Source organism: Pinus tabuliformis, chromosome Q, assembly GCF_031772625.1.
Source record: "Pinus tabuliformis cultivar Carrire ecotype Pingquan chromosome Q, CPIR1, whole genome shotgun sequence".
Taxonomy (NCBI): Eukaryota; Viridiplantae; Streptophyta; class Pinopsida; order Pinales; family Pinaceae; genus Pinus; species Pinus tabuliformis.
In genome coordinates this window covers 841,916,327-841,988,415 of record NC_142296.1, presented here as the reverse complement: position 1 = coordinate 841,988,415, position 72,089 = coordinate 841,916,327, and the positions used below count along the sequence as shown (strand labels likewise).

Sequence of the window (72,089 nt, the reverse complement as noted above, 5' to 3'; positions counted from 1 at the left end):
TACAATTTCTAAATGCACATCAATAATGATCCAATAACTAATATTTCTCAGGTTTGACTGGAATTGGACTGTTGAACAATATGGATGATGATAGCCTCAACTTCACTAGAAAATTGAAGTTTAGCATAACTAAAACCAACTCACTCAAGCCAAATCATGATATTGGAATTTGAACTACACGCAAGGCTTATTGAAGTGATACAATGTGTAGAATGTGCAACAAAAACAAGACTGAGGGTGGTCAACTTGCAATCCTAATACACCCTCTCTAAAATGATGCTTTTATAATTTCCAAATGCACATTAATACCTATCTAAGAAATACTATTGATTAATATTGGACCATATTGATAAAAAAAATATGATGCAATCTGGTGCCTCAACTGTACTTGATGTGAATGTGAGGAGAATATCACGAACAAACCATTAAAAATATATATATAATACACAAGTTTGTTCATTGGTATTGGATATATGCATTAAATATACATATATATATACACGCACTACTATTTTGAAGACTATAATAATGTTATCACACAAAGCGTCCTTCATTGTGGATCACCTAGAGTTGAAACTAGAGGATATGTGGCGTATAGAGTTATGGTTATCAACAAAAATCAGAAGAGAGAATATTTTGTGTGATGGAAAGATACTCTAGAATATGATAATGTGTAACTCTTTTTCCACAAAAAACCATGTATATAAACCTAGTTATGTAAATAATTAATTTGTGAAAATAAATTGATGACTAGCTTAAATGGAGGGACATATGAATCCAAAGTTCTAAGAGGGAAATCTTGTTGTAGATTGTTGCATGGCATTGAATTCCCATTGCATATTGGTTGGTTTCCTATGGTGTGTCATGAGTAGGCCCATACAAACCATCCTAATTTGTCATAACTATATGCCTAATGAAGTACTTGCATACGCTGACAAGAATTGAAGTCGAAGTGGGTAGCCTCAGTGGAGGATGGTATCATACTACCCCCTCTCCTTATGAAATTTGGATAGAGAGAAAGAAGTTAGTCGATAGAAAATTACCTAAGTGTGAAGGAAGATGGATTGATAAACTTTAATCTTATGGCATTGTGGAAAGGAGAATGGTCAAAGTGTGCAAATAAGGCATAAAGAAATTGGTGCAAAATGTTTACTGTGCAGAGAGCACTTAGAAGATTTGAGTTTGAGAAAAATTATTTATAATAATTCCTCACATCATGAATTGGTCAATGATGTGAGGACCCAACTATAGGTCCTCGGGTTTATAAAACATCATAATCATGAACATAAATTAATTTAATCTACAACATGTATAACTTGTAACAATTTATCTGCAACATGTATAACTTGTAATAATTTACATAACTAAAATAAATGACTGATAATGCCTCTTCCAATAGCTTAATTGAGAGGCTTATGAGCTCCATGCTCCTCTTGACTACCCAACTGGATTTACCTCCTAGACAACTATGAAGTAATTCCTAGCCCAGGAAACCTCCACAAGTTCCCTAGCCCTTCGAGCCCAAGTCCAACTAGATGTAGTGTGTCCAAGTTTAACAAACACTCTCCAGATCCAAGTTTGATCTCCCTCCTCTTTCGCCACATCCCTCATCCAAAACAAAATCCTCCCAAACATAACCAAACCAAAACCAAGGCCAAGGATCCCCCTCTCATCTCATCATCCTTCCCCTTTTATGCCTCTTCCTCCCATCCAGCTCAACCACCTACCATTAATGTCATAACTACCCCCTCATCCTTTCATTTGACTTTTCTTACCATATCTTCTCCCAAGTAAATTTGAGAGGAAATTTTGGGGATAAGATATGGATATTTAATTTGGTACTTAATTGGGGAGGACCATGTCTTCTCCTAAGTAAATTTGAGAGGACATTTTGGGGATAAGATATGGATATTTAATTTGGTAATTAATTGGGGAGGACCATATCTTCTCCCAAGTAAATTTGAGAGGACATTTTGGGGATAAGATATGGATATTTAATTTGGTAATTAATTGGGGACGACTATATCTTCTCCCAAGGATATTTTGAGAGGACATTTTGGGGATAAGATATGGATATTTAATTTGGAATAATGGAAGGAGGCCATATCCTATCGAAGATTAAATTTGAGAAGACAAGTTGGGAATTGAATAATAAAAATAATAAATTTTATATCAGTAAATAAAAATTATAGTTTCTCAAATGAAGGTATTTACCAATATTTCTTAATAGTTATAAGTCTATATTTTTAGGTAATTTAAACACTAATAAAATTTGCATGATAAGATTAAGTGGGGCATTACATACAGCCCTCCTTCAGAAAACTTCATCTCGAAGTTAGAGTGAAAATATAAAAGGAGTTCGAAGGCATACCAAAATAGAGAGAGAGTTATAGTAGTAAAATTTAATAAGTCAGGCAATGATACCACTTCCCATCAAGAGTCTCCAACTAATCTATATCCTCCTATCCTTCCTAACCTACTTTCATTCCCACCCTATCCATCCTCTGTTGTTATATACTATGGCATCGACTATACCAATCTAACCACTGATAAAACCAATATGGTGGAAGCGTCGACTATATTGACCTAACTTTCCCAGTAGGAAACTAGCAATAATCATCACACATCTAGGGGAGTGTGTCCATCACTGCCCTCCCACGATTCTAGTTTTGGAGGTTACATAGTGGGGAATACCTCCACCGCTCCTAACAACTAGGGTCAACACCAACTGGCAATTGTCATCACACATCTACGGGAGTGTGTCCATCACTGCCCTACCACGATTCCAGGTTTGAAGGCTATGCGGTGGGAAATACCTCCACCCCTCCTTACAACTAGGGTCAACACCCTAATATGGACCACATTACAACATTGGTTGGACTTGTCATTGAATAATCTAGTCAGGTAGTCTTTTCACCTGCCATTTACATTTTGCCCATGTCATAAGAGTGCATATCAAGTAGATACAGAATGTAATAGAACAAGGTACATCATACATTTCCTCACTAGATGTCTCGACCTTCCCCAATGGAAGTGTAGATCTTGGCTATCATATAGTTCTTTCCAATTTGCAGGTTAGTTCTCATTCATGCATTCATATAACAACAAAATATATATAGATAAGTGATATTAAACATCATGTTATTAAGTCTAGTATCCACATGTCAATTTTGTAGTTTATACTAAAAATAAATCTTACATTAGATAAATCATAATTTCGCTAAGTCATTCATTAGATAAATCATATCCACTTAATCCATACATGAACAAAAATAATGCTAATAAGTCACGCACTAGATAAATCATCGCCAAGTAAGTCATACATTAGGTCATACATCAAACATTTCCATCATCAGTACCTAATCCATCTAATGATTTATATAAGTAGTTTCACATGTCCAACTAAATGCATCAATATTACATAGAGTTCATAAATAAATAGCATGGAACTACAAAATAGAGCCTTAGCATAGGTAGCTATCTAAGTAAAAATGGGCATCACAGATGCCCGAAAAGTGAGGGGTTCTTTTTCAAAAAAAGAAATCCTTAGGAGTGATGGAAGGAAGTAGAGATTAGTGACAAATCCAACAAGGCCAATGGAATCAAAGGGTTATCTAAGAGGGATTATTTCTTATGTGTTAGTAATGGAAGTAAGGTTAGAAGACTCTATAACTTTCATTCTAAGCTTGCTGGAATTTGATGCAAAAATTCTGCAAGGAAAGGGTCCAAAAGGATCCTCCTTCAACCGGGAAACTCATCTTTACCCTAGAAATTGAAGTTAATGAGCTTGGTAGATTATTAGAAGATATATACAACACTATTACTCATCAAGGACTAAGTTCACAAAGGAGAGAAGAGATGTTACCACACTAAACTCCTTCCAAGTTGTAAATTTTACCCTTCAATGGACGAAGTTGTTAGTCTTGTCGATATAGAAGAAATTTTACAACTTCAAGCTTTAAGCACCAAAATATTCATGCACTCAACAAAGTGATAACCCTTATACATCACAAATTCTCCAAGAAAGATGTGTTCATTAAGCTCCAAGGAGGTGAAGCTTCAAAATTCCAACCATGAATACAAATGAGGAATGACTACTTTTTATGTAAAGTCAACTTCCTTTATAATTTAATAATAATATCAAGGGTGAAAACCCTAGATGTAGCATAGTGAGGAGTAAAGAAACATTTCCTCCAACTAACTAATCAATAATACATAAAATAAGGAAGTGGTCAAGCTACATGTACAAGTCTCCAACAAAAATAGGCCCAAGAGATTAGGACATCTCCATTAGGCATAATATGAGTCAAAGGTGTAATGCCTAGCCTCTAAAGGTCTTCAACTATATAGATCCACAACCAACTCTTCAAAATAGGCTATGAAAATCATAGATCTAGGGTTTGGAACCTCCTAGATCTCCTCCAAGGTGGATGTGTAGCTCTCCAAGGTGAAGCTTCCTCCTCAAAGTATGCAACGATCAAGTAGAAGACCTCATAAATGGAACATGTGATGCTTTTAAAGAAACGACCTCCATCAAATGTGATTAAAAGTTCCTCCTAGGTGGACATCCTCCATAAAGGTGAATGTTCTCCTAAAATGAGGTTTTTAGACCATAAAACCCCCTCCCAAGGAGAGACGTCCCAACAATATGCATGATAAGATGTGAATTATAACCTCTAAAGTGCATGCCATCCTCCATTGTCAAGCATGCACCAAGTCAACACCTTCAAACATGGCACGTGTGAAGTCTCCAAGAGGTGGATGTTTGTTAGCAATGGCACAAAGCGTAAGACCTCAATATGTGAATTTTCATAGCACTCAACAATCTCCATGAAAGAAGGGACGATCTCCAACAATACACCTTCACATTTGTGCCAAAACACTTCTCCAAGATGGCACGTGTGGACAAATAATGCATGAGGGAATGTGTAAGGTGGGAGATCCAAGGAAAAATGAGTTAAATAAGCCATGCATCATATGCCAAGTCACCAAGAATCCAACCAACTCATTAAAATGTGCAATATGCCTTCAAATGTGAGCTCAAGGAGGGGAGCACTCTAGGCAAAACCATGCTCCATACAAGTAACCCTCCACATGTAAATATCATCCATAAGAGCTAGGTCGTCAGAGAAAAGGACTCCAAAGCATGCTCATATCCATTCATACAAGTAACAAACCATGTGTAATAAATGAGTGCATGCTGAGCATATTATGACATGATGGAGTCACCAAATGGAGATGCCAATACAATGTCTACTTAGCATAAAAGTATTATAGGGTGTTACATCAATGGATCCTTATATCCTCATATCCAATCATCTAGCAAGGAGTGGAGACTAGAACATTGCATTATCAAGTGTAATGCTATATTTCTATGTTAAGTAATTATGCCAAGCAAAACACCATCAAAACCTCTAGCACATCATCATCCATGTCATCATCAATGCAAGGAGCCAAGTGAAACTTTAACCATCCAAAGTTGTTTTGGATAAAAATCACAAAGGTAATGGAAAAATTCACTATTATAGACTTCATGCAAAATGAGGAGTAACAAATATACCATGTTGAAGATAGAGGCTAAGAGCCCATGACAATTATAGGCACATCACACAAAATGATATGACACCTGATATACAGTGGATAAATCTTTTAGGATAGAAAACTCCACTCAAAACAATTGTTTTCATCACATTATTTCATGTGTGTCCACAGTTGTGAGAACCACATTTTATAGGTGTAAGGGCAATGTTATTCAACTCGAATAACCATTGTGGGATAATTTATGACTGACAAATAGTGTATAGTCAATCACATAGAGTTATATTATCTAACCCTAATAACTAATGTGGGCTAAGTAATGACCTACTAATAGTGTACGATCAATTACATTAATGACCACTAAGGGACCACTAAGTCAACACACTAACCACCAGTGTAGGCTGTAACTACCCACTAAGGGTGCTTCATAATGACTTAATAACCATAAACTTGAGCTTAGCCACCATTATACCAGCACATGTTATTTTCAATTTCCCTTATATTTAATATTATCAGTCTCAAGGAATCCCTAAGAGAATGGTTGATGATTTTAATCTATAAAAGATTGTTTGGTTTTATGTCAACCTTTATGTTTTGTCTGGTCTAAATTGTTGAAAACAATAAAGTGCTTTTATAGGATTTTTATGACAACGCTAATGAGACCTATTATATATTGTGTATGGTAGGAGCCAGTCGATAGGTAGACAAAATTACAAACTCAACCTCTTTCCTGTGGAAGTTTTTCCCCAAATCTGATAGAAATTTTGTCAAAAGTTATAGTTGCACCTGATTGATATTGAGCATATAATTTTTCCCTTGGGTTTTAGGTTTTTTTTTTTTCTTTTGGTTACCATAACACCCCTTATTTTTTTTAGCTGGATTTAAGGAAATATTTCCCGCAACCAACTACCGGAATGTACTCATATCTACTAGAATTGGGTCGGAGTTAATTAACTGCACTCTTGGGCATGTCACTCTGAGGATTCCCTAATTTTTTTCTTGGAATTGAACCTGGGCTAGTGATGGTAAACTTCCACATGTTTACTGCTAGACCACAACTTAGCTAACATTGGTATGTTTTGAGACAACCTGGATCATCGAAATTTCAAAAAAAAATAGTTGATCATAGCAGAACTTTACCTCTCCAGATATTTACCTCCATTTTTAATTGAATTTAGCCAAGGTCTAGCACAAACATATGTCAAAATTCAATTGTCTAATCCTACTAGATTAAAATTATATACTGTTGTTTACTTGAATATGTGGGAACATTTCAGTTTACTCTGCAAATGCTAAGATATAAAAAGTTGTTTGATTCAGGATATTGTGTTTTATTTTCAGGTCTTTGAAGCTCTTGCGAAACTCAAAAAGCTACTTCACCCAGTCCCGAGGACCTAATAACAATAGAAAAGATGATAGCAGAAGCATACTCAGTTATTGATAAAGCAGTCAAAGTTGGCACCTTGCATAGAAACACAGGGGCACATAGAAAGTCTCGACTTGCAAGAAGAAAGAAATCTGTAGAAATCCATCATGGCTGGTACAGGCCAACTATGGTTGCATAAGAATCATAGATAAGGAGATGTAAAATTTTTGAAACGTGAACTTTACCTAACCTGAATTATTGCTTGATTGGACCCTACTAGGCGTTTTTGTTCATATTTTGGTATTTATATTGCAAATACGTCCGCCCTTGAAATAATTCACGCATGATTTTTATCTTACAATTTGAGGTCATAATTCATTAGTCTAGCATGTGCTTCTATTGGGAGTTTTCTCTCATCATCGCCATCTATTTGAGGCACATGTATCCTGTCTTGACCAGATATTTTGGATGCGCTTGATATTTTGAAAAACTATTGCTCTTTTTGACATCAGAAAGATGGCCTTGATGGATTGCAGTTTTTAAATGCAGGCATTAAATACTTAAATGCAAGAGAATTCAGAATGAATTAAAGTTTGTTTGTAAGACTTTTCCCTATTAAAAGTGTATTTGCATTCTAGGATGATATAGAAGAAAGAAAAAGTAATATGTATACAAACCAAATGTTCCAACAAAGAATTCATAGCAGGGAATTTCCATTGATATGTGTAAGTTCTACCTTATCTCAAGGCATGTGGAGGTTACATTCATAGTGCTCTATTCTAGGAGGTGCCAACCAAGTGCTTATCAAGATAAGTAAATAATGGAATTTGGAGAATCCCTTATGACATTGGGACTACTCTAGGGGTAAATATAGGGGTGTAAGTTGCTGGTGCACATCCTCCAAGTGTAGGAAGTTACTAAGTGTCGCATGTACATTTTGACACCAGGTCTCGCATCTCAAATTCAAAGTTGTTGGGGTGGGACTTAGCATTTGAGAAATGGGCTTCACCTATTTGTGAACTATGGGGAGGGCCTTGGCTTTTGAGAAATGTTCCTCACCTAGTTGTCCCTAATTCTGACTCTCAGCCAGCATGTCCAACTTGCCAGCAATGAGTGAGAGTCAGTACTTGTGACTACTCACAATTCAGAGCTTGACGTGAGAATAAATTCCATATTCTTTGCTGCCTTGGAGACCAAGTTGCAAGCAATCAGAAAACTTGCCGATGTCAAATATAAATGCCACATAAAGGAAAAGAAAAGCAATCATTTTGAACAATTTTTTGTTGAGTTTTGTAGAGTTCCAGTTGAAATCTTACATTCCAGCCTGGATGAATACTTTTCTTAGTTGAGTTTTGCAACATTTGCATGTACATCCCTCTTGCAAAACAAGTTATGCTTGAATTTTCTATATTCCTACTTTGTTTGTTGATGCAGGAGAAAACCGACTAAAGGCAATTTCCCTAACTTTCATAATCACCTTACATAAACCTGTGGGTTATGGCCCACCTATACAAATCGGAAGCATTTACATTGGTGGGTTTTAACACAAACCTGACTAATCACCAAACAACACTTTAACATATAATCCACCAACGAACGCTGGTCCCACCTGAATTCACAAAAACAGATCTCAAATAAAATAAACTCATGTTCATACACTTCTCAGGTCCGCTCAGCAATTGAACAGTAATCGGTCCCATGTTGACTTCCCACGTTGACTTTCCCTTTTTTCACAGGTGCTTCACTCTACGTCGTTGATCTTACCATTCAATCTGATGGTCGTTGATCCACCCAAACAACAAACCCAATCGCCATCCTCCACCATTTGATCAAGGCACACTTGATCTAACAATCAATAGTGATATCACACGAGAAACTTCTGCGACAGTTAACCACTCCTATAGAGCCAATAAGGATTATAAATCCTTAATCTATAAAAGTTAGAGTACACATTTGAAGTTAAAGTATGATATCTTTATGGCCCGATATCCATTGGATAATGGAGGCAATCAAATCCTACAGTCTGCAGCTCTTCAACTAACACATGGATTGAACGCAGCTTAACCTCCACAGTTGACTGTGACGTAAGCGGTTGAAAATGTGATTGATGGTTAGGATTGAGTGTGGGCCTTCAAACATGATCAAGACACCCATAGACTCCTAACCTCCGCAGTTACGCATTTCACTTTGGCACTCAAATTACATTCAATGTGGATCATTGAATGTTACTCCACCCCACCTTGCAATCAAACTCCATCTCTGGGTTTGCTACACAGAGCATTTAATTCTAGTGATCCACACAATATCATGCTCTTTCCCTCTTATTGATACCATAGATATGTCTAGTGTAAGGTCAATGATACCCTTTGAATTCTTTATTAGTGTATCTACACCCTACATAATCATGTGATTATCTCCAATAGTACTGGAATGTTTCACCGTGATCATAATTTGATCTCCTCTTTGCCATATCTTCTCTTCTTATCTGTGCTTAGGTCCTCTATCAATTCTCCTTGAATTCATAAATGGATTCTTCTCGACCTTTTTTTCTTTGGTTCCTTTTTTCTGTGTGACTCTTCTCTTTATTTTGCCTTCAGATTCTACACCTGCACCCTATGTTACACAGAATAACTCAAGATCATACAAAATATATATCTCAATTACCCAATACACACATAAAATCAAAATTGAGTTGTTTATATTAATAAACAAGTATTTACATGAGAGTCTCTCTCTCTGGCCTGATATTCTAATCAATGGCCTATGTTTTCCTACCTGTCGTAGGCTTACAATCAAACCTCTAACTCACAACCTCTAGCTACTAACTTGACTATTCTAACTCTTTCTTTGCCTTCTCGGCTTACATTTATACAAAAGGATTCTACAAACAATTCTTGGTTTAGATCCATATCCTTCTCAACAAAATCCTAAAATCTTTTCCTTATCTCTAAGGACCCTCTCTAATCCACAAAATCATAAACTAACTCCTAATCTAAGATTTACAATTAATTCCCAAATCTCTCAACTATCCTGATTCTCTCATGTTCCCTTACATTTGAGAACATTTACAAATATCCTCACAATATTTAATTAACTTCTATTCTAAATGTCTCACCTAAATCACCCAAAATATTTAAAATTACATGAATTAAATACTTAGGAAGACCACTCTTTTAAAAACACAAGACCACCTAGATTCTACTAAATGTACACATTTTCGAAACCATGATGCTCCTAGATCAGACTCCGAAAGTAGAAAATAATCATGATCTCCAGATCATGTGCTTCTAATCTTTGTCCTCCTGGACCCCAGATTTTGTTTTGTAATTTATCTTTGCCTATTCTTTTCCTTTCAGTTGTTCTGTTGTTGATGTTGTCTGCTGTTGTTTTCCAGATTTCCATACCTTATGGTACAATGCTCCACTTGCTACGCTCTCACATTCTTCCATTGTCTTCCTCTTGTTGTTGCTTCTTTGCTTTCCTGCTGCTGTATTCTTCTTAGACACTTTCATCATTATCCTTCTTATCAGTTTAATCTCTCCGTCCAGTATATCCTCTGTCTGCTGATTACCTTCAACTCTTGATTGCTGAATTTTCATTTTTACTACCATATTGTTTTCCAAGAGCATTTTCTGCTTCTTTTTACTGTACCTATTAGCTTCTTCTTGACTGTCATTTATGACAATTTCTCTGTGATCCTTCAGCAGCAATTTACTCTGGATATTTATCCTCTGTTGTTCTAGCTTTCTCCTTTGAAGGCCTAACTTTCTATATAACTCAATAATTTTAATTGGAATAGAAATTGGAAATTTTACACAATTTTCAATGATTTCATTTGTTGTTGACCAATCGTCAAATGGTCCTTCTTCCCCTGCTAAATCTAACTCATCATGCTTAAGTATTACAAACTCGTTAGGCATGGTAAATACCTTTTCTTCATCTTCATGTCTTAACTTAGATGTTCTATTCCAATCTTTACTATTACCAGCTCCAATATTCTGCTGCATATTTCCATGAGACCTTTCTGTCTCCTTTCATTTCTGAGATCTTGCTATCTCAGTCTTAATCTGAACAGATTTCAAATTCTGCTCCTTCTTAACAAACTCTAAAGTTTTTTCATCACCATGTGGTGTACCTGCAATCATATAGAAATCATTAGTTTTAAAAGTACAATACCTTTGGGTCTTGGTTGATGCTTCAGACATCGGGTCTTCTTGCCACTCTGTATCCTTCATATGATTCAGTTCCTCAGTAGATTTTAACTCTATCTCTTCATTACTTTCAGAGATCAATGGACCATTTTCTAGTTCACATACCAAAACTTCCTTCATATACTCATTTAATCTGAGTAACTCTTCCTTTAATTGAGCATTCACTCTATGCTCCCACTTCACTTGTAATTTATGCCATTGGACTTTCCTTTTCATAATCCAACCATGCCTTTGGTATTCATTCTCTTTCTCTTGTAGCCATCCCTGTAGTATCTCCAACTGTACTCTCATCACTACAAGATTTCTCTCTCACTCCTCATTACTCATCTTACCTATATGGCATTCTCTAGAACCTCTTCTATGACCCTCCATGGCCATCTTCCCTCATGAGCTCATCCATGCCCGATTGGTGATCTGCAACATAGCCTTTTCTTGTAGCATTATTCTCTTACTACTCAATACCCTATCAAGCTTCCTCTCTGAGCTTGATCTCTTCCTAGGTATTCTCTCTCTTGGTTCACTCTCTTGAACCTTTTAGAGCCTCACTACTCCTCTGGTTGTTGCACTCAGTCACCTTTCTCCTTTCTTCCAACCTCTAGTTGGATAGGTTCGTTGCCATCATCATCAAAAACTCTTCTTGTTCTTCGCTACAATTATCAAACATCTTCATAGCATTTTTCAATCAATAATTCATAATTAATTAACTGAAATCATGAATACCATACCTCACTGTCCATTTTTCTGAACGCATGTTGATGTTGCAGTTTTTCACTATCCCTTCATAAACAATTCCCTCAATTTTTCCTTTCAATAATCTGATCTACTTTCTCCCAAAGTAGATTTTTTCTTCTATCTTTTTACTGTTCTTTCAAAAATCAATTTATCAATCACCAATTTCAAAATCAAATAAGAAAATCAATTTTTTTACCTCAATCAGATTCAGATATGATGCTTCTACCACGCCACTCTAGTTTCTTGAAAATTCTTCCTGTTCTGTCCTTTTCAAAGAAAACTATTCAAAATCTATTCTCTATTCACAAACTTAATTATGAAATAAAATAATTCCATAAGTTCTGAATTATTTTCAAAATAGAAACTCACTATGATTTTTCTTCTGTAGAGCATAGCTGCTCTAATTTTCTCCCAAAAGAGCTTTTTTTCCAACTCTGGTAGCACTTGACACAGGAGAAAACCGCCTAAAGGAAATTTCCCTGACTTTCATAATCACCTTACGTAAACTTGTGGGTTATGACCCACCTATACAAATTAGAAGCGTTTACATTGGTGGGTTTTAACACAAACCAAACCAATCACCAGATAGCACTTTAACATATAATCTGCTAACGAATGTCGGTCCCACCTGAATGCACAAAATTAGATCTCAAATAAGATAAACTCGCATCCATACACTTCTCGAGTCCACTCAGTAATTGAACAGCAATTGAACAACAATTTAACAACAATTGAATAGAAATTGAACAGCAATCGATCCCACGTTGACTTTCCCTTTTGCATAGGCGCTTCACTCTATGTCGTTGATATTACCATTCAATCCAATGGTCGCTGATCCACCTGATCAACAAACCCAATCTCCATCCTCCACCATTTGATCAGGGCACGCTTGATCTAACGGTCAATAGCGATATCACAAAAGAAACTTGTACGACACTTAACCACCCTTACGGAGCTGATAAGGATTATAAATGCTTAATATATAAAATTTTGAGTCCACCTTTGAAGTTAAATTCTGATCTCTTTATGGCCCGATATCCGTTGGATAACAGAGGCAATCAAATCCTGTAGTATGTGGCCCTTCAACTAACACACAGATTAAACGGAGCTTAACCTCTGCAGTTGACTGTGACGTAAGAGGTTTAAAATGCGATCAATGGTTAGGATTGAGTGTGGGGTTCAAACACGATCGAGACACCCATAGACTCCTAACCTTCACAGCTACGCATTTCACTTTGGCACTTAGATTACATTCAATGTGTATTGTTGAGTGTTACTCCACCCCACCTTGCAATCAGACTTCATCTTCGGGTTTTCTACACAAAGCATTTAATTCTAATGATCCACACAACATCGTGATCTATCCCTTTTATTGATACCATATACGGGTCTAGCGTAAGGTCAATGCTACCCTTTGACTTCTTTATCAGTGTATCTACACCCTCCATAATCATGCAATTATCTCCAACATTATTGGAACGTTTCACCATGATCATAATTTGATCTCCTCTTGGCCATATATTCTCTTCTTATCTGTGCTTAGGTCCTCTATCAATTCTCCTCGAATTCATAAAGGAATTCTTCTCATCCTTTTTGTCTTTGGTTCCCCTTTTTTGTGTGACTCTTCTCTTTATTTCACCTTCGGATTCTACACCTGCACCCTATGTTACGCAGAATAACTCAAGATCATACACAATCTATATCTCAATTACTCAATACACACATAAACTCAGAATCGAGTTGTTTGTATTAATAAACAAGTATTGACATAAGATTCTCTCTCTCTGGCTTGATATTCTAATTAGTGGCCTCTGTTTTCCTACTCGTTGTAGGCTTATAATCAAACCTCTAACTCACAACCTCTAGCTACTAAGTTGACTTTTCTAACTCTTTCTCTACCTTTTTGGCTTACATTTGTACAAAAGGATTCTACAACCAATTCCTGGTTTAGATCCATGTCCTTCTCAACAAAATCCTAAAATATTTTCCTTATCTCTAAGGATCCTCTCTAATCCACAAAATCATGAACTAACTCCTAATCTAAGATTTACAATTAATTCTCAAATCTCTCAACTATCCTGATTCTCTCATGTTCCCCTACATTCGAGAACATTTACAAATATCCTCATAATATTTAATTAACTCCTATTCTAAATGTCTCACCTAAATCACTCAAAATATTTAAAATTACATGAATTAAACACTTAGGAAGACCACTCTTTTGAAAACACAACACCACCTAGATTCTACTAAATGTACACATTTTCGGAACCATGATGCTCCTGCATCGTTTGTATATACCATACGCTTCCAACAACTTGTTATTTGTTATTGGTGTGTGCAATGCAAAATAGGATACAATCACACAACACAAAAATGTGAAAAGTTTACTTTGTTCTTTTCAAAACTATTGATTCATAAATGGTAGACCTATGGCCAGTCCATCTCATCAGCACAAATGCTTACTATGGAAATAAATGTCTTTGTCAGTCATAAATAGGATGAGATCATGCCTTCAACATGAATTCACCATCATGAATGATATGGACTTGTGCAAATCTGGTTTCACTGTTTGATTTGCTTGCTATGGTAAGCGGAGGGAATTCTAGCAATGAAGTAAAAAGTGTACTCTGATTTAATAATCAATTGCCAACAATAAAAAAAAATTCACTTTTTACAATATTCCAGCCCAACATTCAAACCATCATATGTTTTCCCAACCTTTAATACAAGTAATTAATAACAGGATGCAATAAGCTCTGTTCTAGTTATCAAACACCATATTCATTTCTTGTAGTTCTGTAGAGAGTTCTAACAGAAGGCAAGATGGTCCATGCCCAGTCGCCAAACCAGGGTGAATGATAGATTTATAGCTAGCTAACACTATTCAAGATCACTAGAAATCCAAAAAACAAATTTATAACATCAAAGAGTCTAGACTGAAAAATATTATCCTGAGAATTATTTAAGTTTTTTCTCCATAGGGGTGGAAGAGGAGTGGCATACCAGTTGTGGGGAGATATCCGAAGGAAAAACTATTTTTGCAGCTTTTCTAGCTTTTCTGGAAATCTTCTTAAACATATGATGCATAAATCTGGCCAGTAAATCAAGGCTTCTGTCCTCCTCTTCCTCATCCTCCTCTTCTCCCTCATAGTAAGCCTATACATTGTACCCCTCTTCCTCTTGAAAACTACTTCCATCTTCATTATTCCCCTCCCAATCATTTTATTTCGGCCCATATATGCATATCATGTGCATGACTTTATGGCCTTATCAGAATATGTCCTCTTTCCTCTTATTGTAATTGTCAGATCTCTCCAAACAAGAACCCATCCCCTTGTGCTAGATAGGTCTCACTGTAAGTGAAAAATGTTTTCTTAATTGATGGGAGGGATAAGAGAATTCAAATAGGCATCTCTATTATTCTAGGTGGAAGTTGCAGTCATTTGGTTTATTTTTTATTTTTTGTGGACAGAGATGCGGAGCCCCTTAGGGAATATTGGGGCTCTTTCTCAAAATATACCCCTTGGTATTGTCACAAAATCATCATTGTCATGTTTTATCTGAACCACAAAGGACTAATGTTTCTCCTCAGGTGACCTCTGGGCAGAATTCTTCTCCTGTAATTGGTCGTGAAAAGCGAGGCAAAGTCAAATCCTCCAAGACAGATGAATTTAATGTGTCAGTTGAGAATTCAGAGCATGTAAATGGACATGAGCACGGGATTGATATTGGGGATGAGTGTTCTGATATATTGGGACAACTTTTGGTTTCTAGAAAGCTGGTCCCTGTTAAGAAAAAAATCGAGTACAAGCCTTGATAGTCAAACTTAAGGGATCAGATACAACCAAGGCAGAGGTCAATGAAAAGCTTACCATCAAGGTTTTTGTTTGAGATACTCATTTCCTTAGCCTTGGTGACATCATTGATGTTTCATACGATGATGGACTTAGATGTTACATAGTGCATTCTTATCCAATCGTAAAGAGATCATGGGTGCCATCATCATTAATAAAATCTAAGAGAAAGCGAAAGGATCTTGATTTCTCAGCGTCCACTCCTGATGACACACTACGGTGGCTTTCTACATTTGCAGAGTTGTAGTGTTTTGTGAACTACTTGCCACATACTTCGAAGCAACAAGGATCAGTTGATTCAAGAGATTTTCAATCGAGACAACCAGTTAAATGTAAAAGCCCTCCTACTATGCATGTCATACTTAATCCTCGTTCAATACGAGGTCGTTCAAGTAAGGTTTTCTATGGAAAAGTGGAACCAATATTGAAGTTTGCAGGCATAAAACCTTCACCTAGTGTAAAGTTATCAATCTGCGTAACCATGAATGGGGACGTTGGTTCCTCCCGGTTTTTCGATGATTCCAGATAGCTCATAGGGAACGAATATTTGCCTATAAATACCTATAATGTTTGAAGAAATATGGGTAGCCTCTCTCAATCATCTGATACATTAATACAAACTTAATCCGGCCTGCACAACAAGACAACTTGAACTATACTTGAATGACAGAAGCAGAGGTAGGAATGATTCCAAATACAAATACCACCTACACTAAGGTCCAATTCCAGGAAAAATCTATACAAACAACTATCACTGATGATTTTCCCACTGTAGACAACTGGTTTATTCAGCAAGATCCCACAATAAACAACTAGGTGTTGTGCTCTACAACAACCCCCCATTTCATAACATTTTCAATCACACAAAAAATTAACATATGGAATGGGTCCCTTTTAAAATTTAATTGGCATCAATGCTTTTGTGCTCAAAAAGGTATGATAATCAAATGAGTTTATGTACTTAAGCCTTTTTGAATAATAGTGTTCCAATAATAAAACAATCTTTTGTTATTGCGATAAAGCGATCGCAAGATCGCATATCGCAATGACATGAGAAATATATTAAAACGGCACCTTGTTCTCCGCCGATGCGATATCGCTATCGGCCGTCGGCAGAATCCCATGCACTTTGATAAGGCGCTCGGGTCTTACCCCCGATGCGATGCGATATCGCAATCGGAAATCGGCAAATCACTTTATATGCACTTTGTAATGTTTCCACGCGCTAGTCCGATGCGATGTTGCTATCGGCACTCGGCAGGATCTTTTTCTAATGATTGTGTAGCATCTATTCCCCGATGCGATGCGATATCGCTCATCGGCGGTCGGCATTCTCAAAAAGTCATCGCTTGAAGCCTTAAAGTTATATTGATATCCGGTTGATAAAGCGCAAATTTCAAAATGCCGTTAAATACAGGGATAAGGTAATGCATGTGTATTTAAAACTTTGCCCCTTCGATTAACGAACACTTGCGTTTAACCGCCAAAATATCTGTTGCACGCTTAAGGGGGTCATTCAGCCGGATAACGGTGTAATAGTCATTTAATGGGTAGCAGGCCTTAAATCACCATTAATGCATCTGCAATATCTTCCCAGTGATTGGATCCGCAGCCACTTTTGAGAATTAATCTCACCACGCTTCAAACGATATATCTTTCCTGTTATGGATTTTCATTGTTATTTCCTTGTTACGATTTCTCTTGCATTTGTGTAGAATTCATCTGTTGAGAGAAGCCTGAGCATGATGGGGAAGAAATCCAAGAGGACCGCGGGCTCCGCTGCTACATCTGTTGTAGGACAAGCTGCCGCAGATAAGAAGAAAGGCCTAATTTCAGACATTACGTGCACTGGTCTCACTAGGACTTCATGGCAGGGCACATATAATCTATTAGAGGCTGAGCAACCGAAAGTGACAGTGACAGAGGCTAGTGTGGATGTACTAAAGAAGTCTGATGCTACTCTCAAAGACTTGGCCGACTCCTTTCTTCACAGGATAGCAGCCAGAGAGCAGGTCCTTCCCTACACTGATGTAGTGCGCTGGGCAATCGAGGAAATTCCAATGATCGATAGAACGTTTCACACAAGGGATGGAAGGATTTTCGGGTCGTTCAAGCCAGAGCACCTAAGGCAAATGTATCATTTGCCCGAGCCGGAGAAAATTTATAACAAAGCCTTCGTGGAGAAATTTGCAGCCGAAAATGAAGTACAATCTGAACCCATCCGGGATTGGAGGCAGAATGCGGCCAAACACAAGCACGAAAGCTCAGGTAAGTACTCTGTCAATTCTTTGGCTTCTCCCTATTGCTATGCGGGGATTATGATGTGTAGACTATGGGGGTTACATGACTCTGCTAATTTCGACATAGAAATGGTTCCCCTGATGGAAGCAGCTGTTAATAGTATAATCATGGATTGGGCCACCATTCTTTCTGATAAGTTGGCCGTAGCTGTTCGTGACTTTAGAGCCAAATCCGTAGTCACCGAAAGGAAAATCCCACCATTTTATTATAGTGCTTACATTATGGATACCTTGTGCTTTAATTCTGAGTTTCCTATCCTCGGTTGGAGGTGGACCACCCAAGACCCTTCACCCATTCATTTGTACCATCAGAAATTGTGGAAGTCCTCTTACAAGGACCATTTGTATCAAATTTGCAATGGTTTTATGGTTCCCATTCATTATTCCATTTTTGATCGGCCTATTCCCAAAATCTCCTATCTGGCTTCCTTCGACTTACCAGTTGTAGCAAGTTGGTTCGGAGAAGAGAATTTTACTTATGTTAGGGTTTTTGGGAGCCAGGCCAAGCCGCATGTTCTCCCTTTATATGTTCCAGACAAATTGTTGGCCCGAGAAATCTCCTACCAGATTATGGCCGAGAGTGTCACACAAACTCTCAAGAAAGAAAAGAAGAGGGGCTGGCCCTCTTTTCCCTTGAGAATTGGTGTCTTTACTCTGCATGATCTCAAGCATGCAGAAAAAGAGGCAATAAAGATGCAAGCTTTATCCCTAGCCACTCTCCCAAGCAGACTCTTTGATCCAAATAAAACCGCCTACACTGCCCTAGAACAGGCCAAATTAACAAAGGTTGACCATCAAGAAGATGAGTTTGATGACCTGTTCATCGTCGCCGATATAATAGGCTATACCAAAGAACTTGCTAGAATGAGATATAACGATAAGAACTTAACTGAGTTCAATAAACTTAGAGAGCAGAGGTTGCAAACTCTGCCTCTAGATTTATTATCAACAACCCCAGCGTCTTCCTCAAGCGAGCCTGGTCGACAACAGACGAGCCAACCTCTTGTTACAACTAAGGAACAAAAGAAACAACAGGAGGAAAGGCAAAAGAAGCTGCAGGCAGAAAAGAAAAGAAAAGAGCAAGCTGAGAGGCAGAAGAAGGAGCAGATAGAAAAACAGCAAAAGGCACAGAAGGATCAAGAACAGAGAAAGCAGAAAGAGATAGAGGAACAGAGGAAGAAGGAAGAAGAGGAGAAACAAAAGAAAGAACTGGCTGATAGGCAGAAAAAGGAATTGGCAAATAGACAGAAAAGGGAGCAAGAAGAGAGACAAAGAAAAGAGTTAGAGGAGCAGTAGCAAAAAGGACTAGAGGAGCAGCAGAGGTTAGAACAAGAAAAAGAGCGGAGCAAATCCCAGACAGAGCAACATAAACAGACCTCCATTGATCCTGAGTTGCTTAAACAATGGAACCAATTCGATTCCATTATCAGTGGAAAGGAAGGCTCCAAAGACACAGACACCTCTAAGACAAGTGATGCACCAGATACCACTTCTTCTCAGGTTCTAAGCGGAACCAGCGGCCCACCCATTTCAAAGGATGTCGAAGTAATTACTAAAGACCCTTCCGATCAAATTGTTCTCCAGGTGGAAGATATTCCTCCCCTGGATGTTTTCTACAGCCCAAAGCATAAAGCCGTTGTTAAGCGCTCAAGGAAGAGACGAAGGCTTGATCAACCTTCTATCTTTCCTGAGCAAACAGTCACGGGCAATGTAGTCTGGAAGGAGGAATTGGACCCCTCCGATGATCTAACAAAGTTGTCGCAGTATGCGGGAGCTTATTCTGCGGCGACTATTGACAAGGCATCGGAGGTAAGTCTTCTATTGAAGATTAAGGACCAGGAAATTTGTGCATTACAGGCAGAAGTAACCGAGGCAAAAAACAAGGTAGCGCAGGTAGAAGAGTAGTTGCTGGCACAACAGCAAGAAAACAATGCATTAACCCAGCAACTGCAGACTGAAAAACAAAGAATCGACCAGAGCGCAATCCAGAAGCAGAAAGAATTGTCGGAGGCATTGGCACAGTTGAGAGCGGCGAATGAGCTGATGATGAAATCAAAAGACGAGCAAATAGCTCAACTATTAGCGCAGCTTGAAGACATCAAGGGCACCCAGAAAGTGGAGAATTTCAGAGCAGAAGCAGCTCAAATAAATGACGCATTAATATCTCAGATTAGACTCCTATGCCGACAACTTACTGAGGCTGAGCCATTATGCAAAATATCTACAACAGTATGTCAGCAGATAGAGAAAGCCAGAAATGAGCTAGATCAGGCCGAAGAAACCATAGCCGGATATCTTGATTGGCAAGATTCTGATGTGGGGAAGGCAGCGAACTTGCCTAGAATCTATGAGACATACAAAGACATACTCTTCACGGAATGGAACACTCAGGTGATGAAAGCGGAAAGGGCAGCTTCAAGGTGTAAAATGATCGCCAGCAATATGATTGATTTAGTCAACAACACACTCTATTTGGCAAACATGATTTCCCAGTGCACACCTGGAAGCATAACAACAGCAAACATGATTGAACAAACAAGTTATCATGAATTGGAGGAAAAGGGAAGGTTAATTGCTGGAGTAAATACTTTAACCTCCGAGGCATATTGGCTCTTTCTAATCAAGCCACACACTCAAAGGTCGGCCCTAAAATGTTTAACAGATGCTCTCGGATGCCTGATCCTCGATATTCAGGATGCCACATATGATGCCCAGCTCACTTCGCGTCTCAACACTCCACCAGAAGTAGAGCCAATGCTGGCGATATGTCAGCTGAGGTTTAAAGGCAAAGAGCCCACCTGATGAAGCATTTCCGCTGACTGCCAGATCGCCAAGGAAGATGGAAGAAATATTTATTGATGCCAATTTAATAGCTTTTCAGTTTCTTAGATATTTAGATTAGCTTAGTATTTATAGACCCTTTCATTGTTTTGGAAAGGGTCGTAAAATTTTGTAATAGACTTAAAGGTTGAAGTTTGCACTACTGTGCTTCAGCCTATATTCTTTTGTGAAACTTGACCGATAGTTCTTAATTTAACGAGAAGGCTGTTTTATACAATTGCGCACTATTGTCTCTTGTTTGGAATGCTTTCTGGTTTGAAGGAAGGACCGCGACATAGCGATTAATATACTGGATTGTTAAGCAGCTTACATGGTACTTTTATCTGCATCTGTGTTCTTTCCTCTTATATGAATTGTTGTGTTATTATTTTTGCTATTGTTGAATACATGTATGTGCTGTAATAGCAAATCTTCATTTCGTTCCACTATTGGATGTTTTGTGATATGCCCTCTCTTTTAATCATGCATGTAGCAATGATATGAATGACAAAGTGTAGTAATTCGCTATTATCGCTCTGCATAACTAATTATGCAGAGCAATCTTAAATGGTTTAAACATCTATGCTTTAGTGTTAGAGTCATCTATATGCCTGCCTTAAAGCACATATTATCAAACGCTACGCTTTAAAAATTGATAAATCCCGGGATTAGATTATAGTTAGTATATTTCGCCGATAGTTTTAGTTGTTCGCTTATCACCATCATATATCATAAGTCACTCATCCATCCCGTTTACTTATAATTCTTGGGAAACTGGTCCCATTATCCCCAGTCGGAGCCACTATTCCAAACGGAAAAGGAGTTGTACTAAGGTCCGGACCGGGTGGTTTCCCCTATGTTGTTGCAGCGATTTTCGAGGCCTCAACGTAATTGGCGCTAGAAGGAGGGCCTGAAAATTGTGAATGGCACATAAGTCCAAACCTATAAGCCATTCCAAGAGTATTTCCCCCTCCGAATCCCCTCGACCCTCCCATTTGCATACTGGTTCGCCGGTATCCAAACAAGGAGAAGGGGAATCAACTACCACTGCTCAAACCCATCATACCACAGAACAATTAAGTCTTGAATCACCTGAAGTCCAGTCTCTAATCCATAAACTTCAGAGCTTCTCGATTTCACCACAGAAATATGAGGTATCAGAAAGCAGTGCGACTTCGCAGTTCAACCTCACTCACCCTCTCACCAGACTTCAGAGCGAAAAACTCGGTATTGAACCCACTGAGTTTCCTTTACCTAAAAGGAAAAGGGCGAAGAAAATTACTGAAGGATCTGATAGTGAAGAGCTTTCATCCTCGTCCTCCATTGCATTTTCTCCTCTGCGAGGTCAACCATCCACTCCCCCATTACAAATTGTCGCCCATCAGGTATCAGAAGCCTCAATATCCCAACCTATTCACTCCTCATCTTTGATCCCTTCCCATACATCTAGAATCCAAACAGTAGTGTCAACCACTGTCGCTATCATAATGGCAGACCCATGGACTAGGCCAGGAGCAGTCAACATGCCTGCACCATTGCATGATCTACCAGATGCTCCCGAAAAATGGCTGCCTAAATTTAATCCAGATGACGGAACCCAGGCTGAAGAACACATTAACAATTTTATGTTAGCAGTTAACATAAAAGGAGTGGCAGAGCAAGATGTTGTTGTAAGACTCTTCCCCTACACCTTACAAGGATCAGCAGGATCCTGGTATTTTTCCTTACCTTCTGGTTCAATTACCAGTTGGAACACATGCCAAGAGCAGTTTCTTACCAAATATGGAGATGATAGGTCCTTAGCTACTTTAATAAACGACCTCTCCAATCTGAGAATAGAGCACATGGAACCAATAAAAGAGTTTAATGCCAGATTTAATAAACTCCTGAATAAAATCCCTACCGCTTCTAAACCAAGTGAACAAATCCGAAGCGAATGGTATATTACTGCCCTACCTGCCAACATAGCTACTTTTGTAGACAGGGCTGGGAAACCTACCTTAGCTGAAAACATGAGAGAAGCACTTGCTGTTGAAAAGCACATCAATGCTCTAGAAAAGAAAGCTGCTTTGGAAGATAGAAAAGCTAAAAAAGTCTCATTTAAAGAAGATTCCAAGAAGAAAACCCCAAAGGACACGTATGACATGGAAGGTTTACAAAAGGTCCTTAAAACATTGTCTAACGAAATGGTCGAGATAAAGAAGCAGGTGGCTGAAACCTCAAACAAAAGACCATTTAAAACTTATAAGAAAACTGAATCAAAGCCGCCCAATGTTATATCTAACGCAGATTCAGAGCAAGAAGAAGAGGAAGAGGAAACAACTTCACAAATCGATGATGAAGAAGAAGTAGCTGAATGCCACGGAATGTGGGATTTTATACTCCCAAACTCTGATACCGAGAATGAAGAAGAAGCCTTTCCGGTTACTACAAGAAGTAAAAGTACTTCTGAACCTGCCCAGGCAACTTCAAAGAAGAGGAGCGCAGGTGCTACTACAGCAAAGGAAAAAGTCCCCCCAAAGAAGTCGCCTGTAGTAGTTCCCCAAAACCAGCCTTCAACTTCTAATTCTCCTTCAACATCCAAGACATTAGTGGTATCTGATTCAATGGAATATAACATTGTTGATGACATGAAGAAAACTAAGGCAAATATAACCATGTTTGAGCTTAGCAAATTAAAGCATCAACAAAAATTACTTCTTAAAGAATTAAATGTTGTTCCCTCTACTCCCCTTCCCAGTGCAACAGCTGCCAACGATTCAGGCCAGCCTCCTGCAGGTATGGTTGAAGCTACCGATTCAGTTCTAATTGGAGATAAATCAAATTCTCACACTCCACCCTTCCTGCTGACTTATGAGATTTATAATAGAAACCTGCACAACTGTTTAATTGATTTAGGGCCCTCATCTAATATAATGCCAGCTTCAGTTTGCTCTAAGCTGAACATTGAACCCCATAAGTCTGCCATTCATATTGTACAGGTGGATAGGACTAAAGTCCAGGTTGTGGGAGAAATTAATTCTGTAACCATCAGGTTGTCTGCCGACCCCAGGATTGTATAGAGGATTGACATCTTAATTGCCGACATACCTGAATTTTATGGTTTATGTTATCACTGAAAATTCCAATGCCAAAATTTCAAAATCGATCATATTAGTTTGATGCGCATAAAGCCTTTTTGTAGTTTCGCAGTGCAACATGTTTAGGTAGTTTCGTAGCGCATAATTCATATTTTGCACTGGCTGCGCTACGAAATTGGGGAAATGGCTGCAAGAGTTGGAAAGAGAACATTTTAGTGATATTGATGAAGCAAGTATCATTAGCCCTGCTCAAAGCTAATATGCAAATGTTATTTGAGGTTTGCCCATATTTCAAATTTGGTTGCGTGGTGGCCAATGGTGAAATTTGTGAAACCTTTAAAGATGAGCAGAAGGTTCATATGCTAGATTTTGATATTGAACAATTTCAGGTCAAATGGAAAAGTCATTGCAGTAAAAGGAAAGACACAAGAAAGTTATATTTTGATCCTAAGATGTGTTTTTGAAATTACACAGCAGTTTCGCAGCGCGCTGCGAAACCCCTGTAGCAGCTTGTTTCAGCATAAAAAACCCTGGTTGCTGTGTTTACTAGTAAACTTACAGAAGGTATTATGAGCAGCTGAAGACTAAATTTTGAAAACAGAAAGAGGTTTTTATTCCTAACAGACTGAGCTATAAAAACCTCCTTCCGTTTCCTCAAATCCATTACGAGCTGAGAGAAATTAATGACCAAAGTTGCGCTACGAAACTGCTGTAGGTGCAATTTTTAATTTCCTGTTTTATACATCTTCTTCAAGGATCGATTCTGGGCAGCTGGAGTAGTTTTCCAAAAAACCAAAAGAGGTTTTTGTTAAGCACAGATTGGTTCACAAAAACCTCCTTCAGTTCTTCCAAATAGATTTTCTGTGAGAAATTATGGGCTCTGTCCCAAGACATATTTTTCAGCCAGAATCTTTTTGAAACTTCAAGTTAAGGGAATTTAAAGTGGTTAAAGAATGGTTTCAGGTTGATGCTGCTCGTGGTAAAGAACGCATTTGGATAAGGGGGCTCATGCATTATGCTGCTATAACCATTTATCTGCTGTGGATATCACCGCTTGCAGTTTTTGTTATATTATTTGGCTGTGGTTATCATCGTTTGCAATTTCTGTTATGTCAATTGACTCATGTGTACCAATGCATATAGAGCTTACTCCAGGCTGAGTTTTTACTGAAGTTGTGACTTTCCACATACTCCAAGAACCTCTGAGATCCTTTCCTCAAATAATCACTGCAAAAAAGCAAGCTGTTTAAAGTAAAAATAGCAGTTTCGTAGCGCGCTACGAAACTGCTGTAGATGACTATTTTATGAGAAAAAATGAAATTGATGCTGAGGTCAGCAAATCTTGAAAAGGATGACTCGAGGCCAGTAAGGAGACTATACAAAGCTATCCAGATATTCAAAGGGTGACAGGTGTGAGTGTTGAAGAAAAAGGTGAAACTTTTTGTTTTTTGCTAAGAGTCTTCCTAAAGTTACTTTATAACCGAAATGTTAGGGTTCTGGTAGGGTTACCGAAATTTTGGGTGGTACACCTGTTCAGTTCACAAAGCGTCCAGATCATGAGGCATATTGGATTATGCGTGGTTATTAAAGGTATTAAATGGCTTGGAGCATAGTCTTTTAGTACATGAAGACTAATGGAAGGCAGGGACCATGAAAACAGGGCACATATCCTCATCAACTAATGAGTTCATCCACACAGTAAGTATCCGAAGCTGCTCGTTCAGTGAATGTTTCTCCAGCATGTCTTGGCCACTACAGAAATGGTACAGGTGTCAAAGTTCAAGAAAGCATCAATGCACACGAGGAGATAGAATTAGAGTTTCAATAGGAATGGGACTCTATGTATTCACAGCGCAATACCTTTGTATTTAATAAGTTTGTTTAGATATAGATAAGGCAATTAATGATAGGATTTCGAGCTCCCCTCATGCCGGAGGAGGAGTCTCAAGTAGTTGTAGTTTTGTTTTCCTATATATAGGAAAAACTCTGATGTAAAAAAGGTTGGAGATTTATAAAAGAAACAGAGTTTTTATATTGGCTAATGTAAAAGACTTTTGACAGTAATAGAAAGATTACTTTTTCTTCCCAAGATTCATCTTGTGTTCAAAGGCTCAGAATATATGTGGTTTTGTCTTTATCCTTTCTGTTTTACAGCTCAATAGACATGCAATCACTCTGAATTCACCTAGTGCTCAGACTTCCTGTGTATGTTTATGAGTTGAGGTTCTTTTTGAGAAATGTTCTGAGTGTTTAAACATTATATGCCTTGGCTTCCATGATTGAGTAGTTAATAGTTTACTGCAGAGGCGTTTGACTCCATGAGCCCAATGGAAGAAGTGTTATTTTGTTGTTCCAACCAGCTTATTTTCATGTACTGTTTGAAGAGTTAGCCATCTTTTCTTGTTATTAATCCATATCAAAAATCTGTGAGAGAGCCCTCTCTGACTAAGGAGGTTAAGCCTTAGTCTAAAGCCTGGTTTGAAATAGTTGCATGAGATCTTGCTAAGTAGCAGCCCTTAGTACACGATTTTGTGATAACATTTTGGTGCGTCTGCCGGGAGACTGAAGATTACTCACTCCCGTAATTTTAAGATTGAATTTCTGAAGGTAGCAGGAGTTCAAAGAGGTTTTTCGAGGCTGCAAATCTACCTTGGCGACTCCATTGTTGAAGAATTCAAAGTTCATACATTCATGGTGATTCCACTGGAGTTATGAAGGACCCAGAAGCTGCCATTCTTAGTTCAAGGTATGCATGCATAGATTTCTCAGGAATTCATGGTTTCCCAAGGATGCATATTTTCTAAGGAATGGTCCCAAATTTAATGGAAAAGATTTGAGTTTAACTCTGAAGCATATCTCAGATTTCTGTCATTTTGCTGAGCTTCTTAGAGTTAAACATGAGGATGTTTGTATAAGGTTATTCTATGATTCACTTCAAGGGAAATGCAAACAATGGATTGAAAGTTTTCCTATCAAATCCGTTAAGTCATTTCAAGACTTATGGCTTATGTTTTTTGAGGAATGGATAGATAGGTCAGAGTTGGTGGCAGACTCTCCCTCAGTTAAAGGTTTCAAACAATGGAATGATGGTCATAGTAAAGAAGAAACAAATGAATCTTTTTCTTTGTCATTATCCTCATATCTAAAATCTTTTGACTGCAAGGCAGAGGATAGGATGAGATTTTTGGATGAATTTGCTGAGGACCTTGAAAAAGACATTGAAGGTTTAGAAGGTCAAATTCAGGCATACAGTTTTCATGATCATGATCATTATTCTCAGAAGTTTTCTATGGCAGAACGCAAGGAGACTATGCTGGTTCCTTTCTCTTTCACGATTGAGGAACTGAACACTGTGGTTGAAGATCAGTTTGCACAGCTAGAAAGTTACAAGGAAAAACAAGCTGATCATGTATTCTGGGATCCTGTAGCTGATTACATGGAAGAGTTTTACTCTCCAGTATTTCAGTTTTTCAAAGAAGATCAGAGACAATTTCAGTGGCAGCGGTCATCACACTATCATATTGGCTCTGAACTCCGATGCAGTCAAAGAAGTCAAATGTCAGATAAAACAGAGGATTGGTTACATTGGAAATTTCATATTGATTGAGCTGAAAGAAGTTTGAAGCTGATAGGGTAGGTAGGTAAGTAAATGCAAATAAGCTCAAAGTTGACTGAGCATTTTTTTTTAGTAGTGGCAGATTTCTTTTTCGCACAGTGATCATCAAGTTAAGCCCGAGGTGAAGGCCCAAGAAGCTTGAGGAAGATGTTTGTCAAATAAATTTTTGTTCATCAAAAGAGGATAAGGCACTGGAACTGCAGGTTCTTAGTGTACCACAAGGGCACACTATCCCAAGTGGAGCCACTGTTATCACTGAAAATTCCAATGCCAAAATTTCAAAATCGCTCATATTAGTTTGATGCGCATAAAGCCTTTTTGTAGTTTCGCAGCGCAACATGTTTAGGTAGTTTCGTAGCGCATAATTCATATTTTGCACTGGCTGCGCTACGAAATTGGGGAAATGGCTGCAAGAGTTGGAAAGAGAACTTTTTAGTGATATTGATGAAGCAAGTATCATTAGCCCTGCTCAAAGCTAATATGCAAATGTTATTTGAGGTTTGCCCATATTTCAAATTTGGTTGCGTGGTGGCCAATGGTGAAATTTGTGAAACCTTTAAAGATGAGCAGAAGGTTCATATGCTAGATTTTGATATTGAACAATTTCAGGTCAAATGGAAAAGTCATTGCAGTAAAAGGAAAGACACAAGAAAGTTATATTTTGATCCTAAGCTGTGTTTTTGAAATTACACAGCAGTTTCGCAGCGCGCTGCGAAACCCCTGTAGCAGCTTGTTTCAGCATAAAAAACCCTGGTTGCTGTGTTTACTAGTAAACTTACAGAAGGTATTCTGAGCAGCTGAAGACTAAATTTTGAAAACGGAAAGAGGTTTTTATTCCTAACAGACTGAACTATAAAAACCTCCTTCAGTTTCCTCAAATCCATTACGAGCTGAGAGAAATTAATGACCAAAGTTGCGCTACGAAACTGCTGTAGGTGCAATTTTTAATTTCCTGTTTTATACATCTTCTTCAAGGATCGATTCTGGGCAGCTGGAGTAGTTTTTCAAAAAACCAAAAGAGGCTTTTGTTAAGAACTGATTGGTTCACAAAAACCTCCTTCAGTTCTTCCAAATAGATTTTCTGTGAGAAATTATGGGCTCTGTCCCAAGACATATTTTTCAGCCAGAATCTTTTTGAAACTTCAAGTTAAGGGAATTTAAAGTGGTTAAAGAATGGTTTCAGGTTGATGCTGCTCGTGGTAAAGAACGCATTTGGATAAGGGGGCTCATGCATTATGCTGCTATAACCATTTCTCTGCTGTGGATATCACCGCTTGCAGTTTTTGTTATATTATTTGGCTGTGGTTATCATCGTTTGCAATTTATGTTATGTCAATTGACTCATGTGTACCAATGCATATAGAGCTTACTCCAGGCTGAGTTTTTACTGAAGTTGTGACTTTCCACATACTCCAAGAACCTCTGAGATCCTTTCCTCAAATAATCACTGCAAAAAAGCAAGCTGTTTAAAGTAAAAACAGCAGTTTCGTAGCGCGCTACGAAACTACTGTAGATGACTGTTTTATGAGAAAAAATGAAATTGATGCTGAGGTCAGCAAATCTTGAAAAGGATGACTCGAGGCCAGTAAGGAGACTATACAAAGCTATCCAGATATTCAAAGGGTGACAGGTGTGAGTGTTGAAGAAAAAGGTGAAACTTTTTGTTTTTTGCTAAGAGTCTTCCTAAAGTTACTTTATAACCGAAATGTTAGGGTTCTTGTAGGGTTACCGAAATTTTGGGTGGTACACCTGTTCAGTTCACAAAGCGTCCAGATCATGAGGCATATTGGATTATGCGTGGTTATTAAAGGTATTAAATGGCTTGAGCATAGTCTTTTAGTACATGAAGACTAATGGAAGGCAGGGACCGTGAAAACAGGGCACATATCCTCATCAACTAATGAGTTCATCCACACAGCAAGTATCCGAAGCTGCTCGTTCAGTGAATGTTTCTCCAGCATGTCTTGGCCACTACAGAAATGGTACAGCTGTCAAAGTTCAAGAAAGCATCAATGCACATGAGGAGATAGAATTAGAGTTTCAATAGGAATGGGACTCTATGTATTCACAGTGCAATACCTTTGTATTTAATAAGTTTGTTTAGATATAGATAAGGCAATTAATGATAGGATTTCGAGCTCCCCTCATGCTGGAGGAGGAGTCTCAAGTAGTTGTAGTTTTGTTTTCCTATATATAGGAAAAACTCTGATGTAAAAAAGGTTGGAGATTTATAAAAGAAACAGAGTTTTTATATTGGCTAATGTAAAAGACTTTTGACAGTAATAGAAAGATTACTTTTTCTTCCCAAGATTCATCTTGTGTTCAAAGGCTCAGAATATATGTGGTTTTGTCTTTATCCTTTCTGTTTTACAGCTCAATAGACATGCAATCACTCTGAATTCACCTAGTGCTCAGACTTCCTGTGTATGTTTATGAGTTGAGGTTCTTTTTGAGAAATGTTCTGAGTGTTTAAACATTATATGCCTTGGCTTCCATGATTGAGTAGTTAATAGTTTACTGCAGAGGTGTTTGACTCCATGAGCCCAATGGAAGAAGTGTTATTTTGTTGTTCCAACCAGCTTATTTTCATGTACTGTTTGAAGAGTTAGCCATCTTTTCTTGTTATTAATCCATATCAAAAATCTGTGAGAGAGCCCTCTCTTACTAAGGAGGTTAAGCCTTAGTCTAAAGCCTGGTTTGAAATAGTTGCATGAGATCTTGCTAAGTAGCAGCCCTTAGTACACGATTTTGTGATAACATTTTGGTGCGTCTGCCGGGAGACTGAAGATTACTCACTCCCGTAATTTTAAGATTGAATTTCTGAAGGTAGCAGGAGTTCAAAGAGGTTTTTCGAGGCTGCAAATCTACCTTGGCGACTCCATTGTTGAAGAATTCAAAGTTCATACATTCATGGTGATTCCACTGGAGTTATGAAGGACCCAGAAGCTGCCATTCTTAGTTCAAGGTATGCATGCATATATTTCTCAGGAATTCATGGTTTCCCAAATCATTTTCCCAAGGATGCATATTTTCTAAGGAATGGTCCCAAATTTAATGGAAAAGATTTGAGTTTAACTCTGAAGCATATCTCAGATTTCTGTCATTTTGCTGAGCTTCTTAGAGTTAAACATGAGGATGTTTGTATAAGGTTATTCTATGATTCACTTCAAGGGAAATGCAAACAATGGATTGAAAGTTTTCCTATCAAATCCGTTAAGTCATTTCAAGACTTATGGCTTATGTTTTTTGAGGAATGGATAGATAGGTCAGAGTTGGTGGCAGACTCTCCCTCAGTTGAAGGTTTCAAACAATGGAATGATGATCATAGTAAAGAAGAAACAAATGAATATTTTTCTTTGTCATTATCCTCATATCTAAAATCTTTTGACTGCAAGGCAGAGGATAGGATGAGATTTTTGGATGAATTTGCTGAGGACCTTGAAAAAGACATTGAAGGTTTAGAAGGTCAAATTCAGGCATACAGTTTTCATGATCATGATCATTATTCTCAGAAGTTTTCTATGGCAGAACGCAAGGAGACTATGCTGGTTCCTTTCTCTTTCACGATTGAGGAACTGAACACTGTGGTTGAAGATCAGTTTGCACAGCTGGAAAGTTACAAGGAAAAACAAGCTGATCATGTATTCTGGGATCCTGTAGCTGATTACATGGAAGAGTTTTACTCTCCAGTATTTCAGTTTTTCAAAGAAGATCAGAGACAATTTCAGTGGCAGCGGTCATCACACTATCATATTGGCTCTGAACTCCGATGCAGTCAAAGAAGTCAAATGTCAGATAAAACAGAGGATTGGTTACATTGGAAATTTCATATTGATTGAGCTGAAAGAAGTTTGAAGCTGATAGGGTAGGTAGGTAGGTAAATGCAAATAAGCTCAAAGTTGACTGAGCATTTTTTTTTAGTAGTGGCAGATTTCTTTTTCGCACAGTGATCATCAAGTTTAAGCCCGAGGTGAAGGCCCAAGAAGCTTGAGGAAGATGTTTGTCAAATAAATTTTTGTTCATCAAAAGAGGATAAGGCACTGGAACTGCAGGTTCTTAGTGTACCACAAGGGCACACTATCCCAAGTGGAGCCACTGTTATCACTGAAAATTCCAATGCCAAAATTTCAAAATCGCTCATATTAGTTTGATGCGCATAAAGCCTTTTTGTAGTTTCGCAGCGCAACATGTTTAGGTAGTTTCGTAGCGCATAATTCATATTTTGCACTGGCTGCGCTACGAAATTGGGGAAATGGCTGCAAGAGTTGGAAAGAGAACTTTTTAGTGATATTGATGAAGCAAGTATCATTAGCCTTGCTCAAAGCTAATATGCAAATGTTATTTGAGGTTTGCCCATATTTCAAATTTGGTTGCGTGGTGGCCAATGGTGAAATTTGTGAAACCTTTAAAGATGAGCAGAAGGTTCATATGCTAGATTTTGATATTGAACAATTTCAGGTCAAATGGAAAAGTCATTGCAGTAAAAGGAAAGACACAAGAAAGTTATATTTTGATCCTAAGCTGTGTTTTTGAAATTACACAGCAGTTTCGCAGCGCGCTGCGAAACCCCTGTAGCAGCTTGTTTCAGCATAAAAAACCCTGGTTGCTGTGTTTACTAGTAAACTTACAGAAGGTATTCTGAGCAGCTGAAGACTAAATTTTGAAAACGGAAAGAGGTTTTTATTCCTAACATACTGAACTATAAAAAAGTCCTTCAGTTTCCTCAAATCCATTACGAGCTGACAGAAAATAATGACCAAAGTTGCACTACGAAACTGTTGTAGGTGCAATTTTTAATTTCCTGTTTTATACATCTTCTTCAAGGATCGATTCTGGGCAGCTGGAGTAGTTTTTCAAAAAACCAAAAAAGGTTTTTGTTAAGCACGGATTGGTTCACAAAAACTCCTTCAGTTCTTCCAAATAGATTTTCTGTGAGAAATTATGGGCTCTGTCCCAAGACATATTTTTCAGCCAGAATCTTTTTGAAACTTCAAGTTAAGGGAATTTAAAGTGGTTAAAGAATGGTTTCAGGTTGATGCTGCTCGTGGTAAAGAACGCATTTGGATAAGGGGGCTCATGCATTATGCTGCTATAACCATTTCTCTGTTGTGGATATCACCGCTTGCAGTTTTTGTTATATTATTTGGCTGTGGTTATCATCGTTTGCAATTTCTGTTATGTCAATTGACTCATGTGTACCAATGCATATAGAGCTTACTCCAGGCTGAGTTTTTACTGAAGTTGTGACTTTCCACATACTCCAAGAATCTCTGAGATCCTTTCCTCAAATAATCACTGCAAAAAAGCAAGCTGTTTAAAGTAAAAATAGCAGTTTCGTAGCGCGCTACGAAACTGCTGTAGATGACTGTTTTATGAGAAAAAATGAAATTGATGCTGAGGTCAGCAAATCTTGAAAAGGATGACTCAAGGCCAGTAAGGAGACTATACAAAGCTATCCAGATATTCAAAGGGTGACAGGTGTGAGTGTTGAAGAAAAAGGTGAAACTTTTTGTTTTTTGCTAAGAGTCTTCCTAAAGTTACTTTATAACCGAAATGTTAGGGTTCTGGTAGGGTTACCGAAATTTTGGGTGGTACACCTGTTCAGTTCACAAAGCGTCCAGATCATGAGGCATATTGGATTATGCATGGTTATTAAAGGTATTAAATGGCTTGGAGCATAGTCTTTTAGTACATGAAGACTAATGGAAGGCAGGGACCGTGAAAACAGGGCACATATCCTCATCAACTAATGAGTTCATCCACACAGCAAGTATCCGAAGCTGCTCGTTCAGTGAATGTTTCTCCAGCATGTCTTGGCCACTACAGAAATGGTATAGGTGTCAAAGTTCAAGAAAGCATCAATGCACATGAGGAGATAGAATTAGAGTTTCAATAGGAATGGGACTCTATGTATTCACAGCGCAATACCTTTGTATTTAATAAGTTTGTTTAGATATAGATAAGGCAATTAATGATAGGATTTCGAGCTCCCCTCATGCTGGAGGAGGAGTCTCAAGTAGTTGTAGTTTTGTTTTCCTATATATAGGAAAAACTCTGATGTAAAAAAGGTTGGAGATTTATAAAAGAAACAGAGTTTTTATATTGGCTAATGTAAAAGACTTTTGACAGTAATAGAAAGATTACTTTTTCTTCCCAAGATTCATCTTGTGTTCAAAGGCTCAGAATATATGTGGTTTTGTCTTTATCCTTTCTGTTTTACAGCTCAATAGACATGCAATCACTCTGAATTCACCTAGTGCTCAGACTTCCTGTGTATGTTTATGAGTTGAGGTTCTTTTTGAGAAATGTTCTGAGTGTTTAAACATTATATGCCTTGGCTTCCATGATTGAGTAGTTAATAGTTTACTGCAGAGGTGTTTGACTCCATGAGCCCAATGGAAGAAGTGTTATTTTGTTGTTCCAACCAGCTTATTTTCATGTACTGTTTGAAGAGTTAGCCATCTTTTCTTGTTATTAATCCATATCAAAAATCTGTGAGAGAGCCCTCTCTGACTAAGGAGGTTAAGCCTTAGTCTAAAGCCTGGTTTGAAATAGTTGCATGAGATCTTGCTAAGTAGTAGCCCTTAGTACACGATTTTGTGATAACAGTTTAATTTTGAGCAGAGATTGGTCCGAAAAGCTGCATGGGTATATTTCCACAGATTGGTCACATATGTGGCTTCCCTACAAGGGAAAGCCAAATCAAATAAGGATCGATCGAGAGAAGCATATGACCCACACAGTTACTGAATTTGAGCAAGAAAACCAACCTGTGGCATTGAACAACAACATTTTGGGGAACTATTCGTCAGAATCATTATTTGGCAACTTTGTTGCCCAACCATCTCCTTTTTCAGTCAATCATTTTACATCTCAGATTGAAATTTTTTCACAAACTGATAAGTCCAGATGTTTTAATGATGCTGAGAAAAATGTAGATATTTTTGTTAATACTCCTTTATTTTGGTCTTTATATTTTGATGGCTCTAAGTCCAGTGAAGGCTCAGGAGCAGGTTGCACTTTGGTTAGTCCGCAAGGAGAGAAGACAATGCTGTCTTGTAGGTTAGAATTTGAGTGCACTAATAACACAGCCGAATATGAAGCTTTAGTCCAGGGATTATATAAAGCAATCGGCCTTGAAGTGCGATATCTAAAAGTATTCGGCGATTCCGAAATCATTGTCAAACAGGTGAGGAATGCAATTCATTGTCTTTCAAGTCACCTCAAGCATTATCAATCTCTAGTATAGGATCTTACCTCACACTTTTCAACATTCAACATTTCTTCCATTCCTAGGTCACAAAATTCGGCAGCCGACCTACTAGCCAATGTAGCTTCTAAGCTTCTACCTTCTGAAGACTACAGCCTTGATAGATTTTCTGTAGAATTACTTTTTAGGCCTTCAATTCCTGACAATGTCACTAATTGGAGAGTATTTATCCATGACGAAGATATCTTGCAGTTTCTAACTTCGGAAAAATCCTATAACAATCAAGTTATTGAGGAAAATGAGCATGATTCCCAGATGAAAGAAACGCCTCAAGAAAATTCAATTCCTAAGCTTGTGGTAAAGCTAGAAGATCTTTATGATATCAAAGACAGATTTAAACCTGTAACCAATGCAAAGCTTCAAAGTTCTACCCTTAGGTTTGAATTGATAAATCTAGGCACTGACGACGCTCCTCAAAACATAAACTTAGGATTAGGACTTTCTCAGGAAGAAAATGAAGCATTTATTAAACTATTAAGAAAAAACAAACAAGTATTTGCTTGGAAATATGATGACTTGAAGACATATGATACATCTATTATCCAGCATACCATTCCTATGCTTCCTGATCAGAAACCGATTCAGCAAAAGTTAAGAAAAATACATCCAAATTTGGAGAGCCAGATAAAGTCGGAACTTAACAAGCTCTTGAAAGCCAAGATTATTTTTCCGGTCCGACATTCAAACTGGGTCTCTAATATGGTGCCAGTCAGAAAGAAAAATGGCGACATTCGAATTTGTATTGATTTCAGGAACTTGAATAAAGCGAGTTTGAAAGACAATTTCCCATTGCCTACTATGGAGCAAATTCTCCAATCAGTGGCAGGCTCTGAATTGATGTCCTTTCTAGATGGTTTTTCAGGGTACAATCAAGTTCTGGTTCATCCTGATGACCAACTTAAAACCACATTCAGAACAAAATGGGGAACCTATGCATATCATAAAATGCCTTTTGGACTTATAAATGCAGGAGCGACGTTCCAAAGAGCTATGGATACAACTTTTAAAGGGTTAATTAATAGAACAGTGGTTGTCTATTTAGATGATATAACTGTATTCTCTAAAGAGAGGTCTAACCATTTGCATGACTTAAATCAAATCTTTCAACGATGCAAAAGGTACGGTATTTCTCTGAACCCTAAAAAGTCATTTTTCGCTCTTGATCAAGGTAAACTCCTGGGCTTTATCGTATCCAAACATGGCATTTACATTGATCCCGATCGAATCAAAGAAATTTCTGAAATCCCATTTCCCCACAATAAGAAATCAATGCAGTCATTTTTAGGCCAGATCAATTTCGTTAAAAGGTTTGTTCCGGATTTTTCTCAAATTATTTTGCCACTTCAAACGATGATTAGGAAGAATTCAGTCTTTAAGTGGGGATCGGTAGAAAAAGAAGCTTTTGATTTGATTAAGCAATCGATAATCAACGCCCCTTCTTTAAATACTCCAAATTTCTCTAATCATTTTACATTGTATACTATCGCATCCAACTCTTCATATGCTGCTGTACTCACACAACCGAATGACAACAACTTAGAAGCACCCATTTCATTTTTTAGGTCAAACTTTGAGGGTGCCGAATTAAATTATTCCGATGTGGAGAAACAAGCCTTTGCTGTATTCAAAGCAGTCAAACATTACAGACCCTTCCTTTTGAAAACTCACACAAAAGTTATAGTCCCTTTCCCAGCTGTAAGGCAACTATTAATTCAAAAAGAACTGGGTGAAAGAAGGGCCAGTTGGGTCACAACGCTTCAAGAGTATGACTTAGAAATAAATCCAACAAAGATTGTTAGGGGCCAAGGTTTTTGCAGGATATTGGCAGGAGCATCAAACATTCCTGAATCAAGCGATATGGATCAGACTGAATCAATCAATCAGATAAGTGTCACTGATTCTGAATCTCAATATGCAGATTTAATATTTTATTTGAAGAACGGTTATGCTCCTCCAAATTTATCTTACAAAAATAAAAGGGCCATTAGGTTAAAAGCAAAGAATTTCACTCTTATTGATGATGTGCTTTTTAGACAAAATTATGATTCTATCCTGTTAAGATGTCTTGAGAAACCTAAAGCTCAAAAGGTTTTGCAGGAGCTACATGATGGACCAGCAGGAGGACATTTTGGAGCAGACACAACAGCTCACAAAGTTATTCATGTTGGATATTATTGGCCTACTCTGTTTAGAGATGCTCATGAATACGTAAGAAAATGTTTCAATTGCCAAACTTCTAGTGGAAGACAACGGAAATCAGCTTTCCCTCTGCAACCTGTCAACATTGAACAGCCATTTGAACAATGGGGATTAGATATCATCGGAGAAATTACTCCACCATCTTCCAAACAACATAGGTATATCCTCACTGCTACCGATTATTTTACTAAATGGGTAGAGGCTATTCCTTTGAAGGCAGCGAATTCAGAGGCAATCATCGAGTTCATAGACCAATTCATCATTACCAGGTTTGGTGTCCCAAACGCTCTCGTTTTTTATAATGCTTCCTATTTCTCAGGAAATGCTATATATGATTTCGCTATTAAGAGGGGGTTTAAATTGAAGTATTCTGCTAATTATTATCCTCAGGGAAATGGTTTAGCCGAATCTACTAATAAGAATCTCATCAAAATCATTAAGCGAACTGTTGAACAGAATCATAGAAACTGGCACAAATCTTTAGTGTTTGCATTATGGGCTGATAGAATAACACAAAAGGCTTCTATAGGTTCCTCCCCATTTAATCTGGTATATGGAAAAGAAGCAGTATTGCCTACGAATCTTGTTCTACCCTCTTTAGCCCTAGTACAGTACATTGAAGAGACTCCTTCTTCTTCTATCCAACTTAGACATGACCAAATTCTGAAATTAGAAGAAGAAAGTGAAAAAGCCAGAATCACTCATGCCAAACATCAACAAATCATCAAAGCATCCTTTGACTCAGCCTCATCCGGTTCCAAACAGTTTCAAGTTGGTGACTTAGTTCTCAAATGGGACAAGGCCCATGAAGATAAAGGTAAGCATACCAAATTTCAGAAAATGTGGCTTGGACCATTTCAAATCTGTGAAAAGATAGGCCAGTCAACCTTTATATTGCAAGACTTATCAGGGTTGAGAGATTCTCTCCCTGTTAATGGCCTGATCTTGAAGAAATTCTTTAATTGAGAAGGTAATCCCTTCTCCTCTTTGTAGATTTCTGTAGTTTGTAGGATTGGTAGGAAATAAAACTGTAGAGTATCCCCATTGACCTTTTGCTATGTTTGAAGAAGCTGTCTCACAAAAATAATAAGAATATTTGCTTTTATATAGTAGAACCCTCAATCAAAAGGAATAATTTTTAGGAAATTAGATATCCTTGTGTTCTGAAACTACAATCTAACTTTTGAATACTCTTCTCATGATGTAAAAGTTCTGTGAATCATTTTCTGTTTTCAAAACTGGTCTCCAAAAGTTATCCATTTTAAGATAGAAACTAACCCATTTTCAGCATCTTCAACTCTTCACCTGTCATCCATTTGCTCTTAAGGAGAAGATTGTTCACCCCATTCACTAAAGTTTATGGTTACTCATAGTGTAATTCTAAAATATAAAAGACTAAAGATAAGAGGTCTTATTACAAGCCTGCTTACCATGTTCATAGGAAAATAGTTTGACTGACATTACCAATGCTGCCTATCAAAACAGGGCAATGGCTTGAAATTTCAAGACAAGAGGTCTCATCACGAGCCAGCTTGTTCAGTTAAATTATTACCAGTGAATGGCATTGTCAACAGCTGGCCACCAAACCAGGACAATGGCTTTTTATCTTATCAATGACAAAGAAGAAAAAACAGATGAAAAATAAAATATGAGAACATGTTTTAGATTCATTCTGTTAACTACACTCTTATGTGAATGGAAAAGTGGAGAATACTATGGTTAAAAGGTATCCCTGTCGAGACTATAAATGTTTGCTGGCAACAGAGGCTCTACCTATGACAGAGGGGTTAATTATAAAGCTGATTTGGGAAAGTTTTCTGTTTTATCATTATAAACCAATAAAGGCCTATTTTAAAAACTTAGAATGTATTTATTTTCTTGAAACTAAATGGGAAGAAGTTAACAGAATAAGTTCACTTTGTTCAGAACGCATGAATATCCAGTTATATTAGAAGTTTCCCCTTCTGATTGAGTTTCTATTTTGGAAAAGCTTAAGTGTTTGTATTAGTTTCAGAGATAACTGGTTCTTCCAGCAAATCGCCAAATGTTGTGCTCTACAACAACCCCCCATTTCATAACATTTTCAATCACACAAAAAATTAACATATGGAATGGGTCCCTTTTAAAATTTAATTGGCATCAATGCTTTTGTGTTCAAAAAGGTATGATAATCAAATGAGTTTATGTATTTAAGCCTTTTTGAATAATAGTGTTCCAATAATAAAACAATATTTTGTTATTGCGATAAAGCGATCGCAAGATCGCATATCGCAATGACATGAGAAATATATTAAAACGGCACCTTGTTCTCCTCCAATGCGATATCGCTGTCGGCGATCGGCGATATTCCATGCACACCTAATAAGAGCACATAACTCACGCCCCGACACGACGCGATATCGGCGATCGGCTATCGGCGCTGCCTCATGTGGGAAAAAACGCTTTAAGTTATAAACCCCGACCCGATGCGATATTGCTATCGGCCGTCGGCAGAATCCCATGCACTTTGATAAGGCGCTCGGGTCTTACCCCCGATGCGATGCGATATCGCAATCGGAAATCGGCAAATCACTTTATATGCACTTTGTAATGTTTCCACGCGCTAGTCCGATGCGATGTCGCTATCGGCACTCGGCAGGATCTTTTTCTAATGATTGTGTAGCATCTATTCCCCGATGCGATGCGATATCGCTCATCGGCGGTCGACATTCTCAAAAAGTCATCGCTTGAAGCCTTAAAGTTATATTGGTATCCGGTTGATAAAGCGCAAATTTCAAAATGCCGTTAAATACAGGGATAAGGTAATGCATGTGTATTTAAAACTTTTCCCCTTCGATTAACGAACACTTGCGTTTAATCGCCAAAATATCTTTTGCACGCTTAAGGGGGTCATTCAGCCGGATAACGGTGTAATAGTCATTTAATGGGTAGCAGGCCTTAAATCACCATTAATGCATCTGCAATATCTTCCCAGTGATTGGATCCGCAGCCACTTTTGAGAATTAATCTCACCACGCTTCAAATGATATATCTTTCCCGTTATGGATTGTCATTGTTATTTCCTTGTTACGATTTCTCTTGCATTTGTGTAGAATTCATCTGTTGAGAGAAGCCTGAGCATGATGGGGAAGAAATCCAAGAGGACCGCGGGCTCCGCTGCTACATCTGTTGCAGGACAAGCTGCCGCAGATAAGAAGAAAGGCCTAATTTCAGACACTACGTGCACTGGTCTCACTAGGACTTCATGGCAGGGCACATATAATCTATTAGAGGCTGAGCAACCGAAAGTGACAGTGACAGAGGCTAGTGTGGATGTACTAAAGAAGTCCGATGCTACTCTCAAAGACTTGGCCGACTCCTTTCTTCACAGGATAGCAGCCAGAGAGCAGGTCCTTCCCTACACTGATGTAGTGCGCTGGGCAATCCAGGAAATTCCAATGATCGATATAACGTTTCACACAAGGGATGGAAGGATTTTTTGGTCGTTCAAGCCAGAGCACCTAAGCAAATGTATCATTTGCCCGAGCCGAAGAAAATTTATAACAAAGCCTTCGTGGAGAAATTTGCAGCCGAAAATGAATTACAATCTGAACCCATCTGGGATTGGAGGCAGAATCCGGCCAAACACAAGCACGAAAGCTCGGGTAAGTACTCCGTCGATTCTTTGGCTTCTCCCTATTGCTATGCGGGGATTATGATGTGTAGACTATGGGGGTTACATGACTCTGCTAATTTCGACATAGAAATGGTTCCCCTGATGGAAGCAGCTGTTAATAGTATAATCATGGATTGGGCCACCATTCTTTCTGATAAGTTGGCCGTAGCTGTTCGTGACTTTAGAGCCAAATCCGTAGTCACCGAAAGGAAAATCCCACCATTTTATTATAGTGCTTACATTATGGATACCTTGTGCTTTAATTCTGAGTTTCCTATCCTCGGTTGGAGGTGGACCACCCAAGACCCTTCACCCATTCATTTGTACCATCAGAAATTGTGGAAGTCCTCTTACAAGGACCATTTGTATCAAATTTGCAATGGTTTTATGGTTCCCATTCATTATTCCATTTTTGATCGGCCTATTCCCAAAATCTCCTATCTGGCTTCCTTCGACTTACCAGCTGTAGCAAGTTGGTTCGGAGAAGAGCATTTTACCTATGTTAGGGTTTTTGGGAGCCAGGCCAAGCCGCATGTTCTCCCTTTATATGTTCCAGACAAATTGTTGGCCCGAGAAATCTCCTACCAGATTATGGCCGAGAGTGTCACACAAACTCTCAAGAAAGAAAAGAAGAGGGGCTGGCCCTCTTTTCCCTTGAGAATTGGTGTCTTTACTCTGCATGATCTCAAGCATGCAGAAAAAGAGGCAATAAAGATGCAAGCTTTATCCCTAGCCACTCTCCCAAGAAGACTCTTTGATCCAAATAAAACCGCCTACACTGCCCTAGAACAGGCAAAATTAACAAAGGTTGACCATCAAGAAGATGAGTTTGATGACCTGTTCATCGCCGCCGATACAATAGGCTATACCAAAGAACTTGCTAGAATGAGATATAACGATGAGAACTTAACTGAGTTCAATAAACTTAGAGAGCAGAGGTTGCAAACTCTGCCTCTAGATTTATTATCAACAACCCCAGCATCTTCCTCAAGCGAGCCTGGTCGGCAACAGAGGAGCCAACCTCCTGTTACAACTAAGGAACAAAAGAAACAACAGGAGGAAAGGCAAAAGAAGCTGCAGGCAGAAAAGCAAAGAAAAGAGCAAGCTGAGAGGCAGAAGAAGGAGCAGATAGAAAAACAGCAAAAGGCACAGAAGGATCAAGAACAGAGAAAGCAGAAAGAGATAGAGGAACAAAGGAAGAAGGAAGAAGAGGAGAAACAAAAGAAAGAACTGGCTGATAGGCAGAAAAAGGAATTGGCAAATAGGCAGCAAAGGGAGCAAGAAGAGAGACAAAGAAAAGAGTTAGAGGAGCAGCAGCAAAAAGGACTAGAGGAGCAGCAGAGGTTAGAACAAGAAAAAGAGCGGAGTAAATCCCAGACAGAGCAACATAAACAGACCTCCATTGATCCTGAGTTGCTTAAACAATGGAACCAATTCGATTCCATTATCAGTGGAAAGGAAGGCTCCAAAGACACAGACACCTCTAAGACAAGCGATGCACCAGATACCACTTCTTCTCAGGTTCTAAGCGCGGAACCAGCGGCCCACCCATTTCAAAGGATGTCGAAGTAATTACTAAAGACCCTTCCGATCAAATTGTTCTCCAGGTGGAAGATATTCCTCCCTGGATGTTTTCTACAGCCCAAAGCATAAAGCCGTTGTTAAGCGCTCAAGGAAGAGACGAAGGCTTGATCAACCTTCTATCTTTCCTGAGCAAACAGTCACGGGCAATGTAGTCTGGAAGGAGGAATTGGACCCCTCCGATGATCTAACAAAGTTGTCGCAGTATGCGGGAGCTTATTCTGCGGCGACTATTGACAAGGCGTCGGAGGTAAGTCTTCTATTGAAGATTAAGGACTAGGAAATTTGTGCATTACAGGTAGAAGTAACCGAGGCGAAAAACAAGGCAGCGCAGGTAGAAGAGCAGTTGCTGGCACAACAACAAGAAAACAATGTATTAACTCAACAACTGCAGACTGAAAAACAGAAAATCGACCAGAGCGCAATCCAAAAGCAGAAAGAATTGTCGGAGGCATTGGCACAGTTGAGAGCGGCGAATGAGCTGATGATGAAATCAAAAGACGAGCAAATAGCTCAACTATTAGCGCAGCTTGAAGGCATCAAGGGCACCCAGAAAGTGGAGAATTTCATAGCAGAAGCAACTCAAATAAATGACGCATTAATATCTCAGATTAGACTCCTATGCCGACAACTTACTGAGGCTGAGCCATTATGCGAAATATCTACATCAGTATGTCAGCAGATAGAGAAAGCCAGAAATGAGCTAGATCAGGCCGAAGAAACCATAGCCGGATATCTTGATTGGCAAGATTCTGATGTGGGGAAGGCAACGAACTTGCCTAGAATCTATGAGACATACAAAGACATACTCTTCATGGAATGGAACACTCAGGTGATGAAAGCGGAAAGGGCAGCTTCAAGGTGTAAAATGATCGCCAGCAATATGATTGATTTAGTCAACAACACACTCTATTTGGCAAACATGATTTCCCAGTGCACACCTGGAAGCATAACAACAGCAAACATGATTGAACAAACAAGTTATCATGACTTGGAGGAAAAGGGAAGGTTAATCGCTGGAGTAAATACTTTAACCTCCGAGGCATATTGGCTCTTTCTAATCAAGCCACACACTCAAAGGTCGGCCCTCAAATGTTTAACAGATGCTCTCGGATGCCTGATCCCCGACATTCAGGATGCCACATATGATGCCCAGCTCACTTCGCGTCTCAACACTCCACCAGAAGTAGAGCCAATGCTGGCGATATGTCAGCTGAGGTTTAAAGGCAAAGAGCCCACCTGATGAAGCATTTCCGCCAACTGCCAGATCGCCAAGGAAGATGGAAGAAATATTTATTGATGCCAATTTAATATATTTTCAGTTTCTTAGATATTTAGATTAGCTTAGTATTTATAGACCCTTTCATTGTTTTGGAAAGGGTCGTAAAATTTTGTAATAGACTTAAAGGCTGAAGTTTGCATAGAATTGGGTTAATCAACAAAAAAGGTAGGAAATTGTAGGGTTTGATCTGGAATGGCGGCCCAATTTTTGAAAGGGATGGGAGAATGACACTTCCTTGCTCCAGCTCTATAATGATAATGGCTGCCTCATTATTCAGATGTTGTTTCTAAATTTTATTCCGGAAGCCCTGGTTAGGTTTTTGAAAGATCTGGGAGTTAAGCTAGTAGGTGTGGGTATTAGGCATGACATGGAGAAGCTGATGAGTGATCACAGTTTGGAATGTGGAGGTCAGATTGATCTTGGTGCCTTGGTAGCCGAAAAGCTGGAGAGGTGGGAAATCAAGCAGGTCGAGCTTAAGGGTTTGGCTATTGTGGTCCTGGGCTTACGCCTTTCAAAGTAAAAAAGTATTTCTATGAGCAATTGGGCATGGGAAATTCTACAGTATAGGCAGATTCAGTATGCTTGCATCGATGCCTTCGTTTCTCTTTCAATCGGTAAGAAAGTCTTGAAGTATGAAAACTGACGTTGTCTTTTAGGGTTTATTCATAAAGAAACTAGACTTGTTTTCCCCGAATTAAGTGGTTGTGGTAAGGTGCAAGTCCTAGGTGTTTGGCAAAATAGATACCCCTACTCATGACTGCTTAGATGAAGGAGGGCCATTGTTAGATCTAATATTTGAAACTTGGCTCCGATACCACGGGTGAGGACCCAACTATTGGTACTCTAACTACTACTACACTCATTCAAATAAATTTTGCCAATTTTGATAACAAGGGAAATTTCATGTTTATAAAACATCATAAGCATGAACATCGATTAATTTAATCTACAACATGTATAACTTGTAACAATTTATCTGCAACATGTATAACTTGTAATAATTTACATAACTAAAATAAATGACTGATAATGCCTGTTCCAATAGCTTAGTTGAGATGCTCCTGAGCTCCATGCTCCTCTTGACTACCCGACTAGATTTACCTCCCAACCAACTAGGAAGTAATTCCTAGCCCAGGAAACCTCCACAGATTCCATAGCCCTTCGAGCCCAAGTCCAACTAGATGTAGTGTGTCCAAGTTTAACAAACACTCTCTAGATCCAAGTTTGATCTCCCTCCTCTTTCACCACATCCCTCCTCCAAAACAAAATCCTCCCAAACAGAACCAAACTAAAACCAAGACCAAGGATCCCCCTCTCCTCTCATCATCCTTTTTCTTTTATGCCTCTTCCTCCCATCCACCTCAACCACCTACCATTAATGTCATAACTACTCCCTCATCCTTTCATTTGACTTTCCTTCCCATATCTTCTCCCAAGTAAATTTGGTGGCAATCTCAAGGAAGGACACGTATCAACAACCGTTTAACTTCGTAGATTTTCCGAATAAACAAAACAGGGTTTTAGGTGTGAGGTTTTAATGCACTTCATTGTTTCGGCCTGCCCTTTGTATTGGCCTTGGTTTCACAAATGTAGTCATTTCACACCTGCCAAGGGAAACTAGGAGTTGGTATCCATTAATACATCCGTTGTTGGTCTGGTTCAGCTCTGTGTGTGCATTGTGCCTTCTCTTGTTTCTTATGGTGGTTTGTTTGCTGGTTCTCGGAGGCTTCAGGTTGAATTTCAATCTGCAAGTTGTTCCATTTATTCTTTGTTACCTAGCTTATGCTTCGTTTCTACTCTTCTCATGGTTATTTTCAATGTTGGTTCTAGTGTTGGTTTGGCTCTGTGTAACCACGGGTTCTTCCCTTTCTACTTCTGTGGGTGGCTCAGCAAACACTACTTTAGGTAATTTTTTTGTTCTGGTTTCATTCCCTCATCTCATTTTTATGATTCTAACCCTCTGGATCCTTGGTGAGTAGGTAAACTTACCAATGGCGTTCTTGCTAAGAGAAACCCTCTGGCGAGAGACTTGGTTCTCATCCTCTAGCTCAGAGACAAACCTTTTCCAAGTAAACCCCTACTCCTCCCTTCTTTTATCTGTTCTCTATCACTTCATTTTTTCTGCCTTTCTAGTTTCTTGACTACATGTCTTGTTTTTGTAGTGATGTGGAGGTCGTGCCTCGAGAATGCTACTCCATGGCCTCGTCCTTGGGAGTCTTTGTGGCTTGGAAAAAAACAAGGTAGGATCCCTCCGTGATTGTCTTGTGGTTTTTTCTTGCGCTACCCTTAGTTAGGCATAACCCTTGGGGTTTCATTTCCTCAGTATGTTTTGTATGGTTTCCTGGGTTTCACACACTCACTATTGGACTAGTCTTGGCCTGCAAAGTGTTGTTTTCGGTGTTCGTTGGTTTTGAAACCCTCTACTGTTTTGGTTTCATAAATGTATATTGAAGTGTTAAATTTGGAAATGTAACAAATGCACAGGTGTGCTTGAATATTGAATGTAAATGTACTTGTTTTTTTGTTAAGAAAGAATGTGATATCTTTGCTGGCTTTACCTTTTTCTATTCCCTAGTCTGAGATGCCTTCAGTCATGAGATTTTTGTTGATGTCATTCGGCCTCTTAATGAAATACTTCACTATTTTTCTTTAGAACAATATCTGAAACATTAATGCACAGGAAAAGAAGAAATTGTCTTTCATTCTTAATGACAGAGATTTTAGATTCATTTGCTTTCATATATACTCAAGAAAATTGTAATTTCAATCTTTGTGTCCTTTCTTCTCTTTGGATGGCAGCCCTCCCTCACAGGGAGGATCTAGTTTTTTATTTTAATGCTTGACTAGCAGTCTCTTACAATTGAGGAACTGTCCTTCAGTTACCTTACAATTATCTAACAGTTTCTTTAACCATACTCTTAACTGATCCTATTTTACTTGCTTTCTTAATTTCTAAAAGACAATTGTTGTATCAGCCTTAATTTAAGTAAAACAAAAATAAAACAAAATTTGTAATGTTATTCTTCCTTTCTAGCAAAAAATAAAAACCATTTCCAGTTGTCGCCTTTTCAGTCGGATGTTCCTGCATCAGGCTCCCCGAGTAAATTAAACTCATGGCTTCTGTCCATGAGCTCTTCAATAGAGTACTCAATGCTTTGAATTTGGCTAGCATCTAACGAAGAACTATCTTCAATAGGATGGTCCTTCTACTTGACTAAGTACCACAAATATTATTTTCTTCGAGTCCGTCTGGCCCCTTGAGTGTCTAGGATCTGTTGGATCTCTAAAGGCTTTGCTAGGGGCATCTCTTTAATCCACGAGTCATTCTCATTCTGGGTGTTCTGTGTTCATCTTTCCAAACTATCCTCTTCATTAGCAGCAATGTATGGGTACAGATCTGCCACATTAAAAATGGGCGAGAATCCTATAGCTGGAGGTAACTGCGACTCATAAGCGTTCGCAAAAAACTTTCGAAGAATCCTGCAAGGCCCAATTTTCTTCATTTTTAACTTGTTGTATTCACCTTTAGGAAACCTCTCCTTGCGTAGGTGTGCTAGTACTAGGTCCCCTACGTTGAATTGTACGTCCCGCCTTTTCAAATCTACTTTCTGTTTGTATCTTTGGTTGTTGTCTTGTAATTTTAATTTTACCTGTTCTTGAAGATCGCTGATTGCCTTTGCGAAATATTCACCATAAGCACTCATGCGCTGGAACTGACCCAAATCCTACAACTCATGTACTCCACATGGGTGCATTTCGTATAGGATCTGGAAAGGACTACTGCCCGTGCTTCTGTTGGGCGAATCGTTATAATCAAATTCCGCTTGTGCAAGTACACGATCCCACTGTCGAGAATTTTCACCAACCAGACTCCTTAGTAGATTTCCCAGACTTTGGTTCACCACTTCAGTTTTCCCATCACTCTGCGAGTGACAATATGAGCTGAAGTTCAATTTGGTGTCTAACGTTTTCCATAAGTTTTGCAAAAATGACCTGTAAACTTTACGTCTCAGTCCGAAATAATACACTTCGGCAAGCCATGTAATCTGACTATCTCTGTGAAGAACAAGTGTGCTACATGTGTGGCATCACTAGTTTTCCTGTAAGGAATTAAATGTGACATTTTGGTGAAACGATCCACCACCACCATGATGGAATCGAATCCCTGCTGTGTCTTCGGAAGACCTAAGAAAAAGTCTAAACTGATTGAGTCCCATGGTCTGTTCAAAATAGGTAAGGGCATATACAACCTTGTGTTCTGGTCATGTCCCTTTGCAAGCTGACACACTTTGCATCTAGTCACAAACCTATGTACATATCTATGCATCTTTGGCCAATGGTAAAAGTGGCTCAACTGATCCAAGGTCTTGTCTATGCCAAAATGCCCACACTAAACCTCCATTACGCTTTTCCTAGATTAAGTTCTCTCTCATAGAACATTCTGGGATACACAATTGCCCTCCTTTGAACAACAACCCTTCCTATGTATTATAGTCCAGCCATGAACTGTTATCCCTCAACAGTGGATTTTGGCAAGCTTCATAGGCTTCCTTAAAATCTGCATCTGTTTCATACGAGTCCTTAAGATGTTCGAATCCTAATACTTGTATCGTACTTTCCTGTAGGATCAAATTCCCCCTACTTAATGCATCTGCCACTTTGTTGCCTTGAATGTTGATGTGTTTCAACACAAATGTAAAACTCTGTAAGTACTCCACCCACTTCGCATGTTTATGGTTCAGCTTATGTTGTTGCATAATATAATGTAATGCAGAATTCTCTGAAAATAAGACAAATTCATTGGCCAATAGATAATGTCTCTAATGCTTTAGTGCTTGGACCATTGCATAAAATTATTTTTCATAAGACGTGTACTTCTTCCTACTTTCATTTAATTTCTCACTGAAATAGGCTACTGGCTTGTCTTCTTTGTTGAGTACTGCACCAATGGCTATCCCACTGGCATCACAGTGAACTTGAAAACGTTTTTTAAAGTCTGGTAATCTTAAAACTAGTTTTTCAGTGATCTTCCTTTTGAGCAGCTGAAAACTCTTCTCAGCTGATTCTGTCTAATGAAAAGGCTGATTTGCCTTCTTAATGGTATCCACCATGGGTGCACAAATTCCACTAAATTTTTTAATAAATTTTCGATAAAAACTCGCCAATCCATGAAAACTCTGTACCTCAAAAAAACTCTTGGGAGACGGCCAGCTAACTATGGCTGCAACCTTTTCCGGATCCATTTTTAGTTCGTTCTCGGAAATCACAAATCCTAAATAAATTAATTCTTTCTTGAAGAAAGAACATTTCTTCAAATTTATTAGTAATCTATTTTGCTGCAATTTTTCCAATACATACCTCACATGTCAAAAATGCTCTTCCTTCATTTTGCTGAATATAAGTATATCATCCGGATATACAATCACAAATTTACCAATGAATTCTTTCAGCATCTTGTTCATCAAATGCATGAATGTGTTTGGGGCATTTCTCAATTCAAATAGCATAACCAGCCATGCATATAAGCCTTCATTAGTTTTGAAAGTTGTCTTCCACTTGTCACCTTCTCGAATCCTGATTTGGTGGTAGCCGCTTTCAAGTCTATCTTTGAAAAGTATGCTCCACTCAAACAATCCATGATATCATCCATTTGAGGTAAAGGAAACTTGTACCTAATAGTGATCTTGTTAATTGCCCGGGAATCAGTGCACAGCCACCACTCACCTCCTTTCTTGGGAGCTAAAACAGTTAGAACCACACAGGGGCTTAGAATTTCCTGAATCAACCCTTTATCCAACAACTCTTGCACCTACTTCTTGATTTCCTCATTGTCCTTCAGAATCATCTGGTAAGCAGCTTCGTTTGGAAAACTAACTACTGGAATGAAATCAATATGGTGACTAATGCTCCGCTGTGGTGGTAATTTGTCTAGTAGATCATCTACCACAATATCACTAAATTCCTGCAGCATGTCCTATGTCTCTTCAATTAAGGCAGTAATTTCAGTATGGATAAATACTGGTTTTGGCCTTCGCACAACTGCATATTTTACCTTATTATCCTCGATTTTTTGCAAAAATTCTTTTCCACCTAACAATAATGCTTTTGTTCCACTGGTTTTTGCAACATCCTCTTCCTTCATGGGCACTAGCGTATGCTTTATCAATTATCGCATCTTTAACAAACTTGTAACAATTTGTTTCCCCATCATGGGTGACCTTCCTATCATACTGCCATGGTCTGCCAAGCAGAATATGGCACATGTCCATCAGCATGATATCACAAGTCACCTTGTGCTTGTATTTGCCAATATGAAACTCTACTTCACACTGCTCATCGACCAACAGTTAGTGTCCTTTCTACAACTAAGACACCCTATATGGAGTTGGGTGCTTCAACTTCTTCAAACCCAATTTCCCCACCATTTCAGTAGCTACCAGATTATCAGTACTTCCAATGTTTATGATTAATTTGTAGTATTTACCATGCGACTTGCACGCAGTCTAGAACAATGCTTTCCTCTGTGTCTAATCAACTACTTCCTTAGCTGGTTTCAATAATACCTTTTTCTACACCAAGGCTTCCCCAGTTTCAGGCATATTTTCCACCTCTTGTGGCGGTGCGTCTGCTTCATCGAGCTGAGCAACATATGCTCCCCTTTTTCTATTTTGTTCATTTTCAGGACATTCAAAGGACCTATGTCCCCACTTATGACACTTGTAACACTGATAGTCATTTCCTCTGCCTCTGCCATTAGCTCTTCCTTGCTGGTATGATCTTCCTCCTCTGGTGTTACCTTCTCTTTCTATCTGCCCCAAATTTTTTGAAACTACTGCCCTCTTCATTACTGTTGGTGGTTCTACCTTTGCCAAAGGACTGTCCCCTACCTTTGCCAGAACCACGTCTTCTTCTGGCACTGTTTCCTGGAAATCTTTTCGTCAACCTTCAAAGAACTTTGATAGGCTTCCTCTATGATCTTAGTGGAAATAATACTAATTTCGTCTAGGATCTCCATCCATAGACCATTTACAAACATCGTTGTTTTCTCAGGGCTATCTTCAACATAGCCAGCTCTCAAGTTTACTTTATAAAATTCTTTAGTATATTCCTTTATGGTCATTGTTCTTTACCTCGGGTTTTGTACTTGTCTAAAAAGGGAAATTTGGTAATCTTTAGGTAGAAATTTTCTCTTCATCCTAGCAATCATCCTATCCCAATTTTTAATCAATGGTTTGTTCAATCTTCTCCTTTCTGCCCGCACACTATCCCACCATAATGTTGCATGTCCTTTCAACTTGGTGACAACAAACCTGATCTTCTTGTCTTCGCTGATTTCTTCATATTCAAAGTATTTATCTAACCCACTTATCCAGTCCAACAATGCCTCTGTGGACAAACTGCCATCATAATTAGAAAGCTCCGGTCTTGGCTTGCTACTATTGGTCCCTCTTCATCTGACCCATCCATCGTGGCTGCATTTTCTTCCTCACTATCATCCCCACCTTTCGGACCTCTATGCCTTCCTACTTCCACTACTATCGAATGTGCAGTTAAGGTCCTAATCTCTTCTCATAGCCCTTCATCTGCTACTCTTATGATGGTTCTACCTCGACCTCTTCATCCTACGTCCATCTTTACTGAGAAAAAGGAAAAACCTGCTCTGATACCAAAAATTGGTGGAAATCTCGAGGAAGGACACGTATCAACGACCATTTAAATTTTTAGATTTTCCAAATAAACAAAACAAGGTTTTAGGTGTGAGGTTTTAATGCACTTTAATTGTTTCGGCCTACCCTTTGTACTAGCCTTGGTTTCGCAAATGTAGTCATTTCACACCTACCGAGGGAAACTAGGAGTTGGTCTCCATTCTTACATCTACTGTTGGTTTGGTTCAACTCTGTGTGTGCGCTATGCCTTCGCTTGTTTCTTGTGGTGGTTTGTTTACTGTTTCTTGGAGGCTTCAGTTCGACTTTCAATCTACAAGTTGTTTCATTTATTCTTTGTTTCCCAGTTTATGCTTCGTTTCTACTCTGCTCGTGGTGATTTTCGATGTTGGTTCTAGTGTTGATCTGGCCTTTTGTAACCACAGGTTCTTCCCTTGCTACTTCCTTGGGCAGCTCAGCAAACATTACTTCAGGTAATTTTTTTGTTCTGGATTCATTCCCTCATCTTGTTTTTGTGATTCTAATCCTCTGGCTCCTTGGTGAGTAGGTAAACTTATCAATGGAATTCTTGCTGAGAGAAACCCTCTGGCGAGAGACTTCGTCCTCATCCTCTGGCTCAGAGACAGACCTTTTCCAGGTAAACCCCTTCTCCTCCCTTCTTTTATCTGTTCTCTGTCACTTTGTTTTTTCTGCCTTTCCGGTTTCTTGACTACCCGTCTTGGTTTTGCGGTGATGTGCAGGTCGTGCCTGGAGAATAATGCTCCACAGCCTCATCCTTGGGAGTTTTTGCGGCTTGGAAAAAAGAACAGGGTAGGATCCCTCCATGATTGTCTTGTGGTTTTTACTTGCGCTATCCTTAGTTAGGCATAACCCTTGGGGTTTCATTTTCTTAGTATGTCTTGTATGGTTTCGTGGGTTTCACACCCTTGTTGTTGGATTAGTCTTCGCCTACAAAGCATTGTTTTCGGTGTTTGTGGGTTTTGAAAACCTCTACTGTTTTGGTTTCATAAATGTATATTGAACTATTAAATTTGGAAATGTAACAAATGCATAGGTGTGCTTGAATACTGAATGTAAATGTATCTGGTTTTTTTGTTTAGAAAAAATGTGATATCTTTTCTGGCTTTGCCTTTGTCTGGTCCCTGGTCTGAGATGCCTTCAGTCACAAGATTTTTTTCGATGTCATTCAGCCTCTTAATGAAATACCTCACTATTTTGCTTTAAAACAATATCTGAAACTTTAATGCACAGGAAAAGAGGAAATTGTCTTTCGTTCTTAATGACAGAGATTTTAGATTCATTTGCTTTCATATATACTCAAGAAAATTGTAATTTCAATTTCTATGTCCTTTCTTCTCTTTGGATGGCAGCCCTCCCTCACAGGGAGGATCTGGTTTTTGCTTTTAATTCCTAACTAGCAGTCTCTTACAGTTGAGGAACTGTCCTTTAGTTACCTTACAGTTATCTAACAGTTTCTTTAAACATACTGTTAACTAATCCTATTTTACTTGCTTGTTTAATTTCTAAAAGACAATTGTTGTATCAGCCTTAATTTAAGTAAAACAAAAATAAAACAAAATTTATAATGTTTTTCTTCCATTCTAGTAGAAAATAAAAACCATTTCCAGCTGTTGCCTTTTTAGTCGGATGCTCCTGCATCAAGCTCCTGGGGTAAATTAAACTGGCTCCTGTCCATGAGCTCTTCAATAGAGTACCCAGCTCTTTGAATCTGGCTAGCATCTAACCAAGAAATATCTTCATTGGGATGGCCCTTCCACTTGAATAAGTACCATAAATATTCTTTTCTTCAAGTTCGTCTACTCCCCTGGGTGTCTAGGATCTGTTTGATCTCTAAAGGCTTTGTTGGGGGCATCTGTTTAATCCACGAGTCGTTGTCATTCTAGGTGTTCCATGTACGTCTTTCTGAACTTTCCTCTTCATTAGTAGCAATGTATGGGTACAAATCTACCACATTAAAAATGGGCGAGATTCCTATACCTGGAGGTAACTGCAACTCATAAGTGTTCGCAGAAAACTTTCGAAGAATCCTGCAAGGCCAAATTTTCTTTAATTTTAACTTGTTGTATTCGCCTTTAGGAAACCTATCCTTGCATAGGTGTGCTAGTACCAAGTTCCCTACATTGAATTGTACCTCCCGCATTTTCAAATCTACTTTCAGTTTGTATCTTTGGCTGTTGTCTTGTAATTTTAATTTTACCTGTTCATGAAGATCACTGATTGCCTTTGTGAAATCTTCACCATCAGCACTCTTGCACTTCAACTGACCTAAATCCTGCAACTCATGTACTCCACATGGGTGCATTCCATATAGGATCTAGAAAGGACTACTGCCCGTGCTTCTGTTGGGTGAATCGTTATAAGCAAATTCCACTCATGCAAGTACACGATCCCACTGTCGAGAATTTTCACCAACTAGACTCCTTAGTAGATTTCCTAGTCTTTGGTTCACCACTTCAGTTTGCGCATCAGTTTGCAGGTGATAAGATGAGCTGAAGTTCAGTTTGGTGTCTAGATTTTTCCATAAGGTTCGCCTAAAATGACTTGTAAACTTTATGTCTCAGTCCAAAATAATAGACTTCAGCAAGCCATGTAATTTGACTATCTCTGTGAAGAACAAGTGTGCTACATGTGTGGCATCACCAGTTTTCCTGCAAGGAATAAAATGTGCCATTTTGGTGAAACTATCCACCACCACCATGATGGAATCGAATCCCCGCTGTGTCTTCGGCAGACCTAAGAAAAAGTCTAAACTGACTGAGTCCCATGGTCTGTTCGAAATAGGTAAGGGTGTATACAACCCTGCGTTCTGGCTGTGTCCCTTTGCATGCTAACACACTTTTCATCTAGTCACAAACCTCTGTACATCTCTACGCATCTTTGGCCAATATTAAAAGTGGCTCAACTGATCCAAGGTCTTGTCTATTCCAAAATGCAGGGCTAAACCTCCATTATGCTTTTCTTGGATTAAGTTCTCTCTCATAGAACGTTCTAGGATACGCAACTGCCCTCCTTTGAACAAAAACCCTTCTTGCATATTATAGTCCAGCCATGAATTGTGATCCCTCAATAGTGGATTTTGGCAAGCTTCATAGGCTTCCTTAAAGTATGCATCTGTTTCATACAAGTCCTTAAGATATTCGAATCCTAATACTTGTATCATACTTTCCTGTAGGACCAAATTCCTCCTACTTAACGCATCTACCACTTTGTTGGATTGACTACTGATGTGTTTCAACACAAATGTAAAACTCTACAAGTACTCCACCCACTTCGCATTTTTATGGTTCAGCTTATGCTGTTGCATTAAATACTGTAATGCAGAATTGTCTGAAAATGAGACAAATTCATTGGCCAATAGATAATGTCTCAAATGCTTTAGTGCTTGGACCACTGCATAAAATTCTTTGTCATAAGACATGTACCTCTACCTACCTTCATTTAATTTCTCATTGAAATAGGCTACTGGCTTGTCTTTTTACTGCACCAATGGTTGTCCCACTTGCATCACAGCGCACTTGAAAAAGTTTCTTAAAGTCTGGTAATCTTAAAAGTGGGTTTTCAGTGATCTTCCTTTTTAGCAACTGAAAAATTTTCTCATTTGAATCTATACAATGAAAAGGCTGATTTGCCTTCTTAATGGTGTCCACCGTGGGTGCACAAATTCCACTAAAATTTTTAATAAATTTTTGATAAAAACTCACCAATCCATGAAAACTCTGTACCTCAAACAAACTCTTGGGAGATGGCGAGCTAACTATGGCTGCAATCTTTTTCGAATCCATTTTTAGTTCATTCTCGGAAATCACAAATCCCAAATAAATTAATTCTTTCTTGAAAAAAGAACATTTCTTCAAATTTATTAGTAATCTATTTTGCTGCAATTTTTCCAATACATACCTCACATGTCGAAAATGCTCTTCCTTCATTTTGTTGAATATAAGTATATCATCCAGATATACAATCACAAATTTACCAATGAGTTTTTTTAGCATCTCGTTCATCAAATGCATGAATGTGTTAGGGGAATTGATAAGTCCAAATGGCCTAACCAACCATTCATATAAGCCTTCATTAGTTTTGAAAGTTGTCTTCCACTCGTCACCTTCTCAAATCTTGATTTGGTGGTAGCTGCTTTTCAAGTCTATGTTTGAAAAGTATGCTGCTCCACTCAAACAATCCATCATATCATCCATCCAAGGTAAAGGAAACCTGTACCTGATAGTGATCTTGTTAATTTCTCGAGAATTAGTGCACATCTGCCACTCACCTCCTTTCTGTTGGCATTATTTTTTCTGTTATGACTGTATGTTACAGATGTTGTACTTGATGGCAACTCCAGTGGTAAGGCTCTCAGTTTGTTGGAAATTAAGAAGGACGCAGGAAATCGGTTCAGAAAGTGCGTCCCCGCAGGTATAACCATGCAGAACCGCGTCCAGGGACGCCGGCCAGCCGTTATGGGGGTGCGTCTACCCAGTGCACACATTTCAAGGCAGAGAAAAGCACGTGGGGGTTTCTTGTGTGGTATCTAGCCGACGGTTTTGTGTTTCTATGGTGTCGGATCGTGGTATTGTTCCATGTTTTGGGGAGGAGCTTGCCTATATAAAGCAAAGGAGTTCATTTGGATTGAGCAAGTGTCTTGGGTTGAATATCTTATTTGGTGAGATCTAGTCCAGATCTAAGAGGGCGAATCTTCTAATGGACTGTGATCTCTATGGCGCCTGATCAGATCTGTAGATCTGACTGTTTGGGTCTGTTCTGAAGTCTTCATATCATTTACATCTGAAGGGTCGAAGGTTCAGCGAAGGGAAAGTGCGCCGGGACGCCGATACTGTAAAGGGCAAGTGCGCCGGGACGCTGATACTGTAAAGGGTAAGTGCGCCGAGACACAGTACAGTAGAAAGAGACCTGCGTTGGGACGCAGGGCGATCAAGGTTCTGGTGCGTCTCTGTAGCGAAGGACGCGGCGCGATAATGTTTTCTGGTGCGTCTCTGTAGCGAAAGACGTGGCGCGATAGTATCTTTGGGTGCGTCCCTGAAGCAACAGAACGCAGACCAGTCACAGGAACAGTGCGTGGGCACGCAGCGGAGCAGAAGGATATCTGCGTGTGGACGCAGAGTAGCGGAAAGTTAACGGCGTCTGGTCGCAGGCCACAGAAAGAAAAACTGCGTCTTTGTTTTAAGATGTTCTGTTGACTGAATTTCTCTGTTGATAAGGTGTTCTGGGCTGTTTCTGTTATTGCTGATCTGATATCTGTAGTGGTCTATATCTGTTATGTACTTGTTGATCATCTGATGCTTTATGAAAAGAAGTAGGGGGTTGTAGCTCCCTTCCAGGAGTAGACTGGAAAACGAGAAAGAGAGAGAGTTGTAGCTCTCTGCAGGTTGCAGCCTGCGTACTGGTAAAGGACTGCACCAGTACAAAATCATTGTAAAAGAAGTTTCTAAATTGAAAGAAGATAGAGACATATTGCAGTAGGTGGTTTTCACCCACATTGGTTTCCACCTTACATCTTGTGTTCTTTGGTGTGATTATCTGTTTTTCATGCTCATTATTTTATGGTACTGACATGCAAAAATAATTCAAAGATCAAATAAGGAAGATTTATTAAATTGCTTGACAATACTGATTCACCCCCCCTCTCAGTATTATTTTCAACAATTGGTATCGGAGCAGGTCCTTCAGAGAAGCTTGATCGCTTGAAGGTAGATCGTTCATCATGAGCAACTACGAGAAAGAAGCATCAATCAGGCCACCTATTTTTGATGGGAAATTTCAATTATTGGAAGGTAAGAGTTACTGCATATCTTCAATCTCTTGGTACAAAAGTTTGGAACATTGTAGAAACAGGCTATGCTTTTCCTTCAGCTACTCCTACAGATCCAGCTGAGAAAAAGCAGTATGAAACAAATGCAAAAGCAGTCAGTACTCTATTAGGAAGTATATCCCAAACAGAATTCATGAAGGTCATGCACTTCAAATCAGCAAAAGAGATATGGGACAAAATGATCACTAGCTATGAAGGAGATGAACAGGTAAAACAAGCTAAACTTCAAACTCTCAGGATTCAATATGAGACTCTCAAGATGTATAATGATGAAAGTGTGGCTAATTATTTTCTTCGGGTAGATGAGATTGTTAATTGTATGAAAAATTTGGGTGAAGAAATAAAAGAGACTATAGTAGTTCAAAAGATTCTAAGATCATTATCCCCCAAGTTTGAATCTAAAGTATCTGCAATAGAAGAAAAGGAAAATCTCCGTGTTCTCACTATGTCTCAGCTACATGGAATTCTAACTGCTTATGAAATGAGAAAGGGAGGTCCATCAGACAGAAGGGAAGCTGCTTTTAAGGCATCAGGCAAAGAAGATTACTATGAAGCAAGCCATGTTCCAGAAGAAGAGGAAGAAGAATCAAATTTTGTCAGAAATCTTCAAAGGGGTTCTGGAAGGTTCAGAGGTAAGCTACCTTTCAAATGCTTTGCTTGTGGAAGAGTAGGTCATTATGCTGCAAAATGTCCTTATAAGGATAAAGGAAAAGAACCTGCTAGATGGAACAGGAAACAAAGTGCAAATAAGAAAAGCTACTACACCCATGAAGATAGTGATGGCTTATCAAACAGTGATGAAGATGAACAAGGTAATAAATATAAGTTGTTAATGGCATTTGAAGATGATGATTATGAGGATGCTGTAGATGTGGATAATCTCTATGATGAAATTACTAGACTCAAGAGATGCATAGAAGAAAAGAATGTGATCATTGATACTTTGCAATTTCAAATTGATGAAAAGGAAAAACATCTTGAAAAACTAGAAGGTGAAATTGTTGGTCTCAGAAAAGAAATTGAGAAAACAAAAGCTATTAATCTTAAGTTTGTCAAAGGATCTGAAACTTTGGATGAGATTATCAATGTGCAGCGGTCTCCTCTAAACAAGACAGGTTTGGGCTATAATGGAGAAACCTCTCAAGCATCCACCTCAAAAAGTTATCTTGATGCAGCAAGAAGAAATGAGCAGAAGAACAATGAAGATAATCAGGTAAAGCAGGGACGAATTACAAACAGAAACTATCAGGGACAATCCATCCTAAGGGTGAACAAAAGCTACAACCAGCCACAGGTAAAATCTTCTCAGTTTGGTTCAAGAATAGATGAAAATAGAAATTACAATCAGTTGGCTGGTAGATTCAATAACCGCAGAAGCTTCTTCAATGGACAATGCTTTTCTTGCCATAACTTTGGTCACAAAGCAGCTCAATGTGTTGCATATAAAACAATCATGACTAGGGAAGCTCAAAAACAAAGAAGTATGACAGGGATTACAAAGAGGACCTATAACAACTTTTCGGTTCTTGAAAATGAAGTTGAATGTTCTATTTGCAATAATTTTGGTCATGAAGACTCTGAATGCAGGAGCAGGTTTCAGGAGAAAAAGGAACAAGCCACAAGCACCAAAACATGGAGAATAAAGGAACCTCAAACTGAAAGATGTGGGATAGCATTTTATGCAGAAGGACAGGAAAATCTATGGTACATTGACAGTGGATGTTCGAAACATATGACAGGTGATAAAGAAAAACTTGAATCTTATTCTACTTTAGAAAAGGGAAAGAAAGTTTCTTTTGGAAATGATACTCCTGCAACTATAAAAGGAAAAGGTATTGCTCCTTTGAAAGAAAAGGTCAAGGCTGGAAATGTTTTGTATGTTGATGGATTGAAGCATAATCTACTAAGTGTCAGCCAGATGTGTGATCAAAAAACCGAGGTTATTTTCAGATCGAATGGATGTCTTGTTCGTGATCTTGATACAGGTAAAACAGTACTCAAAGGCAAAAGAACTCCAAATAATCTGTACATATTTGAAGAAGGAGAACAACAATGCTATCTTAGCAAGGATGAAGAGCACTGGTTATGGCATCGAAGGTTGGGACATCTAAGCTTCTCACAAATAAGGAAAGCATGCAAATATCAGGCAGTTCGCGATCTTCCAGATATCAAAATTCCTGACAACACCATATGCAGATCATGTCAGTTTGGAAAACAAACCAGGACTAACTTTCCAGAGAAAGAGGGATCAGCTAGCATGCCTCTTGAGCTAGTACATACAGATACATGTGGCCCATTCAGGAAAAGAACACCTAGAGGAGAGGAATACTTGATATTATTTATTGACGATTTCTCCAGGTTTGTCTGGTTAGGACTTATGAAGCACAAAGATGAAGCATTCGAAAAATTCAAGACCTTCAAAGCCTTGGTTGAAAATGAATCAGGTCACAAAATTAAGTGCCTCAGATCCGACAGAGGTGGGGAATTTACTTCAAATGAATTTTTCGATTTCTGTGATGAACATGGGATAAGGAGAGAATTCTCTACAGCTAGAACTCCTCAGCAAAATGGAGTTGTTGAAAGAATGAACAGAACAATCCAACAAATGGCTCGTGCTATGCTTGATGAATCAGGAACTCCCGCAACTTTCTGGGGTGAAGCTGCACATGCTGCGGTTATTATTCTCAACAAAACAAATGTCCGGGTGAACAGCACTCAAACTCCTCATGAGCTCTGGAGTGGTAAAACTCCTTCGGTAAAGCACTTCAAAATCTTTGGGAGCAAATGCTATATCAAGAATACTGATGAGCAGCTTGGCAAACTTGAACCTAGAGCAGATGAAGGCATTCTTCTTGGCTATTCTCCACATAGCAAAGCATACAAATGCTACAATAAAAGACTTGGCAGAATTGTTGACAGCATTGATGTAGTGGTTGATGAGAAGGGATATATTCCTAGGCAAGTACATCATGAAGATATAGAAGAAGATGAAGGCTACCCTCAAAGACAGAATGATGAAGAAGAAGAACCCCAAGGAGAACTTCAAGAAGAACCAGAGGAGCAGACAAGAATAGAAGAGAAAACTCCATCCAGATATGTTCAGAAGAATCATCCAGAATCTCAGATTGTGGGGCAGAAAGAAGCAAGTGTACAAACAAGAAGAACAATTGCAGAAGCCTCAAGCTATTTGGCATTACTCTCCTCTACTGAACCACAAAATGTGAAAGAAGCATGCAAAGATGAATGTTGGGTAAAAGCAATGGATGAAGAACTTGAGCAAATCGAAAAGAACAACACTTGGGAGCTGGTTCCTAGACCAAAGGATAAGAATGTTATCGGAACAAAATGGGTCTTCAAAAATAAATTGAATGAAAATGGAGAAGTAATTAGAAACAAAGCCAGACTTGTTTGTAAAGGGTATGCGCAGCAAGAAGGAATAGACTTTGAAGAAACTTTTGCTCCTGTTGCAAGACTTGAGGCCATCCGAATGTTCCTTGCTCTCTCAAGTTTTCAAAACTTCAAAGTATTTCAAATGGACGTGAAATCAGCCTTTCTGAATGGAGACTTGGAAGAAGAAGTGTACATTGAACAGCCAGATGGGTTCATTCTTGGAAATGATCCAAATCTTGTATGCCGATTGAAAAAGGCTCTCTATGGTCTCAAACAAGCTCCAAGGGCTTGGTACTACCGGTTGGACAAATATCTTCATCAACAAGGTTCTCAAAAGGTTCAGCAGATAGCAATCTGTATATAAAAATTGAAAATGACAAATTACTAATACTTGTTGTGTATGTAGATGACATTATTTTTGGCAGCAATGAAGAAGCTATGAGTCAAAGCTTTGCCTCGGTCATGCAGAAAGAATTTGAAATGTCCTTGCTAGGAGAACTGACATATTTCCTTGGTTTGCAAATCCAACAAAAGGAAGGAGGAATCTTTTTATCTCAAACCAAGTATCTCAAGCAGATTTTGAAGAAATATGGCATGGAAGATGCAAAACCAGTATGTACACCCATGGTCACAGGATGTAGTCTCAGTGCAAATGATGAATCTGCAGCAGTACATCAACCAACCTACAGATCTATGATTGGAAGTTTACTATATTTGACAGGTACCCGACCGGACATCATGCATGCAGTTGGAATAGTTGGAAGATTTCAGGCAAATCCGAAGGAGACTCATCTTCAGGCAGTAAAGAGAATTTTCAAATATCTTCAAGGGACTCAAAATTATGGCTTATGGTATCCTAGAGATACAGATCTTACTCTTCATGCTTATACAGATGCAGATTGGGCCGGAAGCGTGGATGACAGGAAAAGCACAAGTGGTGGTGCGTTCTTTATGGGTTCCAGACTGGTATCTTGGTTCAGCAAGAAACAGAGTTCGATTGCCTTGTCTACAGCTGAAGAAGAATATGTTGCTGCTGCATCTTGTTGCACTCAACTCCTTTGGATGATGCAGACTTTGCAGGATTTTCAAATCACTTGTACACCACCTATCCCCATCTTATGTGATAACACAAGTGCAATCAGCATCTCAAAGAATCCGGTTATGCATTCAAAAACCAAGCACATACCAATCAAGTACCATTTTCTCCCGGAACAAGTGCTTGAACAGAAAGTCAAGTTGGAGTATGTTCCTTCCAAGGAACAAGTTGCTGATATTCTTACCAAACCATTGCCCAGGGACACGTTTGAATACCTCAGGCAAAAGCTGGGGGTTGTTGATGCATCATCTTGTTGAACTTCTTCTTATTGGTGGTACAGGCTCAGGGGAGCACATAATGCATTGTTGGCATTATGGAGAAGGAGATCTTGGAAATAGCTGCAATATGTCTCTATCTCTTTCATGGTGGTGCGTTGCTGCAGATCTGGTTCATATTCAGGGGGAGCATGAGCTTAGGGGGAGCATACCCTTTGCCCTTGATGTCAAAGGGGGAGAATGAAGCTGAAGTTTGTAAGGTTGCCATCAAGTCCAAAGGGGGAGATTGTTGGCATTATTTTTTCTGTTATGACTGTATGTTACAGATGTTGTACTTGATGGCAACTCCAGTGGTAAGGCTCTCAGTTTGTTGGAAATTAAGAAGGACGCAGGAAATCGGTTCAGAAAGTGCGTCCCCGCAGGTATACCATGCAGAACCCGCGTCCAGGGACGCCGGCCAGCCATTATGGGGGTGCGTCTACCCAGTGCACACATTTCAAGGCAGAGAAAAGCACGTGGGGGTTTCTTGTGTGGTATCTAGCCGACGGTTTTGTGTTTCTATGGTGTCGGCTCGTGGTATTGTTCCATGTTTTGGGGAGGAGCTTGCCTATATAAAGCAAAGGAGTTCATTTGGATTGAGCAAGTGTCTTGGGTTGAATATCTTATTTGGTGAGATCTAGTCCAGATCTAAGAGGGCGAATCTTCTAATGGACTGTGATCTCTATGGCGCATGATCAGATCTGTAGATCTGACTGTTTGGGTCTGTTCTGAAGTCTTCATATCATTTACATCTGAAGGGTCGCAGGTTCAGCGAAGGGAAAGTGCGCCGGGACGCCGATACTGTAAAGGGCAAGTGCGCCGGGACGCTGATACTGTAAAGGGTAAGTGCGCCGAGACGCAGTACAGTAGAAAGAGACCTGCGTTGGGACGCAGGGCGATCAAGGTTCTGGTGCGTCTCTGTAGCGAAGGACGCAGCGCGACAATGTTTTCTGGTGCGTCTCTGTAGCGAAAGACGTGGCGCGATAGTATCTTTGGGTGCGTCCCTGAAGCAACAGAACGTAGACCAGTCACAGGAACAGTGCGTGGGCACGCAGCGGAGCAGAAGGATATCTGCGTGTGTACGTAGAGTAGTGGAAAGTTAACGGCGTCTGGTCGCAGGCCACAGAAAGAAAAACTGCGTCTTTGTTTTAAGATGTTCTGTTGACTGAATTTCTCTGTTGATAAGGTGTTCTGGGCTGTTTCTGTTATTGCTGATCTGATATCTGTAGTGGTCTATATCTGTTATGTACTTGTTGATCATCTGATGCTTTATGAAAAGAAGTAGGGGGTTGTAGCTCCCTTCCAGGAGTAGACTGGAAAACGAGAAAGAGAGAGAGTTGTAGCTCTCTGCAGGTTGCAGCCTGCGTACTGGTAAAGGACTGCACCAGTACAAAATCATTGTAAAAGAAGTTTCTAAATTGAAAGAAGATAGAGACATATTACAGCAGGTGGTTTTCACCCACATTGGGTTTCCACCTTACATCTTGTGTTCTTTGGTGTGATTATCTGTTTTTCATGCTCATTATTTTATGGTACTGACATGCAAAAATAATTCAAAGATCAAATAAGGAAGATTTATTAAATTGCTTGACAATACTGATTCACCCCCCCTCTCAGTATTATTTTCAACACTTTCTTGGGAGCTAAAACAATCAGAACCACATGGGGGCTTAGACTTTCCCGAATTAGCCCTTTATCCAACAACTCCTACACCTTCTGTAGGAATTTACAGGGTAAGTTCCTCAGACAGAACACTAAAGGACACCGCTCACAAATAGATCACAGATCAATACACCAGTATTTTGATGTGGTTAAAACCCTCAAAGAGGGAAATAGTCCATGGCCTCAGCCAACGCGGCCACTTCAGGCAATTTATTAATAAAAGAATGAAAATTTACATATGCTTCTCTCATAGACGGATTACCCTACAAATGACCCTCCATGCTCTTTAAATAGAGATCATGGACCAATCTGGTGTTAAACCACGGATCAAGTGTTGGTAATACCGAGGAGAGAATTAACCATCGGATCACTACATATCATGACCATTGGATTGTAAGTTACAAAATGTACATAGTAAAGAAACACACTTTACCTTACTTTATACCTAACTCTATACTAGACCAAGTTGTACTTAACTATTTCCTATGTGTCGGAATATCCTAACATCCCCCCTTAAGAACAACTTGGGATAGGATTGAAGGATTTGCAAATATGACACAATAGGAGAAGGAAGGAGGCACTAGAGCCTATCCCCCCTCAGTGACAACTTCCTGAACTCCAACCATAAATCGAAGTTTAGTGAACTTTGCCTCTGTGAGAGCCTTTGTAAAGATGTCTGCAACTTGATCATCTGTTGAACAATATTGCACTTCAAGAACATGGTCATGAATGAGCTTTCTGATGAAGTGCATGTGCAGTTCAATGTGTTTGGTACGCTGATGTTGGACTGGATCTTTGCATAGTTGAATGGCACTTTGATTATCACACCAAAGTGTAGTCGGATGCTGCTGCTGAAAGCCAAACTCTGACAGGATCTGACGAAGCCACAAGGCTTCCTTACTAGCTTCTATGGAACCACGATACTCTGCTTCTGTTGAAGAAAGAGAAATGGCACCTTGTTTCTTGCAAGCCCATGTAATAGGTCCTAAACCAAGAGTAAACACATAACCTGCATTAGACTTCCGATCATCAGGGTCACCAGCCCAATCGAAATCAATGAAACCAACCAATAGAGGAGATGCTTCGGCACTGTAATGAATCCCAAACTGAACTGTACCTTGAACACAACGAAGTATTGTTTTAGTTGCTTTCCAATGACTTTCACGTGGATTTTGCATAAACCAAGAAACAAGGCCAACAACAAAGGAAAGGTCAGGACGAGTATGGGTTAGATACAAAAGTTTTCCTACAAGTTGACAGTATAAGGTAGCATCAACTTCAAGAGAAGCACAAGTGACTGAAAGTTTGACTCCAGACTGAAAGGGAGAAGGGGCTGGCTTACAGTCTTCCATGTGAAAATGGCGTAGAATATCACAGGCATACTTGGACTGAGAAAGGGAAATACCTTCCTTGGATTGCAAGACTTGAAGACCGAGAAAATAATGTAAGTGTCCTAAGTCTGTCCTTTCAAACTTCCTTTTAAGTCTAGACTTTACATGGTTTATAAGGTTGGGATCACTACCAGTCAGGATAAGATCATCAACATAAAGAACAAGAATGATAAGAGACTTGCCCACTTTCTTGGTGTAGACAATATTGTCAGAATGACACCTAGAAAAGCCATTTTCTAAAAGAAAGTTATCCATTTTGGCATACCAAGCTCGAGGAGCTTGCTTGAGACCATAAAGGGATTTCTTAAGCTGACATACAAGGCTGGAGTCTGTTTGTATAAAGCCAATAGGTTGTTCCATATAGATTTTTTCATGCAAGTCCCCATGCAAGAAGGCAGATTTGACATCCATTTGATGGACTTCCCATTTGAAAGAGGCAGCAAGGGAAATAACAAGGCGGATAGAGTTCATTTTGGCAACAGGGGAGAAGGTTTCAGTATAGTCAATGCCTTCAACTTGTGAAAAACCATTAGCAACAGGGCGAGCTTTATGTTTATCAACTTTCCCATCTGGTCCATACTTGGTTCTGTAAACCCATTTGCATGTAACAAGTTTTCGTCCCTTTGGTAGAGGAACAAGATCCCATGTATCATTTGCCAATAATGATTGATATTATTCATTCATAGTTGCTTCCCAATCTGGATGGCCTGAAGCTTCTGCAAAGGTGTCAGGATCATAATTCACTGAAGCTTGAGCCTGTAAAGAAGAGGCTCTCTTGAACTGAGAATGTGTACGTCGTTGATCTATAGGATCACCGGCAAGATCACCTGCTGCATCCCGAGTAGCACAAAACCATTTTGGAAGCTAAGGAGCTGAAGGAGGATCCTGAGAAGGTGGGGGATGATTTTCATCCTCGCTTTCATCATCTGAAGAAGAAATATTTTCAAAAGTAGAAGAGATAGGGAGGTGGCACATCCGCCGAACTAGGTTCGCAGGCCGATATATTTTCAGCAAACTTTACATCTCTTCTAATGATAACATTTTTGGACTTAAGTGGAATAAGTCTATATCCTTTGACATCTTCAGAATATCCAACAAAAATACATTTTTCACTCTTAGGTTCTAAAGCTTTATGTTTCTCATTTGGAATATGGGCCCATGCTTCACTTCCAAAAACATGAAAGTGACTTACATCTGGTTTGATTAAGCTCCATGCTTCTTCTGGAGTGATATTCTTTAAAACCTTAGTAGGAGTGCGATTTATTAAGTAATTTGCACAGTTAATTGCTTCTGCCCAATAATTAAGACTAAGTCCTTTAGATTGAAGCATACAATTAGCCATTTCCTTTAAGGTGTGATTCTTCCTTTCAGCTACACCATTTTGTTGTGGAGTATATGGAACAGTATGTTGCATTTGAATTCCATTCTTAGTGCAAAAGTTGATGAATGTGTTTTTAACATATTCTCCGCCATTATCAGATCTTAGCTTAAGAATTTGATGTCCAGATTGTTTTTCAACAAAGGCCTTAAAGGCCAAGAACATGTTAAATACTTCACTCTTGAGTTTTAAGAAATATACCCAAGTGCGCCTAGAGAAATCATCAATGAAAGTTAAGAAATACTTGTAGCCAGAGAATGAAGCAACTGGAAGTGGACCACATAAATCACTATGCACGAGCTGTGAAGGGGCTGAGGCGTGCCAAGAGGCACGTCTTTTAAAACTGTCCCAATGATGTTTTCCGAGTACACATCCGGAACAAACACCATTTCTACAAGATACCATTGGAAGACCTGTCACCATATTTTCTTTACATAGATTCTGAAGGGAGCGATAGTTTAAGTCACCAAATCGCTCATGCCAAAGTTTGCTCACTTCATCATTATGAGCAACAAATACTGAGGGAAGATTTGATGACCCAAAGTTGTGAAACTTATACAACCTTGTACAATCATCAGTAATGGCAGTAGCTAAAATTTGTCTAGGATCTCTTAGGTCCTTAATTACAACATCGTGAGGTGAAAATTCAACGATTTTACCTTCACCTGAATGGGTTATCTGATATAAAGATATAAGGTTGCAGGATAAGGTTGGAACACATAATACATCATTAAACTGACCATTGTCTAGATGAACAGTTCCAGTCCCTACAACACTAAGAGATATATCATCACCAACATATATATTTTTGGTGTTACAATCATTTAAAGAAGAAAACATGGCTTTGTTTTTGGCCATGTGATAAGAAGCTCCAGAATCAATGAGCCACTAATGAGAATGAGAAGAAGAAGATACATTTAGTGCATAGCCAGACCGAGATGCTTAACAACCACATGCAGAAAGTGCCATTCCTGAAGATGAAGTTGAAGTTGAAGATTGCTCCAAATGGATGTTATGCTTCTTCATTGCTGCTTCCAAGGCTTCCATCTTCTTAAAGCATTTGGATTCTAAGTGGCCATCTCGATTACAAAAGTTGCAATGTCTATCAGTCTTCTTCCATTTGTTTTATTTGTCTTATCATTTTGTTGAAATGATTTTTCATTTTGAGGCAGAAATTGCTTAGGACCCTTGTTTGGTTTAGGACCATTCCTTTTAGGATACGACTTCTTAGGATTCTTTGGATTTGGTTGCTGTTGGGCGGCTAACGCTATCTTAGAAGAGTTTCCAAGATTAAGAAGACCAAGGTGTAAGAGTTTTTCTTGTTCTCTTATTAAAGAATCACAAAAAGAATCAAAGGAAGGGGACTTGTAGTCTTGTCCTTGAGAAATGAAGGCTTCTCTTGTAGAATGGAAGGTGGAAACAAACACAGAGTAGGCTGGTCCCAACTTAGTAAGAATGGAATAGATAAGGTTACTATCTTCTTTCTTAACCTTAACACCTTCCAAGAGAAGTCTAAGGGTCTTGAACTTGGACAAAAAATATTCAATGCAAGAAAAATTATTGGGGTCCAATGTAAGCAACTCATTTTCAAGTTGATGGGCTCTAAGTTAGTTTTTAATTCCAAAGAATTTAGTAATCTATTTCATTGCTTCATCAGGAGCATCAAGTTCTGCAATATGGAATCTAAGATCTGGAGAAATAGACATCCCTATCAACCCACGTGCTTGGTCTTGCCTATTTTCCCATTTATCAACCCGTGCTTGGTGTTGTCAAGAATAACTTGGCATGGAATTTCCATTAAAAAAAAAAAATGAAGCTATAGATGCTGAAACTAAGTGTTGCAATAGAAAGATCTCGAAAAATTAGGCTGTTTCAAAAAAAACGGTCCTGAAAACGGCTTCCAGATGAAGAAGTTATGGCTTTTTTGAAGAAAATTTGATGAAGTTGCCGACGAAGTGCGGGAATCTGCGGAAATGAAAATTCCGCCCCCACAAAATGGAGACTTGAACCCAAGACCTCTACTCTCATAAATTAGCTTTTCACCAAGTGAGCTATACAAAAATTTTGAGAGAGAGAGAGAGAAAGAGAGGGGGGGGATTGATGCTTTGGGTTGCGTGCTTGCTTTGAGAAAGTTCTTTTTCCCTACAAAACAAGAAAACACAAAACCCAACAAGGACATACAAAAAAACCGAACCTTACGGCTGGAAGTTAGCTTTAGCCAGAAACTAAATATTTTCAAAAACGAACCTTGCGGCTCGAAGTTAGCTTTAGCTGGAAACTAAATATTTTCCTCAATGTTTCTGATTTTCCGAGATCACACTAAGGCGCAGTGGAAAAGAGCATACGCATGAGAAAAATCCTTCCTTTCTATTTCTGATTTGCCCAGATCGCACAGAGTCGCAGGGAAAAAAGCATACGTAGAAATGAAAGGTATAGATCCGGTAATAAAAAAAGGCTAAATAAACCGAAAACCGAAATAAACAGAGAGAAAATAACTGTAAACTGCAAATAAACACTGTATACCTCCAGATCTTAAAAATGACGCAGCTAGGGCTACCGAAAACCTTTTCGTGTGAAACGAAAGGGCTTCCTCACTGGAACAGATGCTCCCAACACGACAGAGTAGTCCTCTCGGCCCGAAAGTAGTCAGAAACAGTAGATCTAGGAAACGGTTGTCGGATGCAGTTCTACCGGCTTCAAATTTGGATCACCAACGAACGCGGGCCTCAAATAGCTCTGATACCATGTAGGAATTTACAGGGTAAGTTCCTCAGATAGAACACTAAAGGACACCGCTCACAAACAGATCACAGATCAATACACCAGTATTTTGACATGGGTAAAACCCTCAAAGAGGGAAACAGTCCACGGCCTGAGCCAATGCAGCCACTTCAAGAAATTTATTAATAAAAGAATGAAAATTTACATATGCTTCTCTCATAGATGGATAACCCTACAAATGACCCTCCATGCTCTTTAAATAGAGATCATGGACCAATCGGGTGTTAAGCCACGGATCAAGTGTCGATAATATTGAGGAGAGAATGAACTGTCGGATCACTACATATCATGACCATTGGATTGTAAGTTACAAAATGTACATAGTAAAGAAACGCACTTTACCTAACTCTATACCTAACTCTATACTAGACCAAGTTGTACTTAACTATTTCCTATGTGTCGGAATATCCTAACACCTTCTTCCTGATTTCCTCATTGTCCTTCAGACTCATCTAGTAAGTAGCTTTATTTGGCAAACTGGCTCCTGGAATGAAATCAATATGTTGACTAATGCTCTTCTATGGTGGTAATTTTTCTAGTACATCATCTACCACAATATCACTAAATTCATGCAGCATGTCCTGTATCTCTTCAGGTAAGTCAGTGATTTCAGTATGGATCAATACTGGTTTTTCGCCTTCGCACAGTTTCATATTTTACCTTATTATCCTCAATATGTCATAGAAACTCTTTTCCACCTAACAGTAATGCTTTTGTTCCACTGGTATCTACAGCATCCCCTTCCTTCATGGGAATGTTCCCCCATCATGGATGACCTTCCTATCCTACTTCCATGATCTGCCCAGCAGAATATGGAACATGTCCATCGGCATGATATCGCAAGTCACCTTTTCCTTGTACTTGCCAATATGAAACTCTACTTCGCACTTCTCATCAACCAGCAGTTGGTGTCCTTTATACAACCAAGACACCCTATATGGAGTTGGGTGCTTCAACTTCTTCAAACCCAATTTCCCCACCATTTCTGTAGCTACCAGATTATCAGTACTTCCACTATCTATGATTAATTTGCAGCATTTTCCATGCGACTTGAACATAGTCTGGAACAATGCTTTCCTCTGTGTCTGATCAACTACTTCCTTAGCTTGTTTAAATAATACCTTGTTCAGCACCAAGGCTTCCCTGGTTTTAGGCATATTTTCCACCTCCTGTGGCGGTGCCTCTGCTTCATTAGGCTGAGCAACATATGCTCCCCTTTGTCCAGTTTGTTCATTTTCAGGACATTCAAAGGACCTGTGTCCCCGCTTATGACACTTGTAACATTGATAGGAATTTCCTTTGCCTCTGCCATTACCTCTTCCTTGCTAGTATGACCTTCCTCCTATAGCGTTATCTTCTCTTTCTGTCTGCCCCGAAGTTTCCAAAATGTCGCCCTCTTCATTGTTGTTGGTAGTTCTACCTCTACCAAAGGATTGTCCCCTACCTCTGCCAGAACCACATCCTCTTCTGGCATTTTGTTTCCTGGAAATATTTTGCTCCACCTTCAAAGCACTCTGATAGGCTTCCTCTATGGTCTTAGGGGAAAGAATACTAATTTGTCTAGGATCTCCATCCGTAGACCATATACAAACCTCGTTGTTTTCTCAGGGCTATCTTCAACATAGCCAGCTCTCAAGTTTACTTTATAAAATTCTTTAGTATATTCCTTTATGGTTATCGTTATTTACCTCGGGTTTTGTACTTGTCTATAAAAGGAAATTTGGTAATCTTTAGGCAAAAATTTTCTCTTCATCCTAGCAATCATCCTGACCCATTTTTTAATCAATGGTTTGTTCAATCTTGTTCTTTCTACCTACACATTGTCCCACCATGGTGCTACATGTCCTTTCAACTTGGTGACAAAAAACCTGATCTTCTTGTCTTCGTCGACTTCTTCATATTCAAAGTATTTATCTAGCTCACTTATCCAATCCAACAATGCCATTGTGGACAAACAACCATCATAATTAGAAAGCTCTGGTCTTGGCTTGCTACTTGCCAGCAAAACCAATCTCAATAGTTTAATTTTTGGTCCATCTTCATCTAACCCATCCATTGTGGCTACATTTTCTTCCTCACTATCATCCCCACCTTCCGTATCTTTATGCCTTCCTGCTTCCACTGCTGCCAAACGTGCAGTTAAGGTCCTAAGCTATTCTCGTAGCCCTTCATCTGCTACTCTTCTGATGGATCTACCTCGACCTCTTCTTCCTACCTCCATCTTTACTAAGAAAAAGGAACAACCTGCTCTGATACCAAAAATTAGTGGAAATCTCAAGGAAGAACACGTATCAATGACCATTTTACTTCGTAGATTTTCCGAATAAATGAAACATGGTTTTAGGTGTGAGGTTTTAATGCACTTTAATTGTTTCAGCCTGCCCTTTGTATTGGCCTTGGTTTCGCAAATGTAGTCATTTCACACCTGTCGAAGGAAAATAGGAGTTGGTCTCCATTCTTACATCTGCGGTTGGTCTGGTTCGGCTCTATGTGTGTGCTATGCCTTCGCTTGTTTCTTTTGGTGGTTTGTTTGCTGGTTCTCGGAGGCTTCAGGTCAACTTTCAATATGCAAGTTGTTTCATTTATTCTTTGTTACTCGTCTTATGCTTTGTTTCTACTCTGCTCATGATGATTTTCGATGTTGGTTCTAGTGTTGATCTAGCTCTGTGTAACCACAGGTTCTTCCCTTGCTACCTCTATGGGTGGCTCAGCAAACACTACTTCAGGTAATTTTTTTGTTCTGGTTTCATTCCCTCATCTTGTTTTTGTGATTCTGACCCTCGGGCACCTTGGTGAGTAGGTAAACTTACCAATGGTGTTCTTCCTGAGAGAAACACTCTAGCAAGAGACTTGGTTCTCATCCTCTGGCTCGGAGACAGGGCCTTTCTAGGTAAACCCATACTCCTCCCTTCTTTTATCTATTCTTTGTCACTTTGTTTTGTCTGCCTTTCCAGTTTCTTGACTACCTGTCTTGTTTTTGTGGTGATGTGCAGGTTGTGCCTAGAGAATGCTACTCCATGGTCTCATCCTTGGGAGTCTTTGTGGCTTGGAAAAAAAACAGGGTAGGATCCCTCCGTGATTGTCTTGTGGTTTTTGCTTGTACTATCCTTAGTTAAGCATA

General features: G+C 39.0%; 1 pseudogene; it reads left to right on the top strand.

The window, feature by feature from the left end:
- Positions 1 to 16,367: 16,367 nt before the first annotated feature.
- LOC149222215 (3'-5' exonuclease-like) lies at positions 16,368 to 44,150 on the top strand (annotated as a pseudogene).
- The last annotated feature ends 27,939 nt before the right edge of the window (positions 44,151 to 72,089 follow it).